This window comes from Melitaea cinxia, chromosome 22 (genome assembly GCF_905220565.1).
Source record: "Melitaea cinxia chromosome 22, ilMelCinx1.1, whole genome shotgun sequence".
In the NCBI taxonomy this organism is placed as follows: domain Eukaryota; kingdom Metazoa; phylum Arthropoda; class Insecta; order Lepidoptera; family Nymphalidae; genus Melitaea; species Melitaea cinxia.
The window spans coordinates 11,765,634-11,833,032 of NC_059415.1; the positions used below are offsets into that span (position 1 = coordinate 11,765,634).

Sequence of the window (67,399 nt, forward strand, 5' to 3'; positions counted from 1 at the left end):
GGCCGGGTGTTTATATCTTCGAATGAAATAACTCATATAATAATGATCGAACTTCGCTTCTCGAAGTTCAGTTGATCATCTATTATATTTCGTTATTTCATTCGAAGATATACTTATAACTATGTAGATGTTTAAAAATAGGTGTGTTAGTTTAAAATTACAAAACATATCAAACGTTTTCGTTAATGTTTATTTAATTTTATACAAAACAAATGAAAAAGAAAAAAACAATAATAATCCACAACCAGTTTCATCAGATAATCAATTAATTTAACAAATACATTGATCACTTTACAATTTTTATTATATTATTTATTTGTAACTATTTGACACACTGATTCAGCAAATAGTCTGCCTGTTCTAGATACAGTATCTGAAATTGGGCGGTTATAAAATTTTGCAAAGGTTTTGGAAGATTCTGACCAGCCAGCAGTTCTTCTTATTACGTCAATACAGACGCCAGCAGAGGCCGCCGCCGACGTGGACGCGTATCGCGTGCTGTGCGCGCTAAACATGCCAACGTCACGGGCTTTTTAAGTTTTACTTTTCGTAATAAGAAGAGTTTTTGTATTGGGTTCTTTAAAGAAGGGTAAGTACAAATGGGGCTGTTCTTTACCAGCTGAAGACGTCTTTATCAGATCGGTTATTAATATTTTAATTCCGTCGGAAGATTTTATGATATTTTCAATCTTTATAAGGGACAAGGTTTGTACCCTATGAGCAGTGCATAGTGCTAAGAGAACAGTCACCTTTTTAGTTAATCGTTCTAAGCTCAGGGTTTTATTAGGAACCCACTGAGAAATGTAATCTAGTACTACTTGGGGATTCCAAGTAGTAATATACTTAGGGTGACAGGGTTTTTGCTTAAAAATGCATTTTAACAGCGTTTTAATCCTCTCATCGGAGCCTACATGGTTACCTAAGAATAACGATAGTGCAGAACGATGGGTATTATTAATAGTGCCGTATGAACTACCATTATAAAATTGACTCGTAAGAAATGTTATTACTGATTCTATTGAAGTATCTAGTACATTAAGACTTTGTTCCAGACAGAACTGCCACCAAAGTTTAAGTGAAACGTTATACTGTCTTAAAGTGTTTGCTGATATTGAGGAAATCATTAGATCGAGAGCTATGCTTGGAACGTTGTGGTGCTTAAAGGCGTACCGGAGAGCTTCACAGCTGCTAGGGTAAGGGTCTGGTGCAACGGGTGAAGAGATCTGAAACGGGATTTGAGAAGATGTGGATTAGGTTCAAAAAATATGATTTCTGAAGTCATCATTGTCTTAAGTAGTGGAAACCACGGTTGTCCAAGCCAATGAGGGAAGACTAGTATGCCTGAGGCTTTGTCATTGATTATTTTGTTTAAACACTTTAGTATCAAAGCAAACGGAGGGAAAGCGTAGAAGAAATATTTAGACCAAGTAATTGTAAACGCGTCTACAGTTACTGCGTCTGGGTCTTTTTTTCTACGATATATACCGTTGACATTTAGCATTGACGCGAGAGGCAAACAAGTCAATATCTGGTGTGCCTAGCGTTTCCTATAAGTTATTAAATGCCCACGTTAAAAGTTCCCATTCTATATCAATATTAAGTTTTCTAGATTCTTGGTCAGCTTCGATGTTATCTTGAGAATTTATATATGAAGCAAATAACCAGATATTGCGCTTCTCACACCACTGTCAAATAGACCTAGCTAGATCATTCAAGTGTGGGAATTGAATTCTACCCATTCGATTAATGTAGCATATTGCTGTTGTGTTGTCTACACGTAACAGAATAGAGCCGTTTGAAAGATTCTTAGCAAAGCACTTAAGTCCCATGAATACAGCTAACAGCTCTAGGTAATTAATATGTAAGGAAAGTTAACTGTCTTTCCATCCTCCATTTACCCGATTTCCATTACAGAAAGCTCCCCAACCCGTCTTCGACGCATCTGAGAATATTTCTAACATAAATTGATCTTGTGGTCTTAGAGAGTTATTAGACAAAGTTATGTTATTATTCCACCATCGTAGATCAGGTAAACTATCCCTAGGAAGCTTAATTTTTGTACTGTAATCATCATTCTGTTGCAAGGCTAAGAATTTTGCTCTTTCGAGACTTCGTGTGTATAGCCAACCGTATTTTATATGCTGCTACAAGTACACCAATTAGTTGTGAAAATTCTCGAATTGTACATTTTGGTAACGTTAAATAAATATTTATCAACTTAGAGATCTTATTTCTTTTGTCTACAGGCAAGCCTAGTGACATTTCAACTATATTAAACGTGAAACCTAAGAATCTGCAGTTTTGTTGGGGCAATAACATACTTTTTTCCCAGTTAACGACAAAACCCTAGCGCTCTAATAAATTTAATGTTTCTGTGACATTTCTGACACATTCACTGAACGTATCACCAATGCATAAAATGTCATCAAGGTATATAACAGATCTATAACCCTTGGATCTCAAATGATTCATAACTTCTTTCATTATTTTTGTAAAAATACTTGGAGCAACAGATATGGTAAGACATTAAAATGATAGATTTTTCCATCAAAAGCAAAACATAAGTACTTGCGCCAACTTTTGGCGATGGGGACTAAAAAGTATGCTTCCTTAAGATCAATAGTAGCCATAAAAGCGTTTACTGGTAGAAGTTTAGTCACTGTCCTATGGTCTTCCATTTTAAAATGATTATTAATGATAAATTTATTGAGTGATTTTAAATTGAGGATAAATCTTTTATCGCCATTGGGTTTTGGAGCTAGGAAAGAGCTAGAAATAAAAATATCGTCGTTTTGTTGAGACAACGAGATAGCACCTAAGTCTAATAGTTTTTTGATTGCAAGGGACATGTAAGTTTTTTCGTTTGCACTTAATATATTTTGGGGAATTTTCCCTTGTTTTACAGTGTTATTAAATTGTATAGAGTACGCCTCGCGAATCCATTTAAGAACTAATGGATTCGTGGTAATATTTTTCCAATTATTATAGAAATATTTTAATCTACCCGCATGTACCCGCAATGTTGTTAAGTTGCACGTGGGGTTGTCTTCGTTAACTTCGACTGGTTCATCAGGGGACCTCTGCGGTAGCTGCCTCCCGCAGTGTTGCGTTTCCTTGCTTCCTCGGAGTCCACAGGCGCGCCAAGTTGTCGTATATTTTTTCTCCGAATTTTGGTACCTCCTCTGTGGTTTCCCCTAAGGCTTGTATGATCTCAGGGTCTAACTCCTCGTGTTCTGCCGCTTGAGTGTCGCCTGTTGGCAACACACCATTTTCAGAATTCTGAAGTGTTTCTTCATCGGGAACTTCCGGTTCGATAGACAGTCCTTCTGGTTCTGGGATTAGCAAAAATATATATATGTATATATATATATATATATATATATATATAGTTCTTCTCAGTCTATAAACTTCCCACTATTGGGCTTATCCCTTAGCTGGCTATTACAGCACACATGGGAGAAAATGGGGTGATGACATATGTATGTATCCGTCACCACACATACAACATATATTTAAACTTAACCCCCTTTTTTGTGGGGTTAAGTTAACAGCGTCATATGTCGCTAACTGTATAAGCCACGTGTTAACCCACGGTTAAACTCTAGGCATGATCTGACCCTTATGTTGACCCGCAGTCAACCTCCAGTCATTAAAAGCAAAATTGAACAACTAATATCCTAATTAGTTGCTATATGCCTTCGTGATAACCCGCAGTTAACCTCTAGGCTTTGCTTAAAATTTTCTCACTAAGGAGTCGGTATTTATGCGAATAAATCACTTATAGAACACTTGCATAATAACATTGTTACATACCTGAATTGTTTTCAGAATCCGACGATTCTAATATTCTACGACGTTTCTTATTTTGTTTTTCTTCCAATCGTTCTAATTTTCGTTTATAACGATTAAATTTTTCTTGATAATCTTTCGGCATTTTTTAATTTAGAAAATGTGGGTAGATGGATTAAAAGAAAACTAGGAAGCAGGTGCGTGTGCGAACGCTGCCTCGCACGAGAAAAGAATGAGTTAATGTGACAGTGTTGGCCGAGTGGATCCGATGACAGTTTTGACAATTGAATGACACGTCAATTGATTTAAGTCTTTTAAATAGTGCGAGCTGCCTTGTAGGATAAAGGTACTACATAGTTATAAGTATATCTTCGAATGAAATAACGAAATATAATCACGACGACTTCGTCTTGACTTTCGACGTCGGAAACTAACACATACATGATTAAATTTGAAACCTAACACATACATAATAATATGTATGTCATACGTATGGATTTTTGTTTCATTCATTCAAAAGTAAGATTTGTTCTCTCTCTGTAAATTAGTTTTCATTTAATAAGATAGATCAGTGTCCCCTGAATCAATTATAAATATTTGCAGGTGTAAGTCCGAGTTGACACCGCCGAATTCTTCAAATGCTAAAAATTTCACTGCATTTACCGAACATAAAGTAAATCAAATGAAAATAACTTTATTCAAATAGCCTTCGAATCGTCATATTACAAATTAAAATTTTTAGCGTTGTTAAAAGTGAAGCTGCCACCGAATTGAAATGTAGATTCTGCAGAGCAGAACTGGCAAGAACTCCGCGGGTAGTATATTCAAAAAACAAAGTGTGTTTTTAAATCCCTAATCCCTAATCCCTAATTCCTTAACAATATTATAAATGCGAATATAAGTTTGTTTGTTACGCTTTCACGCGAAAACTACTTAACCAATCCTCATGAAACTTTGTACACATATTCTTGGAGGTATTAGAAGCAACAAAAGATACTTTTTATTAAAAAAAATCAATGCGAGTGAAGTAGAGTAAAAGCTACTTTTAAGTAAATTAAACACACATCCATTTAAGTCACAACACACTACAATTAAGATATTTTTTTTTATAATCAAACATTTTGCTTTTAAAGGAAGTTAATTAATTTATTAATAATTTAATTTATTTTATTTCGTAATTTAAGGCATTGTAATGTAATCTCAATTTTTATATAAAGCTGGTAAAACATCGAGGTAATACAAAAAGAAATACAAATGGTAATATCGTAATGGAAGTAACAAAGTGTGAAATGACGAAAATAATGTTAAGTTAGGAAACGCGGGCGTTCTTTTTTTATAAGATGTTTTCTGTCAAATTGGTAACTATAGTGATCTAATCTATAATATAAAAATGAGTCGCTGAATGTGTTGCTAAGCGCAAAACTCGAGAACGGTTGGACCGATTTCGCTAATTCTTTTTTAAAATATTCCTTGAAGTATGAGGATGGTTCTTAAAGAGAGAAAAATTCTAAAAAAAAAATTAAATTTCCTGAAAAAGTCTAAAAACAACACTTTTCTATACTCCGATACAAAAGATTTGTGATAATACTTAAAAGTCAATTTGAACTTTAATACCATACGATAAAGTTTGTGTTAGGCGATACGAAGTTCGCCGGGTCAGCTAGTACAAAATAAGTTTCATTATCGTCGACAGACTGAATTTGATTTCCAATCGATGCAAATATTTACAATTATATATTTTTTTCGTATTTGCTATTTATAATTGTGTTTGCTCGCAAACGAAAAATACCGACTTCAATTACATCGACAAGTAATACAACGTAAGTAGACGAAAAAAATTAACAAACGCACTAGTCGTCGCTACGATTTTCGAGGATTTCCCTCGATTCCTCTGGGATTCCATCATCAGATTCTGGTTTCGGTACCACACTTGGGATATCTCTTTTCCAACAAAAAAGAATGATCAAAATCGGTTATCCCCGAACATACATAAAAAATATATACGAGTATATATACGGTCGAATTGAGTAACCTCCTCTTATTTTGAAGTCGGTTAAAAATACTAGAACTTTAAAATGAAAGGAATATAATTATTTTGTCACGGTGTAATTTTTTTAATTGTTTTTTTTTTCGTTTATAAATTTAAATACGTATGTGTATCCCATACGTCAAAAGTTTTTGATGCTCAAAAATTTAGCTTAAATATATATAAAAGTGTAATGCTTTATACAAGAATATATTTTCTAACATATACATATATCTAACATATACATATACATATATCAAAAATTACTTCGATAACCGAACCTTTACTGTTAAAGTAGATAATATTTGCAGTAAACATATATCTGTGACTGAGGGTACAGCTCAGGGCTCTGTGCTGGGTCCACTTTTCTTTTTATCTTACGTAAATGATATTAACAACTGTATCACTAATAGTACATGTTACCAGTTCGCGGATGATACATGTCTTGTTATGGCTAATAGAAATCTCGAAGCCGCTATAAGCAGTTTACAAGTCGACCTAGATGCCCTAACACGATGGTGTCATGACTCTGGTCTAGTGCTCAATGCAAGTAAAACAAGACTACTGATTATTAAGTCTCCATATATTAAACAATGTCCTATAGAAAATTTGATTGCTCATAACCATGACTGTCTTCACGCAAAAAATAAAGCAAATTGTAAATGCCCAACTATAGAGATTACCCAAACACAGAAATATCTTGGACTTACAATAGATAACAAGTTTAACTGGATTCACCATATTGAACTAGTGTGTGACAAACTAAGACAATTTCTTGCAAATATAACAATACTTAAAAATCGTATACCATTCAAATTAAAAATTATGCTTTACCACGAATTAGGAGAATCCTATATACAATACGGAATTAGTTACGGCCGCACGTATAAAACTTACCTCGATAAAATATATAATCTCCAATTAAGAATATTAAAAACAATAGTGTCACCAAAAATAAAATGTAAATTTTCCAATAACGAATCAGGGCTCTTTAAGCATTGTAAAATTTTACCAGTACATTCCAAAGTAAATTTTATATTGCTTAAAGAACAATTTTTCAATATATCATCAAAAAACATTATTGAACATTCTGTATGCACACGGGCGATCACTGAGAGTCAACTACGTACACAGCGCGCTAACAATATGTATGGTGAGCGTACAACTGCTTATATTGTGCCTCGACTTATTAACAACCTACCCGTAGATTTATGCAAAAGTATTTCAAATAGAAATATCAAAAATAAATTAAAACAACATTACTTAAATATTTTGAACTAAACATTTACTTACTTAATTGTATTTTATTGTATTATTGTATTTATTTATAATATTACAAATTGTTTTCTTATTTTCTTATTAAAAGAATTTGAACATTGTCTGTAACCGTTATAAATAATGAATGTGTATAATTAGACTAAGATAGCACAGGTTGAAACCTTAGTGGTTTTTTGTTGCTATTTTTTTAATATTTCGTGTATTACTACTTTTATAAACGATAATTAAATAAATAAATAAATAATAATCTATTATATCATTTCTATACATATCTTCACATGAGGATATGCTGTGAAAGATCTACTTTTTATAATAAAACTTCTTCACGCACACTTGACCTGGGGAGTAAGCTGGTAACTGCGGGACGAGAGCGTTACGAAAAGTGTGATCGGGCGAGGCAAACGGAAGTTGAGAGAGTTATATATCGTATAAGTTAATGAAAATAGAAAGTGAGAGAGTTACGTTTTAACAAAGTTTTACTTCAGTTGAAGTCACACATTCATCAGCTTATTAACCAAATCATGTGTGTGTATAGAAGTTTGTCTTCAAAAATATTTCTTTTTAATTTTAAAAACTCTTTTTATTAAGCTGTAGCGTGGGTTAATTACCAATATCGTTGTTGGTTATTTTGATCACAATATTATATGTCACTTTTATATGTCACTAGGTCGGCAAACAAGCTTACGGCTCACCTGATGGTAAGCGATTACCGTAGCCTATAGACACCTGCAACACCAGAAGCATCGCAAGCACGTTGCCGACCCAATCCCCAATCCCCCCAGGATATTTTGGTAACATTCGCTTCAGCCCTTAATATACCAATACTGGGCATAGGCCTCTTTCCCCATGTAGGAGAAGGATCAGAGCTTAATCCACCACGCTGCTCCAATGCGGGTTGACCCACGAGAACTGCACAAACGTCCAGACCACGGCAAACACCTCTATGGCCAATACAAATGTTTGTCATGTGCGGGGATCGAACTCACAACCGCCAGCGCAACAGGTACAATCCATGGCTGTAACCGTTACGCCAACATTGCTAGCATCATATCCACTGGTAACTCAAAATTACCTACAACAGACATGTCATGATAAGTCATGATTTTACGGAACTTACCGTGATTATCATTTTGAACTGATAATTCGATGACGTTGCAGACGCCATGGTCACGAGTTAATAAGTCACTATGTAAGATATAAAATATTAGTCCCGATATACTCGTAAAATATAATAAATTTCGAAATGACAACGCTGTAAGTCCCATTGTATGAAAAGTACGGAATACAAGTCTACATAATAATTAAAAAGTCTTCCCGTTGAACCGCAGTGCACTGAACTGATCCCTTCTCATACATGATTAAGAGACAATTGTTTAGCTAGTTATTAATAATACATATATTATGAAGACAATAGTCAAAAGATTTATCAATTTTTCAACCTTTGACTATTACTTAGCTTAGCATTAAGTAAGCCTTCCAGTTAAGTCGATCCACCCCACTTTGTATCTATTGCATCAAAGCAGTTACCGACAGCTGACAGTTGTGGTCAAAATGTGGTGGATAGTGCTATTCTGTGCCGTGAATATAGTTTTAGGGGATAATGATACGAAAAAAGGTAAATGCATAGTTAAGTAATATAACAATAAAATATATATACACATATATAATGTTATGTATTAAGGTTTTTATCAAAGCTTTAACGTCTTTATTTGTGTAAACAGAAAGTTTTTATCAATTATCATTTGTTTTTTTTTTTTTTTTTATATAGCTTTCAAAATAAAATCTACAATTTAATGAGAAAATTATAACAACAAACAATCAAAAGGGTAAAACATGGCGGTTTATATTTTCATCCTTTACGATATCAGTTAAACCCTTCTCAAAAGTAACTTAACATAAAAAGTTGATATAATAAAATGAATAATTAAGTAATTTATAACACGATTGTTTACGAAAAACAAATACAAGAATATATAATGCGTTTTTTAATATTCATTGTTTATATTTTTTCTAATGTTTACGCGAATTTCACTTATTACAATGGAACAACGTATTACAATGGTTGTTCCATTTTTTTTCGTTTTCGGATTTGATCACGCTTTATTAAGTTTTTTTTTTTAAATGCCCGACGTTTCGGATACTTTACTGCAACCATGGATGGTCACGGGAGGATTTAAATTTATATTCTATAAAATATACTCTGAAACCCTAATAATAATTACTCATATTTAATGAATGATTTTAAAATGCAGTATTAGGTATCACGTAGTATTAGTTAAGTAATTATGTAATTAGTTGAAATGTTAAGCTTGTTATATGTATATAAAAGTTATCGAAATTAACAAATAACATTACATAAATTAAAAATATTTGTATATAATATTATTAATAGTTGAGGTGGTTATGCATTTCAATTTTGCATAATTTTATATATATATATATATATATATATAGTGAATATATAATATATATATAGTGAAATTTGAATAGCCCAGCCCATCGCGACGCGTCGTCGGCGCAGTTTGTAGTGGTCTTACTTTCTGCTCCATGGCTTGTGGGTTCGATTCCCTCCTGAGGCTGTGTGTAATATTTGTGTTTATATATATATATAAAATTATGCAAAATTATATATATATATATATATATAGTGAATATATAATATATATATAGTGAAATTTGAATAGCCCAGCCCATCGCGACGCGTCGTCGGCGCAGTTTGTAGTGGTCTTACTTTCTGCTCCATGGCTTGTGGGTTCGATTCCCTCCTGAGGCTGTGTGTAATATTTGTGTTTATATCTGTATTACTTCCATGTATATTTATTAAAAAAATATTTTTTAGCAATAGAAGCCGGCTGTCAACTATAACACAAGCATTGTGTTGCTTACCTTAAGAACAGACGAGCGTGTGTGAATGTTATATTTATTTATTTATTATTAATGTTTACTGTGTGTGTTTAAATGATATTTATTTTATCGACTTTTAATAAACTAAATTAGAATTATCTACGACAATTTTGTACCATAGTTATCTGTGAATATTTAGTTTATAATATGTACCATTTTATTTTTGTGTTACCCACACATTACGAATTCTAAACATTTTTGAATATCATATCAAAAATTGACCGTTCCAGCTAGATCGTGTTGTCTCCTTTCAAAGATTTTCATTGTAAAATTCGTGTTGTCCGAAAAAGTTGTTTCAGTGTAATAAATTAAAATTGTTTTTATTAGGACAACGTGTTTTTAGCCGACTTCGAAAATAGGAAGAGGTTACTCAATTCGACCGTATATATATATTTTTTATGTATGTTCGGGGATAACTCCGTTGTTTATGAACTGATTTTGATAATTCTTTTTTTGTTGGAAAGGAGGTGTCTTAGATGTAGTCCCATGATAAGAAAACCAGAATCTGATGATGGGATCCCAGAGAGGGAAATCGAGGGAAACTCTCGAAAATCCGCATAACTTATTACTGGGAGTACCGATTTTAATGATTTTTAATTTAATCGAAAGCTGATGTTTATCATGTGGTCACATTCAAATTACATCGAGATCTGATTACAACTTTTGGAGTACTCTTTGATAATGCGTATTTACTTGACTATTTTTTCGTCTACCTACGTTGTATTACTTGTCGATATAATTGAAGTCGGTTTTTCTTCGTTTGCCTGCAAACGCAATTATTTATTTTCCGGGTTTAACTATTTTCTTGTGTTTAGTAGTAGTAGTTAGTAGTTTTGTAGTATTTTACATTTCAAATTAAATTAATATCATTTTATTTTAGACTTCGCTCTGGCATAGCGGTACGTGCACCGTGTGTACCGTATTACGGGTTCGATCCCCGTTCGTAATGAATATTTGTACAAATATTTATTTCCGGTCTGGTTGTCTGTCCTTGTAGATATATCCAGTGTGCCTTGGATAGCACGTTAATCTATCGTTTCCGGTAGTTATCATATGTATACACCGGATAGTGATCGTTACTCATAGTAGGATATATATATCCTCCAACCAGCAGTGCAGCAGCGTGGTGGATTACGCTCCTTAAATTCTCCTACATGGAGAAAGGGGCCTATGCCCAGAATGAGATGTTATAGGCTGAAACGATAAATTTATTTTTACGGTATTATTTTAATCAAGGTTTGGTATGTTTACGTACTTACAAGGCTTCAAAAGATAGACAGTTAAATGTATTTTATTACAGTTTAGTATTAACCTACTCGTGTCCCTTTTATATATAACTTGGTTGTTAAACAAGCGTACGGTTCATGTAATGGAAGGCGATTACCGTAGCTAATAGACGCCTGCAACACCAGAAGCATCGCAAGCGCGTTGCCAACCGTATCCCCGGGAACACAACACTGCTTGAAATCTGTATTATTTAGCTGTGGTCTTCTGTAAGGACGAGGTACTACCCCCGTCAGGCAGCTGCATATTTGGAGCAGGAAATTTCCTGCTGTGCCTTACCTCAGTTCTTATGAGAGGATAAAACAAGGTGTATTGATACGGCTTACGTTATTTTGTGTAAACAAAAACTAGAGAAAACCTTAGATTCGATTAGTTATGAATATATATATATATATATATATATATATATATATTTAAACAAAAAAAGGACATTTTTAAAAACTATTTAATTAAAACACAACAAAATCCTATCGTGTTAAATAATTACTTAAAAACCAAATTTTTTAAAAATCGTATTTTTAAACAAATCTACCTCATGAAAAATATCATATTTATATCAATATTGATACAAAATTACTTTCATTTTATTATTATAAAATTGATAGTTTCATTAATGACAATTTCAATAATTAATATTTTCATTAATTTGCTACAATCACATCAATATTATCAACGTAATTTACATTCCGAATCGAACCTTCATATCAACTATACATATATACTCGTATAACTCCGTGCCTCCTGTGACAAACGATGTAAGTCGAGTTAGACTATTTTTTGTAACGTGATCATAATCCGAATAAAAGTAACGATTTTTTAAGTAAAACTTCTTTACGCATACAAAAAATTAAGAAGAATTATGTATTCATACTGTCAGGAGACACACTGGGGATTGAGAACGGCTACTGACGACGAGTACTTCTATTATCGCTCAGTAAATTACGCTTCAGCCTGTAGTATCCCTCTGCTGGGCATAGGTCTCTTTCCCCGTGTAGGAGAAGTATCAGAGCTTAATCCACCACGCTGATCCAATGCGGGTTAGCGGATATATTCCCTACTATGAGTAACGATTGCTATCAGGTGTACTTGATAACAACCGACCGACGGCTTAACGTGCTCTCCGAGGCACGGTGGGGAGACCCACAAAGACTGCACAAAACACCTAGACTGCGGCAAACACCTGTATGGCCAATACAAATGTTGGCGTGTGCGGGGATCGAACCCGCAACCGCCAGCGCAACAGGCACAATCCATAGCTGTAACCGTTGCGCCAACGCGGCGTCAGTAAATAAAGACTTATTATTATTATTATTATGTATTCATACTAGCTGATCTTCTTGCGAACTGCGAAACGCGTGCAGTTTGACAAATCATTATTTTATTTAAATTTGTCTTAAGTTTTTCCGTCCGTATGTATCTTTTAGAAACAATCGTCAAAAACTAAAATAAACACACAAACGCACACGCGCGCGCGCACAAACATATATTTTTCACATACAGAGAATAATCATTCACAAAATATTTTGAATGATTATTATTATTCACATTTTAAAAAATATGCAAATTTAAATTACAATACGAATATAATTAATATTAATGAGAATAGTAGTAAGATAGAATTTCTAAACCATAGTTTAGTGGTCAATGGCATTTATAAGTTATACGATTTTGTATCGGCAGACTGCGGTTAACCGACTGATGAGTGACGAATAATAAATGCTAACAGCTACCCGATATAACTGGTATAACACTCTTGTCTTTCTCCGTGCTATTCTTAGCATCAAGCTAAATTATTTTCCTTATTTATATGCCTTGGTAGTGTTAGGGGAATTATTTACGTTTGCATTAAGTCGAATGTGCGTTCTTATCCTACTCGTAATGTCAACGACACTGTTTTCCTGTAAAACTCAAACGCGAATATGTGTCATCTTAATGATATATGTCAGTTGTATTTTTTATTTTATGTATCTTCTCAGGAGCTAGCGGTCCGATTTGAGAAATTCTTTCAGCGTTAGATAGCCCATTTATCGATGAAGATTATAGGCTATATATCATCACGCTAAGACATATATGAGCGGAGTCCACGTGGACAAAATCGCAGGCAGAAGCTAGTAGCAGATAATAATAATATAAGTTTGATGTACAACAAGTAAAGATACAAAATTTTCAACGTTACATTGAAATACATTACTCTATTTTAATTTGTAATCGGGTAATTGAACTCGTATATACAGGTAGTGTTCAATTGCAAAACTGGTTTATGAGCAATAGCGACATTCTAGGCAAGTCTGTATTACCTAACCGTAGGGAATACACTTTTACTTTTAGTTCTGACATTTTAGCCTTCCCGGGACACATTAATTTAAACTATTTCCCCAGAAAATATACTAAAGATTTTTTTCCCCGAGAGTACTTTAAATTTCGGACTTTTCGTGTATTCGTAACTTTTCGTTTTAATTTGCTTAGTTCAATTTCACTTCTCGTATTTTATATCTTGTTCGAATGTTCAATAGTTAATAAAATATATATTCAGCATCTCAAATTCGTTTACATTTTAACCGACTTGAAAAAAAAGGTTTTCAATTCGGCTATATTTCTTTATGTATCTTAGCATCAAAAGGTCAAAAATGTGTCATATGGTCCCATTTAAATTTATTTGAGATCTCACAAGTACTTTTCGAGTTATATCTAATAAAGCCTGTATACTTGAAATTTCGTCAGCTTACGTTTTATTCTTATTTTAATCAAAAGCTGATGCTTTTTTTGGTCCTGCTTAAAATTGATCGAGGTCTGGTGACTACTTTATGAGTAATCTTTGATAACGCGTATTTACTTGACTATTTTTTCGTCGACCTACATCGTATTGCTTGTCGATGTCGTATTTTGTTTTCGTTTGCGAGCAAACACAATTATGTGTAACGCTCATAACATTTTACTGGATGTACCGATTTTCATTTAAATTTGATCGAGATTTTTTTAAAATTATTGTTTATAAAAGTAGTAATACATGAAATATTAAAAAAAAATAGCAACAAAAAACCACTAAGGTTTCAACCTGTGCTATCTTAGTCTAATTATACATATTTATTATTTATAATGGTTACAGACAATGTTTAAATTCTTTTAACAAAAATAAATACGAAAACAATTTGTAATATTATAAATAAACACAATAATACAATAAAATACAATTTAAGTATTTATTATTATTAATATTATTATCATTATTATTTATTATTATTATTCGACGAGTATATTTGAGTTAACACTAATAATACTTATGATTTAATTGATGATATTTCGACTACGTTGTACTACTAGTTAATCTAAATTGAAGTAGTTTTTTTGTTTGAAACGAAGTTCCTTATGGGGCATTGCGAAAGGGTACCACGTTAAAAAAACGTTAAAAAAAGCGTAAATTTTTTATGTCTATGTATGACGGCTATACAGTATCTAATGTATAGTCTACACGATGACTGTCATCATTAATGCAGTTTGCTATTATTATTATATCATTCGATAATTATTTTTATTATTATAAAATAAAAGTGTTAAAATATTTTCGTAAAGTAGTTTTTTGATTTATATCCATAAAAAATCATAATAAAAAAATGTAGACCCGAATAAATATTTTCTTTATACCTCGAATAGAATAGAATTGAAATTAATATTTTATAATAAGATTCTGTCTCGTGTCCTACGACACCACAAGTTTTATTTCTTTTACAAGAAAACATAATTATTTGTGTCTTTTCTTCTCATTTGTAAATAAATAAATTCTCAATTTCTTATTGTTACACTTACTAGATTTAGTAAGCCTTTCGTCTCGCTCTGTGACTCTCGTCTACAAGATCTCATTTGAGCGTCTCTAGTTACAGTTACACGTTATGTCATTACGTATGTTAAATAATTTTATTACATTGATAATACTCGCTATGTTTTGTAACGATGTGAGTGAAAATTTCAAAATGTTATCTTAAATTAACTTCACATATTCTCAGAAGGCGTTATTCGCATTCGCTAATAATTTTATATTAGGCCGGAGCAAGAATTCCTTTGCATTTTATATAAAAATTCAAGACTTTTTGTCAAAATTCTATTGCATTTGATTATAACTAGCCGAAACTGTGAAATTCGTACTTCTTTATTATCCTATAGCTGTTCCTACGCTAAGCAACTTAATACTTGTGTTATAGGTAACAAGTGACTGTTATAGTTAAATACTTATTTTTGATAAATATCATCACTCATCATCACATCGCTTCAGCCTATTTAAAATAAAATAAAATAAAATATTAAAAATGTTATTCAATTTTAAATTTCGAACATCAACTAAAAAAATCAATCGCGAAACTAAATTAATAAGCATAAAACAATTATATAATTACAGCACCTGCACTTTCGTGCGTAAAATTATTAATAAAAATGCCCATACCGAACTACAATTTAATAGCAGCAAAAAATTTGGGCGCCCCAGCGCTCGACGCGCGAGTCTCATTGTTTTTCATAAAACTCGGTCAAACTGCAATAAAATATGACGGTGCGCATCTTTATAACGAGATACCCACAGATATCAGAAATATTGACTCGTTCGATATATTCAAAAAGCGACTGTCTCATTATATTATTACAAAAATGTCTATCTGAGTTTGTAGAATGGAATAATAGTGGTTTTCAAATCGTGGTGATGTTTGTGCTTTTTTTTTTGTTTTTTAATTGATCCATGGTATCTGATTGGTTAGTGTTTAATTATTTGTGTGTTATTTTCTCCATTGAAAGTTTAAGTACGACAACGAATGTCTGTTAATTGTTTGTTTTTATTTTAATTGTGTTCTCATGTAAGTGATGATAAGATAAGATAAGTGTCTTTATGAGAATAAATAATCTTTAAACCTATCGCAGTCCACTGCTGGACATACAAGTTCTATCAAGTCCACAAGTTCGCGCCAAAAATGGCGTGAACTGAATATATGTTGCCCAAAGTCACCACGTTCACTGCACACTGGGACACTGCTGCCCGTATTCAGCCTGTGTATTTCAAAGCCGGGAAGTACGGAGACATGCACAAAGAGAGAATGATTTGACTTACCCTTCAAATTCATGCGTCCGACTACATTTTTTACTTCTGACTAAATTTTATTTCTGTCATGTGGTCTAAAATACAGTCATTAAGAAATATCAAGCAGTGACGTGTCAACAAGATATAACTAATTATTTAATAGCGGAATATAAATTATTTATTTATATATAGAAAAATATATATACAATTTATGTGATGAACAGTACAGCAAAAACAATTAACAGTTTAATAGTACACTGTTTAAATGTATGTACTTATCTCTCTTTCATAGCACTTTTCTACTCCCCTGTATTACTTTAGTCAAATATTCGAGGTTCTAGTGCTGCTTGTGTTTCTGTTTGACGGTCATTTAAAATGACTTTAGAATGTCTGTTAAGTCATAGTAGCCTCCGTTACTCGGAGCTAAGCCTTTCAAAATTTAAAAGGTTTGTGACGGCAAGGCAAGAAGGCTGTTGAACTCTTAGCACTAAATAAAACAAAAGGGCTAGGCTTTAGATTAAGAACCGCGTTGTGAAGTTAGATAGGTAAGGGTTTTTTGTAATCAAATAATGTCGTTAAACAGTCTAATTTGGTAGTTAGATAGATTAGGGTTATTTTGTTTTTTTTTTTTGTAACGAAATTATGATGATAAACGGTCAAATTTTAACCCTCAACAAAAGGCTTAAATCAAAGTTTTTTCGAGTTATTTATTTGTATATAAATAATTATCTTTGCTCGCAAACGAAAAAAAAACCGACTTCAGTTACATCGACAAGTAATACAACGTAGCTAAATGAAAAAATAGTCAAGTAAATACGACATTATCAAAGAACGATATTATCAAATATTACTCAAAAAATAATCATCAATGTCGATCATATTTAAATAATACTGTAAAAAAACACCAACTTTTGATTAAAATATGAATCATCAAAATCGGTACATCCTGTGAAAAATTATGCGGTATAATACAATGTAGATCAACGAAAAAGTAGTCAAGTAAATAGACATTATTACATCTATAGATATTACTCGAAAAGTACTTAAGAAATCTCAATTAAATTTAAATGGGACCACATGATACACAGCACCTTTCGATTAAAAAAAACTCAATATGTATCAACTTTTTTTAACCGACTCAAAGAAAGGAGGAAGTTTCAATTCGATTGTACGTTACCTAAGTTCCTTATATACCTAATGTTTAAGTGTTGAAATTTTTTTATTGATGGATGCTTTTGCTACCTTATTTTTTGTGATTTTTTTTCTTATGAATGTAGATGTTTTTTTAAATGTTAGTTGAGTGTGTTTAATCACCTTTGGCGAAATAAATATTTTTCATTTTATTTTACTTGATGTACTTGCCGTGTGGTTGCATTGAACTTCGAGCGAGATTTATCGCGTAGTTTTTTACTTATTCCTAAGAAGCTGTGCCCGCGACTTCGTCCGTGTGAAATAGTAACTTTGGAAAGCATTTTTTAGATATATTTTTTGGTTTATTTTGAACATCAGAATAGCTCTAATATTTTGTATCTTATCGCCAACTTATAAGACATTCACATAAGCCTTACATATTTCCATACAAACTTTCACCCTCTATTCCCTATTGTTATTTACACCCTTAAAGATATTTTTTTACAAACTTTGAATGTCATTTATTTATATCGAATCAACAGCCTAAAAAATAAGTTACAAATTTTCATCCCCACCTTTCAACCTCTTACACCCCTTTTTTCGTATTAAAAAGTAGCCTATTCTCAGGCTCAAGACTATCTGTGTAACAAATTTCATTTAAATCGGTTCAGTCGTTTTGGCGTGAAACCGCGACAGACAGAGTTATTTCTTATTTATAATATTAGTAAGGATTAATAATGTGAACTGTTCTTTACTTGTCGATGTGAATTAGTAATTTTTAGTGTTTGAGAACAAAAGATTATTATAGCACAAACATAAAAATATAATAATTACTATTTTCCATCTTTTTACCCAAAGATATCATACACAAAGGATGTTTAAGTACTTAAAAACATTGCTTAAAGAGAATAATAACCGCTGATTTATTAAACGTAATCCGGTCAAAGTCACGCTTTTATTTGCACGTTACTTGGTAATGGAATTTCTCAACCGTTATACATTTATTTGTAATGCACTAACTCATAAACTTAATAGAAAGGGAACTTGAGTGTAACAAGACGTTATGCTCGGTAACTATTAGGACATGTTCCTATTACATATTTTAAACGCGTCGACGACGCGCGTTTTAACGCAGAACTTCGATGCGATGATTTTGACGATGCGTTGACGCAGCGGTTACAACACTGGCATGAAACGTATATAGACCGTACAGGTGTTTGTCCTGATCGAGGCGTTTGTGATTATATATTACACTATCTTAGCCATTATCATGGGAATTAGTATATACTATTATGTACTTTTTATGTATATAATTATTATTATTTGTAAAATCCATCAAACTGTGTAAACAGATAGCGAATAAATAGCACAAAATTTGTTATATTTTTTGTAAATAATAAAAAAGTATATATATTGTACATCTAAACCCCTGATATTGGACTAAATCTCAGTTGGGATGTTGAGTGTGAAGTGTTTATGTATTATTTTCATGCAACTCAGACACAAACTGTAGATATTTGCATACCTGTATTAATTTAGACGTGCGTTTGAGTTAATATCCTGATCCAGTTCAAATTGAGTTGTGCTTATGTAGCGATAGATAATCGATGCCAAAGTGTATATTTACTAACACAAACTGGTCTCAATGTGCGTTTCTAGAACGCGCGTTGATTGCGCGTTTACAAAATATGGTGTGTACATACCCTTAGTATTGACATTGTAGTTTTAGGGTTAAGTAACCAAAAAAATTGTTCGAACAAAGTAGTTTCATCGTCCGTCGATCTGTGTCTTATTGTTAGTTCTTATTTAAAGTTATAATTTCAATCATTTATTATAATTGGTATGTAAACCTTTCCACTTTGTTCCTTTCATGTCCTTCGTCCAAAGATTGTCTAACAGACTAGCTTAAGCACTTTTCTTTTGTTTTAATTTTTTATATGTCCTTTGGTCATTTTAATTGTTTGTAAGCAAAACTTTATTCTGGTAAGTGCATTCACAAATAAAGATTTACCTAAATAACCACTTTAATAATTAAAGGTATTATTACTTTGTACTTGTAAGTAATAAATATGTCCGTTTCTGCCTCAACTTGCGTTTGCAACACGTACAATTGCACAATAACAAAAACCTGCAATTTTAAAACTTAACTTGAAACACTTAAGAACGAAAACCGCTTGAAAATATATATATTTAGGACTGTCCTATTGTATACTATTGTAACACTAAATGAAAATTGAATTTCAATAATTTATTATTTAATATTTAAAGTCAAACAACTTCATCATTATCTATCTCTTTCTTAAATACGTTATTTACACAATGAGAGTAAGGAAGAAGGTTATTGCAACACATGTACGAAGGCCTTTTGGTTATCTTAATAGTAATCTCATAACTGTTTAGTTTTTATTCGTGTTAATAACAAATGATTGTGAAGCAAGGCTTTTTAATGTATGTAATTGCCTTGTAATTATTTTTTTATAATGATGTACTGAGTGCTAAAATAATTTAGGCCACTTGTCTCAATTCTACTGTCAGTAGACGAAAATACAAATTGTAACTGTATCACTCGTATATTTCTATATAATATTTTGTGTAATATAAAATGAGCTTATTATGTTAAAAATAAATGTCGACAATTTACTTTTTACATTATTGTATTTTAGATATACAATTAGGTCGGCAAACAAACGTACGGCTCACCTGATAGTAAGCGATTACCGTAGCCTATAGACGTCTGCAACACCAGAAGCATCGCAAGCGCGTTGTCGAGTCTACAACCAATCCTTCCAGGAGCTCTGGTTGCCTTACTCACCACAGGAACACAACACTGCTTGAAAGCAGTATTATTTAGCTCTGATCTTCTGTAAGTTCGAGGCACTTCCCCAGTCAGGCTACTCCAGATTTCAAACAGGATATATCCTGCTATGCCCTACCTCAGATATAAGGTTAATGTAAAGCTATCATAGGATTTCGAACACAGAAATTCCTGAGAGGAATAAGCAAAATACACAACAGTTACTATTTTAGAAGTTAGATTCCAATTAAAAAAAACAATCGGCAATAAACACAGCAGTTAATCTGTAAAATACGGTTAATACGACGTTAAGATGTAGTAAATTCAGTAAGTGTACTGCGTGAAAGCCAAAGTTACTAAATCGACGCATCTATGACATGATTATACCTATAAAATAACTCGCAATGACAGTGATGTTGTAGTTACTTTTGTATATAAACAGTTAAATTAAATAGGTTTCAAACTAAGTAAATAAGTCTACTTAAATCATCATCAATCAATACATATAATAAAAATGTAAATGTAATATGTTTGTGCACGCTAATCTCATAAACGGCTTATCTGTCTTAGGTGTGATTTTCAATTACACATTGTGGTAAGCTTCACTTAATATTTAGTGTTTGTTTCATGTCAATCGGTTCATAAATAAAAAAGTTATGTCAATTTAAAGAATCACGTTAAACATGTAAATACCCAAATGACAGTGTATATAATCCAAAATAAACCAAAACATTTATCCAAATAATGCTGTCCAAAGTCACTATTTCTCGCGGACAAAGTCACGGGCATAGATAGTATCATATAAATTGTGTAATGACACTGTATTGATAGTAAAAGTTTCAAAGAAAAGTTTGATAACCCACTTCCAAAGAGAAGGAGGTTTTCAATTCGATTTTTTTTTAATGTCTGTTACCTCATAACTTTTTACTAAGTGGAATGATATTATGATTATTCTTTTAATCGAAAATTGGTGTTTGTCATGTGTCAACACAATTATTTTATTTGGTTTAAAAGTAAAGTTTTTTACTTATAATAATATTTTTATTAATTTATTCTAGTATGTAAAATTCTGTCTCGTGCGTCAAACATAACTAATAATCGTTTTCTTAAGAAATAAGTAATTGCAAGCGGAAATGCAGTTCGATGCAATACATGCACGAAGGAAGTTGAAATACTTAATATATGACTCAGACGTTAAAATATAAATATCAATCCGTAAGCTGGCTGAAGTGGACTGTATTATAAATAAGTTATTAGCTACTGGAATAAATAACGAATAGGATAGGAAACGCGCGTTCGTCGCTCCTGGCGTTGCAGGCGTCCGTGTGCAACGGTAAAAATTTACGATCAGGCAGACCATAGGCCTGTATTTTTTTCATATAACTATTTCGGCAAACAAACGTACGGTTCACTTGATGGTAAGTGATTACCGTAGCTTATAGACGCCTGCAACACCAGAAGCATCGCAAGCGCGTTGCTGACCATAGGGTCAAAATACCCCCAGGAGCTCTGGTCACCTTACTCACCAACAGGAACACAACACTGCTTGAAACCAGTATTATTCTCTTATCTTCTGTAAGGTCGAGGTAGTACCCCAGTTGGGCTGCTGCATATTTGAGCAGGAAATGTCCTGCTGTGACCTACCACAATTGTTTTTCACCTTTATAGTAAAACTAGCTGCGACACACGTTTTCACCCTCGTAATGACTGATCCCGTGGGAATGTCAGCACTAACCGTATTATGTACCTGTATTCTAGATCCCTAGCTATCTACGTACACAGTTTCATTAAAATAGGGCCGGGGTTTTTATATGAAAGAGTAACAAACACACATCCAACCTCAAAAACTTTCGTATTTATACTATTATATCACCATCATCATCATCATCACTTCAGCCTATCGCACTCCACTGCAGGCATAGGCCTCCACAAGTTTACGCCAAAAATGGCGCGAACTCATGTGTTTTACCCATAGTCACCACGCTGAGCAGGCGGGTTGGTGACTATTATATAAGTACAATTAATAAGCTTCGGTAACAGCTTACTATGTGCCATGCTAGTGATTAAAAAAATCAATAAAAGCATTTTTTTCCCTTGTGCTTTAATGACCATTGTCAATGTGACCTTCTTAAAATTAAAAGGCCTTACATCAATCAACTACAGTGTTGAGCAATATGTAATACCTACTTAATTGCATTATTAGACCGTTAATGTAATTATGAACCCTAAATTTCGTTCCAATGTTGTGGAGACAATTCCCGCCCAATTCTAAGAGTATCAATATATTTATAGATAAGTGCCGATAATTTTTGAAACCAAAAAAAAATATGGGAGGATTAAACCTATTGTAAAAGGAAGTGATTATGACGAAAGTTTTCACCAAATTTTTACCATTTTTAAAGGCTAATTAAAGCACTAATTAATAATTGAATTTCTATGTTTATTCAGTACTGTGTGGCTACGGTACTAAAGAATATAGCCACCCCCTCTCCCCGTGGGTGTCGTAAGAGGCGACTAAGGGATAATGCACCTTGGAACTTAAAAAGCCGACCGGTGGCGGGATAACCATCCAACTGCTGGCTTTGAAATACACAGGCCGACGACGGACAGCAGCGTCTTCGGTGCGACAAAGCCAGTACTGCGGTCACCAACCCGTCTGCCCAGCGTGGTGAAAATGGGCAAAACACATGAGTCCACGTTATTTTTGGCGTAAACTTGTGGAGGCCTATGTTCAGCAGTGGACTGTATAGGCTGTAATGATGACTCATTCTATTAATTTAAGCACGTATACATACAGATTATAATAACAAAGAATAATAATTTAAATAAATTTAAAACCAATTCCAAAACGGTTTAAAATAGTCTCGATAAACTGACCATACAGTTGAATGGATACACAATTTATGACATTTATTTGGTTTGACATAAAATACAGTTCTTAAGTCGCCTACCTTAATGGTCCGTGTGTATGTTGACTTCACTGCTGCTTATTATGCCTAATAATGACTTGCCCTTAACTGAGGTAGGGCGCAGCAGGAAATTTCCAGCTCAATTATGGAGCAGCCCGACGGGGGTAGAACCTCAACCTTACAGAAGATCACAGCTAAATAATACTGCTTTCAAGCAGTGTTGTGTTCCTGTTGATGAGTAAGGTGACCAGAGCACCTGGGAGGATACGCTTGTTTGCCTACCTAGTTATATAAAAAATAATGCTACTTCCAGACTTCTTCGCTACTACACAACATCTAATTATAAGTTTTAATTTTGACCTTTTTTTTATTTCAAGATATTTTGGAACCGTTTGACTACTACTCGATGCCGGCTCTCTCCGAGCTGGACGACTTCGACCTGTGCCTCAGGAAACCAGATGCGGTCTACTGCATCGTAGATCTCGAACTACTGGAAGATGACACGCCATTATACCAATATATTAAGGTAATAAATATGATAAACTCAATTGCGTTCCTGTTGGTGAGTAAGGTGGCCAAAGCTGAGGGGATTGGGGATAGAGCCGGCAACGCGCTTGTGATGCTTCTGGTGTTACAGGCGTCTATAAGCTACGGTAATCGCTTACCATCAGGTGAGCTGTATGCTTATTTGCTGACCTAGTTGTATAAAATAATAATAATAATAATAACTGGTTTTTTAAAATAAACTACTAATTACCAAGCTATTTTTTGCTCTGACTATTTCTTTCTAACTTTTTACAAACTTCCCCTATAAGGATTATATATTTATTGAGGTAGGGAATAGTAGAAAATACTTTGCTCAAAATCTGGAAATGGTCAACGGGGTAAGTACTTCGACCTTAGAAAATCTGATGTAAAATAATATATACATATATGCGATTGTTAGACCTCTAATAAACTATTACAGTGTAAACACAGTTCTGCTTCAGCCTGTAATATCCCACAGCTGGGCATAGGCCTCTTTCCCCGTGTAGGCGAAGGATCAGAGCTTAATTCACCACGCTACTCCAATGCGGGTTGGCGGATTCCCTACTATGATTAACGATTGTTATCAGGTGTACATGATAACAACCGGGACCGACGGCTTAACGTGCTCTCCGAAGCACGGTGGGGAGACCCACATACACACACAATTACCAAAAAAAAAAATTTTAACATCAACAAAACTCGTTATCAGTTTGATAAAGATTAAAAAAATCTTTAAAATGAGAATATTACTGATATAGTTACTGACAATTATTATGTTACACAACTATTTGTAGTAAAATATTGGCCATTATCATATCAACAAATAAAGATTAACGGTTGTACCTAAAATCCATCCGGCCATCAATTCAAATAACGATACTTTAGGGATGGATCGATATAATTATTATTAATATAACGACAGCCTTAATAGACATTAATGTTTAAATCTTAAGTAATGACCTTAGAAATGTTGGTCAAATATATAATGACCTAAAACTTGGTTTTTCATTTATGTTTGTTGCATACCCATTTGTAATATTAATTCCTTTCATTTACTAAGACTAAAAGATTCTAATAGTGCCGGACTAACATGGATGGTTTCTCAATGTTATACCTAAGATCGAGTTAAGTGTCATTGAGGTAGGGCTTAGTTGGAAATATCTTGCTCATAATTCGAAGCAGACCAGGCAAGTACCTCAGATGATCACAGCTAAGTTATACTGATCTCAATTAATATTGTAGACACACGCACATGTGGTGGGTAAGGATGCCAGGGATCATGGCGACATTCCAGATAGAGTTGACTAAGTGCTTTCAACCCTGGAGTTGTAGGAGTCCATAGCTTACGGCCATACGGTATAAATAATAAATAAATAAGCGCTTCACATTCAACGGCCCCCAGTAGAATTTTCTCCAGTTCGGGGGTCCAGAAACACACAATACACAAGCACAAACGCCCAGACCACGACAAACATCTATATGGCCAATATAAATGTCTGTCGTGAGCGGGAATCGAACCCGGAAAAGCACGCGCAACAGCTGGTGGTGTGACCGCTGCACCAACGAAATTGTAACTAATAGTGATCATCTCTCTTTTAGAACTTCTCATCCTTGTCCTATAAAAACTACAAACATTCAAAACTTCACCGTGGAATATGCGGCTCTCAAAACTGCGGATTAAATCTCACACACGCCAACGCAACAGAAATAACTGCTGAGACTTTAAAGAGCTGCTTCAATGCATCAATCCATCAACGCTACGGCCTACAGGTAACTAACAGATAGAGAAAATACGCACATAATCTCTCAAATCTATATCTATATATACAAATAAATGGTGAGCCGATTTTTTTCCTATATACTGCGAATATGACTGAACCGATCGGAATAATACTTATACCATAATATACAGCATGTTTTGGAAAAGGTTTTATTTAGTATATGATATGTTGGTGATTACTTACCTTATAAAATATTATGTATGGGAAAACAACGTTTGCCGGCTCGGTTAGTTCTAGTTACTTCTAAAATTCAATTCACTTGTTACAAAAATATAAACAGTGCCGTTCCAGAAATCTCTATATGTATGTAAATAAAAAGTTAATCGCCGGCATGTATGTACTAGAATAACTTCTAATGACTGCATTAATATGATTTTTTTATTATTATTATCAGAACAAGGTTAAAAACTAAAAATGGCATTACGTAAGCTAATCAAAAAAAGCTGAGTAATTTTATACTCTTTCATTCAACCCAAGTCTAAAAAAACAGTAATTTCATACTCTTTCATTAAAAAAAATGTTAATAGATTTTCACCTATAAAAACGGTCTTCTGGTCTTAAAGTGGGTATCTTAGTGTTTGGGTTTTAAGTAACAGTATACTGTCATTGATGTACATAATACATATTCATACTTTTTTACTCTTTAAAAGAGATATTCATGACATGGCTGGATATAATATACGCATGTATGATAAAAAATCTATATCTATAATATATATAAAAGCGAAAGGTCACTCACTCATCACGAAATCTCCGAAACTATAACAACTACAAACTTGAAATTTGGCAGGTAGGCTCCTTATAGGACGTAGACATCCGCTAAGAACGGATTTTACAAAATTCGACCCCTAAGGGGGTAAAACGGGGGTTGGAAGTTTGTGTGAAAGTCCTATGTTTTTGAAGTAAGAGACTTGAAATTTAAAGTGTATGCTCTATAGATGACGAAAAGGTGTCCAAATAATGTATCTTTAGAAATCAACTCCCTTTTGGGGTTAAAATGGGGGATGGTAGGTTGACTCACTCATCACGAAATCTCCGAAACTATAACACCTACAAACTTGAAATTTGGCAGGAAGGCTCCTTATAGGGCGTAAACATCCGTTAAGAACGGATTTTACGAAATTCGACCCCTAAGGGGGTAAAACGGGGGTTGGAAGTTTGTGTGAAAGTCCCATTTTTTTGAAGTAAGAGACTTGAAATTTAAAATGTATGCTCTATAGATGACGAAAAGGTGTCCAAATAATGTATCTTTAGAAATCAACTCCCTTTTGGGGTTAAAATGGGGGATGGTAGGTTGACTGACTCATCACGAAATCTCCGAAACTATAATGGCTACAAACTTAAAATTTAGCAGGTAGGTTCCTTATAAGGCGTAGACATCCGCTAAGAACGGATTTTATGAAATTCGACCCCTAAGGGGGTAAAACGGGGGTTGGAAGTTTGTATGAAAGTCCTATGTTTTTGAAGTAGGAGACTTGAAATTTAAAATGTACGCTCTTTAGATAGTGAAAAAGTGTCCAAATAATGTATCTTTAGAAATCAACTCCCTTTTGGGGTTAAAACGGGGGATGTTACGTTGACTCACTAATCACGAAATCTCCGAAACTATAATGCTAACAAACTTGAAATTTAGCAGGTAGGCTCCTTATAGGGCGTAATCTATTGCTAAGAATGGATTTGACGAAACTCGACCCCTAAGGGGGTAAAACGGGGATTGGAAGTTTGTATGAAAGTCCCATGTTTTTGAAGTAAGAGACTTGAAATTTAAAATGTATGCCTTATAGATGATGAGAAGGTGTCCAAATAATGTATCTTTAGAAATCAACTCCTTTTTGGGGCTAAAACGGGGGATGGTAGGTTGACTCCCTCATCACGAATCTCCGAAACTATAACAGCAACAAACTTGAAATTTGGCAGGTAGGTTCCTTATAGGGCGTAGACATCTGCTAAGAACTGATTTTACGAAAATCGACCCCTAAGGTGATAAAACGGGGGTCAGAAGTTTGTATGAAAGTGTTATGTTTTTGAAGTAAGAGACTTGAAATTTAAAATATATGCTCTATAGATGTGAGGAGGTATCTATATATATATATAAAAGAGAAAGGTCGCTAACTCACTCATCACGAGAACTCAAAAACCGCTGGATAGTCTATCCATCCAGGTTGGACAAAGATAAAATTTGGCAGGGAGGTAGATTATAGTTAGCAGACGTCCGCTAAGAACTGATTTTACGATATTTCACCGCTAAGGGGGTTTAATTGGGGAAACATACACAGCCTGAAAATAAAACTAAAAATTGGTGTATAGAGAGATTTTATAAAAATAACTATTAAATTATACTAAATTTTGCCTTTTAAAAAATTACTCAGTTTGATAAGCGTTTCAAGTGACTAAAATAAAAAAATAATTTGCCTTAAACATCTTAATAGTAATGCATATCTTCATAACCACGCGGACGTAGTCGCGGGCAACAGTTAGTGTATTATAAAACAAAGTCCCCAGAAGTGTATGTGATCGATTCGCTCAAAATCTACTGAACTGATGCGGTTTTACCATTGAAGAGAGGGCTCCACCATTGGCAAGAGGAAGGTTTACGGAACGGCTAAGCCGATTTTAATGAGAGTTTCACTGGAAGTTTGCCGGGAAAACTTTGTGACACACTAATTTCAACGCGGGCGAAGCCGCGGGCACAGCTAGTATGCATATATTTAGTTGACCCTGAGCCCGAAAATCAGGGTCACCGCCAATTTTGCCAACAGCGCAAAATATAATACAATTTTTTGCCATTTGAAATTTTTTTTTATCTTTTTCTTATCTGTTAAAAATGCATTTGGCAGCTTTTTTATATTTTTAAATTTTTAAAGAAAGTTCATCCCTTAATACGAAAAAAGGCTGAAATATCTAACACCAATCTTAGTTCTACAAAGAGAAATAGTCTTCCAATATTATCGTATTTAACCAAATTATGATTTAATTTAAAAATGATTAAATTATTATGAATGACAATTACAAATACTCAGTCCAAAAAATGACAAAAATGGATAATAATAAATACAATATTTTTCCCAACAGGTCGACTCTCTCTCCGTCAGATATTGCAAAACCCAAAACGATTATATTCCACCGGACACGTTAGATTATATAATTGGAGTACTGATATTGCTGCTGCTTCTGGTCAACCTTGGCTGCACAGTGTATTACTTCTTCTGGCCACCAGAGAATGGCGAGGGTAAGAAAATATTTCTTAAGACTTCTTCTAGTTAGGCCTGTGGTTTATCTTTTTATTACATTCATTATAGCTTAAATAAAGAATGCTCAAGAAACCAAAGAATACTCTAGATATATGGAATGGATGGATGGATGGAAGAGTCACCATCTGAATTTTTGCTTGTAACAGTAATTTAATTGTAACTTAGTATTCTTACACCAAACTACAAACGGTAGTAAATAAAAATAAAGGTGTACAAGGGCGATCTTATCGCTGATGAGTGATTTCTCCCAGATAACCTTTGGGCACATAACACTATATAGTAGCAACGTATATGAAATGTACAATATGAACATTAAAAGGATGAATAATAATAGTTTTTGATAAATTCGATATATAATATTTTCATCATCATCATTTCAGCCTATTGCAGTCCACTGCTGAATATAGGCCTCTACAAGTTCACGCCAAAAATGCGTGAGCTGATGTGTGTTGCCCACAGTCACCACGCTGGGCAGGCGGGTTGGTGACCGCAGTACTAACTTTGTCGCACCGAAGACGCTGCTGCCCGTCTTCGGCCTGTGTATTTCAAAGCCAGCAGTTGGATGGTTATCCCGCCATCGGTCGACTTTATAAGTTCCAAGGTGGTAGTGAAACTGTGCTATCCCCTAGTCGCCTCTTACGACACCCAATATATTATTTATAAATACTTAATAATTGGGAACAAAAGTACATATAACTAACTAATATGCTATATTGGTCATTTAGAGTTTCCGTATTTATGTACTATAAATGCGTTATGGTTTTAAAGACACCAAACTTATGTCTAAATGAATGCAAATTAACATTCCGTTTTACATACAAATCAGCATTTATAAATGTAAAATGTCTTAGAAAGTGATAGAGTGAATGATGATGATCTTTTAAAAATGTCAGGATAATGGCTTTATGTAATTAATAGACAAACTTTTAACACTAAACTATCTACAGATGTGTAATATACTTTAGAGGTTAAAATACAACGCAAGCACAAACGCAAGCAATGTTTATAATTATGTCCATACTTAGTTGTAGTGACTACTGCGTCAATCTTACCTCAATCAAACATTTTAAGTGACTTTCTTTTACACTTAATTTTAAGTCTTGTCTCATATTTATTTGTCTGGAATTGAAACCGATTCAGCCTGTAACATCTCACTGCAGGGCATAGATCACTTTCTCTGTGTAGGAGAAGGATCAGGCTTCATTCACCTCCTCTATTGCGGGTTGGAGGATATATTACCGACTATGAGTAACGATCGCTATCAGGTGTATATGATAACAATTGGGACCGATAAATTAAAATAGAATTTTACACAAAAAAAAAATACTATTTTGTGAAATACTTACAAAATTGAATATTGAAGGACATGCAGCATGTTAATTGCATGCAATTTCAGTTTGAAAAAATTATAATAATGCGTTGGTTTTTCAAGATACCTATATATTTATTTAGATTATTTTCATTAAAATCACAAGATCTTTGAGTTTGCACTCATATATTGCATTATATAGGTCTATTATTAGCATTTATTCTATTCTGAATCCTAAGCTAAAATAATGCTGACGAAACTACATTGCGATCAAGCGGCCAGTCAATCAGTTGAACCACGACAGTAGAACAAATAAAGGAACTCAATTTTGAATTTATACTGTTAGTTAAAAGTGACCGTCCATATTATTTGTACGCTATCATGTCATGTCAATAACGTCAAGGTTATTTTGCAAGAAGATACTTTTTCGTGATTACTGCTCATTACATTACACACACTTGTAAAATGTATTACACAAATAGAAAAATGGAATGCTACACTTAAGGTCGGTTCCGAAATGTAACGCAATCATTCGTAATGACACCTTGAGTTGTATTATTACCGTAATTACTATATTGCATTCTATGTTATTATTTATTGTCAAACTTAGTTCAAATTATTACTTTTTTATAATAATGATATTGGTTTTAAAAGGAGGTCAAGTTGAGAGTCGTTTTGTTATAGTAGTGTCTTAATGTCGATCACTGGTTCGATTCTTACTTGGGGCAGATTTTTATATTAGTTTCAATATTTGTTTCTGGTCTGAATATGTCATTCTAAGTCTCTTTAAATCACCTCGCAAGGCATGTAAAATCCTAGACTATTTAAAATCATAGATGCGATGGAGGTCGTTACTTATGGCAAGGGTATATCACACATATACATAAATTTCTCTTGATAAAATTGAATTGAAATTCTCTTGATAATGTTATATGTAAAAATGCATGATTTGTGATAAATATAAATTTAATTTATGTGGGGCTATATAGGTTTAAATTAGATTATATAACTATAGGTTTTAATTTACAAAACCCAGAAAAAAGTATAAATAGAATACCTAGCTGATATAGTAAAATCAAAAGTGTACCTTTATGAATCTGGTTTTCATATAATTTTAAAAACGTATTAATTAGATCGATCTACACTTACTAAATATTTGAATCGCTATACAGATATTTGTTATGGTATGCGCGTTTGCTTGTATTGAAATTTGACATATAATTTTCTTATATTTCGTTAATATAGGTACTTATTTTTTAATATAAATTTTTATTTACTCCAGGTAACAAATACATGTTGGCGTTCTGTATGCAAAAGAATTGGAAAGCTTTAAAATACGGCGGTAGCGCTGAAGGTGGAATCTTCAAAGGTTTCCAAGCTCTCAGGTAAATAAAATATATTTTTAAAAATAATTTGTAAGCTTTAGAATAACAAATTACAATAAAATAATTGACTTACATTTGATTTTTTTTTATTTAATAATTTTTTATATATATTTACGACTGACTAGCCCATTGGCTCAGTTTGTAGTGACCCTGCTTTCCACTCCGAGGGTTATGGGTTCAATGCCCACCCCGAGTCTGGGTGTAATATAAATATTTATTTATATATTTATATATCTATTATTTATAACTGTTTATCGAAAAAAAATATGTAGCTATACCAGTCGGCTGTTACCTATAACACAAGCATTAAGTTGCTTACTTTAGGAACAGACGACCGTGTGTGTATTGTGTAGATATTTATTTATCTATTTTTTTTCAATCAAGGGTCTTTAAATCAGTTCGTTGAAGATATTACGAAAAAAATCTAAGTCACTATTGTCAACTTTTATGCTAAAACTATGGTATAACAATTACTTTTTATTCCAAGTGTACTGAAGAAAGGATGAACTTATGTGTATAAATAATCGCAAATGACGAAGCGTTGGAGGAACGGTCACAGCACTGATTTGTGGCTGTTGCACTAACGTTGCGGGTTCAATCCCCGCACATAACAAACATTTGTATTGGCCATACAGATGTTTGCCGTTGTCTGGGTATTTGTGCAGTCCTTGTGGGTCTCCCCACCGTGCCTCGGAGAGCACGTTAAGCCGTCGGTCCCGGTTGTTATCATGTACACGTGATAGCGATCGTTACTTATAGTAGGGAATATATCCACTAACCCGAAATGGCGTGGTGGATTAAGCTCTGATTAATTTGCTACATGGGGAAAGAGGCCTATGCCCAGTAGTGGGATATTAAAGGCTTAACCGAATCGCAAATGAAACACGATAAATATATTTATTAACGAATTTTAAGGTTTAAAACTACAAACCCTCTTTTTTGGCTAATTTTATATTTGCTATCATAATAGAATAAAAGCCAATGTAATAAACACAAGTTGCAATAACACAATGTCTGTTGTGACTTGCAAGTCAGTGTTACCATATTCGAAAAATTTCTAACTCCATCTATTTCAGGTTCTACACCATGGTGATGATCCTTGGTCTCCATTCAATGATATTCATTGGATATGGTTACACGGAAAATCCTGAGTTCATCGAAAACGTAAGTATTTTATCAAATTATACATTTTTTTTAAATAATATTAACGATACATCTGTGTAGCTCGTTACTTACTTTAAATAAGTGAAAAAGTAAATACGTCTTAAATACGAATAAACCTAACCTAATGCCTGTGTTTTTAGGCAGCAGCATTGGCTGATCGAAACCTACATATGTCTTTTTGTAATAAATGTATACGATAAATGAGTCTATAAAAATGGGACAGAAAGCAGGTTATTGACCCTGCTGCGCCATCAAGCCAGTCGAATGTTCAAAAGCTCTTTGATAATTTCATCATAATTTCTGGCTATATTCATCCATGGAAATTTAATTATTTTTTTTAATGTCACCATTTTCGCTATCTATACTTATACTTCCATATAAATATGATTAAGAAGAAAGATTTACGCCCGGTTTCTGAAACGTTTGTCAAAGTATAGGTCTGCTAAACGACTGTTAGATTTAACACGGCTGTCAAATAAATTTGAGTTGCTAAAACGTCATTCACAGCAAAACTAACTAATCCTCGATTAGTTTGATTTGACATTCGTTTTGTAACATTTGGTCATGTAACATTATAATTAAATATTATTTTATATATTAGTGATGTATCAAAACCTACAGAATCTGTTAGTTGTGATTTTATTTAATAAATCTGATAATACTGATACATCTAATAAAGCATCATATAAAAGAAGATGAAAAAAAAAAGAAAATAGTTCATAAAAAATATATATGTTTAAAAAAAACAATATTATGAAAAAAAGATGAAGAGCGTATCCTTAGAAGAAAAAATTAAATTATCAGAATATAGACTAAATTAAAAAAACATTTGTTATTAAATCTAGAAAAAAAATATACAGAAAGAGTATGAAAATATGATAAAGTAATTATAAGTTATTAATTTATTATAAGTATTTTTTTTAAATTGTTCCTATAAATGTATATTTATATATATATTTATGATTGAGATTTAAACAAATTATTTTTATGACCTGTTTTTTTGAAATTCCCTATTATTTATATATTGTTACTAATAAAATTTAAAACTTAACAATTAAAATGTGTTAATAATAGACATGACCACGCAGAAGTGTTTTCATTTATTATTGAACTTTAACCAGTTTCTTCTTGGTGATAATAATAGACATCTGTGTAACCTACAACAAAGAACAAAAAATTTTAGTTTAACAAGACCAAAATGTAGACTTTTATAAGAAAAAGCATTTAGCAGCAGCATCAGCATTACATATATAACACTTGGTTATAAATATGCTTAACATACCTTTAAAGAAACAAAATGTAGTTATACGTAGAAAATAATTGTTTTGCTTAAGTTAATTCACCGATATACATCGATTAGTTGACCGAGTATTTGACAGACATTTGATCAATGTTTATAGCTTAATTCACGTTTCAGAAACCCAAAATGGCGGTTAACATACGATTCCACAGTCAAATTTGACAGCTATGTCAACTGACAGGATGTTTAAATTAAGTAGTTTAACCATGCTTTTAGCAACTCATTTGGTACTTAACAAGAGATTTAACAGATGATTTGTTAATTTTTGCGTTAACCAGCGTTTCGAAAACCGGGCGTTAGTTTTTACATGTAGTGGTTAAACTTAAATAATTGTGTTTGCTCGCAAACGAAAAAAACCGACTTCAATTACATCGACGAGTAGTGCAACGTAGATCGACGAAAAAATAGTCAAGTAACTGTGCGTTATCAAAGATTACTCAAAAAGTAGTTATCAGATCTCAATAAAATTTATATGTGACCACATGACAAACATCAGCTTTCGATTAAATTAAAAATTATTAAAATCGGTACACCTAGTAAAAAGTTATTGCGGATTTTCAAGAAGTTCCCTCGATTTCTCTGGGGTCCCATCATCAGATCCTGGTTTTCTTATCATGGTACTAAACTTGGGATATCTCCTTTCCAACAAAAAAAGAATTATCAAAATCGGTACATCCAGTAGAAAGTTATGTGGTATAATACAACGTAGGTCGACGAAAAAAGCGTCAAGTAAAAACGCATTATTAGATATAGCTCGAAAAGTAGTTGTTAGATCTCAAATAAATTTAAATGGGACCAATTGGCACACACCACCTTTCGATTAAAACAAAATTTTATCGAAATCGGTCTACCCGGTCAAAAGTTCTGATGTAACATACATAAAAAAAATACAGTCGAATTGAGAACCTCCTCCTTTTTTGGAAGTCGGTTAAAAAAAACGCCACGATTCGCTTAAACCGAATATAAAAATCATCATATCAAAATAAAATTTGTCGAAATCGCTCCACCCAGTCAAAAGTTCTGATGTAACATACATAAAAAAAAATACAGTCGAATTGAGAACCTCCTTTTTTCGAAGTCGGTTAAAAAACAACTGGATCGATTCCAATTTTTTTTCCATCAAGTGCATGCTACAATATCACTGACTTGCACAGGCTATACTCGTATTTTATTTATAAAAAAAAAAACAAATAGCTTGCGGTTCATGCGGGTTGATTGTTGTAATTTACAAAAAAAAAAAAAAAATTATAAAAATAAAAAATAAAAATATATATTATTAGTTCTAAAATCTTATACATATAATTGTGGTTGAGTCTTCCCCTTGACTTTACTTTGGCGTTACCTTCCTTTACAACAAAGATTTAGAGATACAAAATTATGTAGTTATATAAATAAAAAAGAAAATTAAAACATAATCAATTTTTTTTAATCTGTGGTGTCTAATCTAAATCTGTTCTCTTCTCGACGAATTTAGATTCATATGTTAGTCTCCGTGTATATATTTGTGTGTGTGGGTGTATGTTTGTGTGAGTGTGCGTGTATTTATATACATATACTAGTGGTCTCCCAGTGGTCGAAATTCGACCATAATTTAACCACAGTCTTTAACAATGAACAAAAGAGTGTATATGCGCGTGTGTGTGTCAAATACATGGTAGTGGGTGTAGTTTATTTTTAAAATGATTTGATGTATTTTTATGCAACTTAAAAAAAATAGCATTCTGCACTCCTTCTCTATATTAACTTTAAATAAGTGTGCGAAATTTCATACTCCTCCGTCAGCGCTATTTTCGTAAAAATGCCAAAGGGGTACAAAGTTCTTCACTTATTTATTATTATATAGTATTATATATTTTAGCTATAATAACAAGTGTACAAATTATTCAAATAATTTGATTTCAATTTTATCAAACGGTAACTGCTAAACAAACTCACAATTCAAAAACGAGCAACGCTAAGCTATTTAGACCAATTTATGAAACTATTTTCAATAAATTATGGTCAAACGGAATATCTGTTGTCAACGCAAAATATACACATTATTTATGTTATACAAACTAGAACAAGCTGTACTCACAATTTATGTGTTTATTGTATTTATAGAATACAACAAAATTACCGACATTACAACACAGTTGTGACAATAAAACAACAACAACACCATATGTTTATTGTTGTTACTTTTCGCAAATCTTAACGTTACTTTAAGGAATAAATCTTGAAGGGTGTAATTTTTACATACTTTTTTGTAACGGTTTTGTGTTCAATTTTAATTAAAAGGTAGAAGAAAAAAAACAAGGGATAAGAAAAGAAACATTTATTTGAAGTTAAAAAGATAAAAAAAAAAAATATATAAAGAAATAAAAGATATTCATTTGGGGAACTACATACATCGCAGACAATTAATCAACAATCGATCGATCGATCGATTCAGCCTGTAACATTCAACTGCTGGGCCTCTTTCTCCATCTAGGAGAGGGCTCTACTGCGGCTTAGCGGACAATATATTACTTATATTTCATACCTATATAACATTCTCGTGTCACAATGTTAGTTACAATATTCCTCCGAAACGACTGGGATGATTTTTATGAAATTTTGTGTGCATATCGGGAAGGTCTGAGAATCGGCCAACATCTATTTTTCACAAATCTCAGTTATAAGGCGGGGGGGGGGGAATTAAGGGATTAATAGCATATATGGCAAAACAACGTTTGCGGGGCCAGCTAGTAATTTTATATATTTCATTAATTATCGCAAAAAAGAAAATAAAAAGAAAAACCATCACTAAAATATTTGTATCTATAAGTAGAATTCAACTAATCGCTTAACATTAAAATTTAATCGCATTTATTAATTTTTTTGGGATGATTTGGAACATTTTAGTGAGTACGCTAAATACGTGATTTATTTCGGTTATAAATTAAACGTTACCTAAAATGTGAATTAGTATTTATATTGCACAGAACAAATGCCCTACAGAAGTGGCAGAATCTTTTGTAATTGAGAACTAGCTGATACTCCGAAAAACTACTGTTATTATAGACACTAACGCAGACAACACCTTACATAAAACTAAATTGATTAAAAACAATTTATAGTATAATAACTATATTACATTTCTTTTTAATTTTAAGTTCATTATTTTTATGATACATTCTGTTTGGTCTAAGGGTTAATTGTGAGATAAAGCCATTACATACATTATATATGCCTTTTAAGCAGTTTCAATTTTATATTATTAATTGACAAAATGTTTAATAATAACTTTCCAACTCCAATACATACTACAATACTCGTGTATAAAAAAATATACGAATATATAACAAAAGTAATTATAATTTATTTATTTTATTGAACACTTTTTTCACATTTGAAATTATTTAAATTTCGCTCAATATAATGAAATTTTTTTTCGGATTTTATCGCGGCTTATTAAGTTTTTAAATGCCTCCCGTGACCATGGTTGCTGTAAAGTATCCGAAACGTCGGGCCTCCGTCTAATTCATTTTTTTTAAATAGTGTCCGGTGGTCGGTACTGTAATGATGGGTTTGAGGTTTCGACCTTTCGATCTTACTATCGTAGCATATATTTTATTTGTGTTTATTTATATTATAATAGTATATCTGTTGATTTGTGGTAAACTGCAATGCAATGATGTACAAACAAAATACGCTATTAAAACTTACTAGTTAAGTTTCAATGATATGTTAAGTCTATTTGGCAATTAACATGCGATCAGTTAGCGATTTAATTGTTATATGTATATTTTGAATGACAAAACATATTGCTCGCCGAAATCTGTAATTAGTCTTCAGTTATTTTTATTACAATAACTTGTCACATATATAATAGTTAAAAGTTCCTATTGTTCAAAGAATTTATGTCAAAATTTATCTAGAAAAAAAACTGCTAATACATGAAATATGTTAACTAAGACACTCAATTTAAATGTCATTGGAGCAGTTATTGAAAATAGTTTGTGATCACTCAGGCCGTTGATGAATCTATTATGTGATCATTGGCATAGCTTGTAAAATTAAATTGTGGTCACTGGCGGAGTTGGAGCATTTAATTTTAAGAAACTGGGGCAGTAGGTGTAAATAATTTGCACTTAGTGAGGCAGTTCGTGGAAATAAATTGCCACATAAAACGATGCCATTTTCAACGTGCTTAGATCTCTCGTAAAGTGAGTGCGTTAATAAAGTGATAAAGCGTTTTAAGGTTTGAATGTTACGATAATTTTCGCGTAGTCAGTATTATGGGTTTTGAACGAATTTTCGTATTGTTCAACATCACTTCGACTTATCAAATATTTAATGCTTCACTGCAAAATCAACTGAGAATCGTACTCGATTTAAATTGGAAATTGATTTACGATGGTTAATTATTTTGTACGTATATACGTCGATATGTACTCATGTAAAAATTTTCAACATCAACCTCGCTTTATTTATTAAGCAATCAGTGGGGCTTTAACTTATAAAACCGAAAAAACTGATCATAATAAAACAAAATTACGAGTAAAATTACGTACAAAATATTGAGCACAACAAAAAATCTTTATAATTAATTACATAATAATCATCAACACAAATTTTATTTACTTTGACGAACATTTAAAGAAAAATCATTCGTAATAGATGCGAAGGGAAAACGTTTTTTTCTTTTATTCAATAGATATATTCAATGGGTAACCTACGGGGTGGTTTATGATCTAATAAAAAGCGGCGTCTGTCAGCGTTTGGGGACGTCTGTCGTAGAATGCTGAGGTATTCATAATAATAGTGAGCGTCGGACACGTGCGACTAAATTGTCTTACAAATATTTTTTTCCGATGACTTCATATAATTTTATGACTTAATTCAGTCTGTAATATCTCACTGCTGAGCATAGGTCTCTTTCTCCATGTTGGAGAAGAATCGGAGCTAAATTTGATTATTATTTTATACTTTATTACAAACTGACCCCGCAAACCTTGTTTTGCCATATATGTTATGGAAAAATTAAGTACAATGAAACAACAAAACACACAATTATAGAAATATTTAAAAAAAAAAACCGAGTGTGCTTTAGACCACACGACTGAAGTAAAACTTCTTTAGTTTCTCCTACAGTAATATACGAAACGTAACTCTCTCTCTTTCTATCTTAACCAACTTGTACCTCCTTCTCAACTTCTGTTCCCCTCGCCCGATCATAGTTTTCGTAACGCTCGCTTCACGCATTCACCAGCTTACTCCCCAAGATAAGCGTGCGTAAAAAAGGTTTACTTCAAAACAATTATCTGGTGTCATGGGACACCAGGTAGGAACGAATTTCCTTCGGATAGTATAGAAGCAACACAATTTAAAAAAAAAAGTTTACTAGTAATATTTTAGTTTTACAAACGTCATATTAGACAGTCGTGTGACTTATATTACGTCACTTCCGTTATATATTTTTCTTACGGTTTTAGTATTAGATTGTTTTCAGTTCGGTCACCCAGCAAAATTTCCGTAAGGAACTTCGTTCCAAAAAAAATTGTAAACTGGTCTAGCATATACCTGCACTAAACAAATTTCAGATCACAAAGCATATTTTGTTATTAATACGCGATTTTGACACCCGTGAAGGCAACACACTGATGGATTGCGACTGTTGTGTGGTTGCTTGTTAGATCCCGCACGTGGCATACGTACTTGTATTGGTCATACAGGTGTTTGTCATGGTCTGGGCGCTTGTGCTTCTGTATTGTGTGTCCGGACCCCCGACATAATAATCTGAATAGGAGCCGTTGAGTGTGAGACGTTTTTTTTTTCGAATTTACTCCATAAGAATTAATTTTCATGTGAGACCCCCGGTATGGAAACAATGTGAGAAGTAAAATCTACTGAACGAATGACTTCATTACGTTGCTCATAACGCCATCTATCGAAACTCAAAAGTGTTCCAATAGGCGACGACGTTTTCAAATAACACCATCCGATAGACGGCGTTATTTGAAAACGTCGTCTCCTATTTTTTTTTTAATACGCTTATTAGTAAAGTAAAAGGGGTTCCTTCTTTTTTATATTTTAAATATTAAATTAATTTTAAATACTCGTCTTGTGTGTACGCACGCTCCTTCGTATAAATCTAGATCTGATGGTACACTTGACAGCTTTTGTTCTATTTATGCGCCGTTCTGTCGAATATTTGATGAATGCCAACAAAGGAATTCTTTGTAAGATTTCTTTTGGTGTATTTGTACTTAATACATATTAATGAAGCCGCGTCGATGTGTATCTGCGGTGAAATTTGATGTTTTGAATATAATATATAGAGTAATGTGTTTGAAATTATTTATTTGATAATGTATTTATTAACTATACTTAATGTATAATCCCTGTATACGATCGTAATTTTGTCTTGTCCTTTAGTTACGAATTTTAGATTTATTTTCAAGTCTTTAATTTATTGAAGTTATACTTTTGGAGCTTTAGGGAACAATGATAAGAGTAATTTTTACGTTGGGCGCGCACACCGTCACAAAACACCGACACCCTGAAGTTAGCTAGTCAACGAAGATGAAGTTAGCAACGTGAAGTTAGCTAACCAATGAAGTGTAACTTCTTACGTGCGTACATAAGTACACACACTTTTTTTATTCTAATATATGAATTTATTTCCTGTTCATCTATGTTCTAGTCTATGACTTAAGTGCCTTATATCTAGATGTATGGCAACTAATTGCAATAAAGAGAGGAAAAATCAAGTAATAATTTTTTTTCTTTCATAAAAAAACGAAAACTAACTTATTAAATTAAAGTATTTAAATAATTTTTGGAAAAAATCTATAATAACATTAAGTGTCATCCAAACCAACATTTTTTTTATTTGTCTCAAGTTAATATTAAATAAAAAAATAACGATTAGAAATTTGAACAAGATATTTAAATATATAAGGAAAAGCGTGCACTAATAGTCGAAATTGAATAACTGCAAAATAGAATGTGTGAGAAAAATAGAAAAATATTATATCGGTAGTAGCTTTACTTTTAACTATAATTCTGTAGTTAAAACAAATACAATATTAATTTGTAATATGACAATTCAAAAGTGATTATGAAGCCTATTTGAACAAAGTAATTTTTGAATTTGAAATTATGAATTTCAATGTTAAACACAGGTGAAACCACGCGGAACGTCTGACAAGAAATACTTCACAATTTCTTCATCTGCGTCCGTCGAAGCGGAAAGTAACGCAATAGATTGCGTGATCCCAGTTTAGGCCTTAATCGTACGCAATTAACCGACAGAATTCCGAGAAGTAATGATAGTTACACTATACGAAAGGCTGGCCCAGTACTCATTATAGTCTATTCGAGTTAAGATAATTTTGTTTGTTGTAAAATAAAAGAAAAAACATAAGATTTTAAATTAACGTGGTTATTCTCATTACTAAAATTAGTCAAAACGGGATATTTACCATGTTTTATTTTTATTTTTTAAGCAACTTCAAAAAAATGAGGAGGTTACTCAATTCGAGAGTATATATATATATACGCTATATTATGTATGTTCGGGGATAACTCCGTCGTTTATGAACCGATTTTGATAATTCTTTTTTTTTTTGGAAAGGAGACATCCCTTGTTTGGTACCATGATAAGGAAACCAGAATCTGATGATGGGATCCCAGAGAAATCGAGGGAAACTCTCGAAAATCCGCATAAATTTTTACTGGGTGTACCGATTTTGATGATTATTAATTTAATCGAATGCCAATGTTTATTATATGGTCACATTTAAATTTCATCGAGATCTGATTACAACTTTTGGAGTAATCTTTGATAATGCGTATTTACTTGACTATTTTTTCGTCTACCTACGTTGTATTACTTGTCGATATAATTGAAGTCAGTTTTTCTTCGTTTGCCTGCAAACAAAATTATATTCTGTGCAGCTCGATATTTCGAATTATCTACAAATGTCTTGTTCACGATTACGCAGATTACGCAGCAAACGTACATGAAAGGAGGTAGTTCGGTATGGACGCTTCTAATGCCGTCAACTATTCGCAAAAATCAGTCTCATGAACAAGACATTCATAGTTAATGTCGAAATATCGAGCTCCGTAAAATAAAAACAAAAAACATAGTAAATATTCCGTTTTAAACAATTTTGGTAAAAGAAAAAAAAACACAACATCGACAAGTAACAAAATGAGAACACCATCAATGTAGGCAGTCATTTAGGGGGGACGTGAGAGTGAGGAACAGGATGTGAAGTCCCTCATCCACCATCGCAATGGGAGGATTCTCTGACTAGACGAGTGCTGTATCTGGTGGGCTACCGCACGACGGTTGTTGTCGGATTCTTGTAACTTTGATATCGCGTATACGTCAGTTTTCTCAAGTTTGTATGTCGTGAGATAGATGTCGCCACGGTCACAAAATAGTTAACCAAATACGGATTATTAGGGACAATTAAAAAACTACTCACATCTCGCTCAAAATTTAGACCACACGACAAGTTTCGGAATAAAAAAATCATTAAAATCAGTTTACCCAGTAAAAAGATATAAGGTTACGTGCACTCTTTTCTTTGAAATCGGTTGAAAGTAGATCACTTAGCATAACCTATAAAATTGTAAATTAGAACAGGTTACTTCAACTGGCCAATTTGATGATACACATACAAAGTTGTGCCAACGATTTCCACCCCTAATCTGAATGTAATAAAAATTTATACGTAGGTATCTTTTTTTCACTAAATTAATCAGTTGGCTGTTACCTAAACACAGGCAAATTAGGGACAAACCGCCGTGTATATTAAATGTAATATAATTTACTAGCGGAAACACACGGTTTCATACGCGTTAATTGGAACAAAAATAATCTACAGCTCGGTAAATGGACTATCTAATACGAAAATAAATAAAATATGTTTTTAATATTTTTTTTTTGTGTAAATAAATAAATAAAAGAATTTTCCAATTCGAAAAAGTAAGTAGTTCCTGATATTAGCGTGTTTAAACAAAGAAACAAACTTTTCATCTTTATAATATTAGTGAAGATTAATTGTTTATTGTCAGATTAAATTTTACAATAGTTCAAAAAAAAAATCAAATTAAACATTTTCTGTTACAGTCTTATAACGATTTCTTCAAAGCGTTGCTCTTCAACGCCCGCATCATAGTGCAGATCTTCTTCGTGATGGGAGGTTTCCTGATGGCGTACAAGATGATGGTTTACGCCGAAACCCACCAGTTCAGTTTGAAGACTGTGCCGATGGCGATTGTTAACCGATGGTTTAGGTAATGTAGTTTAAGCATGTTGTATGTATTTGACACAAGCTTGGTGGCATACGACCGCTCTAGTGTCATTTCTTTTCAGAGATTCCTCCTCAGAGTCGATATTGTCGAGTTTTGACGACGCGTTGGCGCAGCGGTCATAGCACTGGCTGTTACGCTAGCGGTCGCGGGTTCGATTCCCGCTCACGACAGACATTTGTATCGACCATATAGATGTTATTCGTGGTCTGGGCGTTGTGTTTGTGTATTGTGTGTGTTTCCGGACCCCCGACACAGGAGAAAATCCTACTGGGGGCCGTTGAGTGTGAAGTGCTTATTATTAATGTGTTTATACAAATATTTATGTCCGGTTTGGTTGTCTATCCTTGTGGGTCTCCCCACCGTGCCTCGGAGAGCACATTAAACTGTCGGTCCCGGTTGTTGTCATATACACCTGATAGCGATCGTTACTCATAGTTAGGAATATATCCGCCAATTAACCCGCAGTGAAGCAATGTGGTGGATTATGTTTCCTACTGCCCCGCGGTGTCAACCGCGTTAATTTAAGTTCACAGCTTATATATTATATACTACTATATTATATACTAAATTATATAGCCTATAGACTTTCTCGGTAAATAGACTATTTAAATTTGTTTTAGTAGTGTTAATAGATTTAAAATTTATAATATTGAGTATAGATTCCAAATGAAAAAAAAAACGAATGTGCTTTTTAGACCACACGACTGAAGTAAAACTTCTTTAGTAATAGGCCTGCGCAATAGGCCTGCACTGTGTCTTAGATATACGAAACGTAACTGGCTATAAGAGAAAGAGAGAAAGAAAATGTGTGCTCGCACCTCTCTCTCTCTCTCTCTCTTGCACCGTTCGCTCCCGATCACACATTTCGTAACTCGTCTCGTCACGCATTTACCAGCTTACTCCCCAAGTCAAGCGTGCGTAAATTTTTTTTACTTAAAACGAGAGGAATAACACTGTAGTACAATATTGTATTGTAAAAAAATTTGAGCCGTCACGTGACGTCTGGTAGATGTGAAAATATACAAAATATTTAATTCAAAAATTTCTTTCGTTTAATTTAAAATCACGATAACTCAATAATTATATATAGTATAGTACATATATTCGATCATATAGCTTGGCGATGCGTCGCCATGGCCTGTATCGCCACGCCAACAACCAGGTTTACTTTCACCTGGAGATGTTTATCTATAAATAAATAAATAAAAGATGTTCCACATCATAAACAAGAGAAGATACGACAAGAGAACAAAAGGGTTACGCAGTGCTTGTGACTTCATAAGTTTCTACATACACTTCAGCCTGTAATATCCCACAGCTGGGCATAGGCCTCTTTCCCCATGCATGAAAAGGATCAGAGCTTAATCCACCACGCTGCTCCAAACAAGTTTCTACATATTTCCATTAAATAAATGCAATAAATAATTTTCCAGATTGATGCCCGCTGTCCTCGTGGTGATGGGACTCGCCATGACGTGGGTGCCCCATTTGGGTTCCGGACCCATGTGGGATGCAGTGGTCAAGCGTGAGCGGGACATGTGCAGGAGCAACTGGTGGCAATTGGTGATTTTGATGCCGAATCTATTCCCGTTTGAGCACCTCTGTTTACCTCAAGCTTGGTGAGTATATTTAGGGCCTGTATCACCACTTGTGAATAAAGTTTATCCTGCAAATAAGTTACGATTAAAATTTAACAACAAGAGGTATATGGGGCGTTTGGAGCTGTTCCACTTCAATTAATAAACTTCAAGATTTAGGTTCATATTTGCGAATAGAAATATCTCAAAAATACAGTTAAAATCGATGGTGGAAAAGAATAATACATCAAAATATTTTATCTGTTGGATATCGTCATCCGTCAAATAGCGTTATCCATAACTGTGAAACTGGCCCTTAGTTTCACTAGTTCAATCAATTAATAAGTAAACAGTATTAGTTGACCTTTACTGGCTGAAAAAAATTATATCTGGAGAGATGTCTACTAATACTGGTTATTTATTTAACATAATTCAAAGTATTTACATAAAATTTACAAAGAATTTATACAATTTATGTATCATCTATACAAAAGAAAATGAACTAATTTCTTACAATCTCTTCATTTAAGTTAAATTGAATTATTGTTTGAGTAAATATCCATTATGTACTTACTGATAGACGCACAAAAAAGGAACAAAATCAATCTTAAAACTTGTACTAGAAGTCAGATAGTCTATACTCCCCATTTAAATAAATTCAAATAACATAAATAGAAAAACCAACATAATTTAATCTGCTTTATTCTTACGCCAATTTGTAACTCTTTCTCTCTGTCTCTATTTAAACATTTCTTAATAACAAAAAAGAAAAAAATAATTGTTTGCTCGCAAACGAAAAAAAAAACCGACTTCTATTACATCGACAAGTGATATCATGGTACCAAACTAGGGATATCCCCTTTCCAACAAAAAAATAATTATCAAAATCGGTACATCCAGTAGGACGTTATGCGGTATAATACAACGTAGATCGACGAAAAAAGCGTCAAGTAAAAACGCATTATTAGATATAACTCGAAAAGTAATTGTTAGATCTCAAATAAATTTAAATGGGACCAATTGGCACACACCACCTTTCGATTACAACAAAATTTGTCGAAATCGGTCTACCCGGTCAAAAGTTCTGATGTAACATACATTAAAAAAAATACAGTCGAATTGAGAACCTCCTCCTTTTTTGGAAGTCGGTTAAAAAGAAGGCGCCACGGTCGCTTAAACCGAAAATAAAAATCATCATATCAAAAATTTCGCTCTAGCGGGTACATCGTTCCATAGCTTAATTGGCTAGAGCGCCGACACGGTCAGTCGGAGACGCGGGTTCGATCCCCGCGGTCAATTTTTGATATGATATTCAAAAAAAATGTTTAGAATTCCTAATGTGAGGGTAACACAAAAATAAAAATCGTACATATTAGAAAAAAATAATTTATTTTTCTAGAACCTATTTTATACAGTAAATTTGTAGTCTATGTAGATATCTCCTAATGACGAAAAAAGGAAAAAATATCAACGCAATTAGACTTCGAGTCCAAGCACTAATGACTTCAATGTGTACCTTTAAGAGTCCGAGCTTTTTAAATGAATTTAAGTGCCACTATCAATTAAATAATTTTATGCTATAGTAGTTCTTAAAACAAATACATAAGATCTATTTTACATTGAATAAACTTGTGGTCAGTTTTAGTTTTTTATAAAAAAGTACACTCACATCGTTCTATGTTCTGTATGATGGTAATGAATCTTCTAGAATTTCTTCTCTTCGAATACAACTAGTTCGGCAATCAAGCGTACGGCTCACCTGATGGTAAGCGATTACCGTAGCTTATAGACGCCTGCAACACCAGAAGCATCGCAAGCGCGTTGCCGACGTTACCCCCGAACCAAGAGTGATCACCTTACTCACCACAGTAGCACTAAACTTCTTGAAAGCAGTATGATTTACCCGTGATCTTCTGTTAGGTCGATGTACTTAAAATATACTCATATTAAATTTGTGTTTGTACATATGTTTATGAGATCGCGTGAGTTCGTGCGTGCGATACTTGCGTGTCTGTTCATTTGTGTGAGTGTGTGTTACTTTTAATAAAAAGTAGATATACCTACTACATTTACAGAAAGTCTACTTTCTATGTCAAATGAACTACTTAAACTCAAAAAAAATTAAATGCAATGTACAGTAATTACAATCATATTAAATTTGTATACTATATATTTTTAGTTTTTTTAATGTATTTTGCTATCTTGCTAAATGTTAAATGTTATTTTCCTACATATATTTTGATGTAATTTCTTGTGTTACCACAACTAAATTCATGTACTTATCTACTTCTATACCTTTCATAAATAAATAAAAATTCTCATTCACTCCGATAGTGTTAAGAAATAATAGAAAAAATCAGTTCAAATAAACGTTATGTACTTTGTATGAAGAAATTGTTTGCCGAATCACATGTCCCCTAGTCATCGTGAGTAATATCGTAATTTCTAAAATTCTGTTTTTTCGTGAGTGGCTGTCCCTGCGACTTCGTTCTTCAAAAGAATTTAATATTTTAAATATCTCGGGTAGTAGGCGTATTAAGATGAAATATGCACCTGTTCTTAAGTTAAGCCTCCAGCAGTCAATCTGCAAAGACCACATCAAATTTCATTAAGACATTTTGAATAAGGCACTGATGAAGATAGACCAAAAATACTTCTCGCTTCTATTAGCCCTAAACCCTTCAGCCATTTTTTAAATATCTATACTAATAGTATAAAGCTGAAGAGTTTGTTTGAACGCGCTCATCTTAGGAACTACTGGTCCGATTTGAAAACTTATTTCAGTTTTAGATAGCCCATTTGTCGAGGAAGGTTACAGCTATATATCATCACGCTAAGACCAATCGAAGCGGATCATCAATGAAGAATGTTTCAAAATCGGGTTTTTTTTTACTTTTGGGAGCTTCGGCCGCCTGCGTTGCAGTTTCGCAGAAATCATGTATGACAAAATTGACAGAAGCTAGTGTTCATATATCATCATCATCATCATTACAGCCTATACAGTCCACTGCTGGACATAGGCCTCCACAAGTTTACGTCAAAAATAACGTGAACTCATGTGTTTTGCCCATAGTCACCACGCTGGGCAGGCGGGTTGGTGACCGAGTAGTGTTCATATATATATATATATATATATTTGTGTAGCTCATCATCAAGCTGTGTAAGGGTCAAGGTACTAAGTCAAAAACTATTTTTAATTATTAAGAATATTCCACATTTTTTTTTTGTTTAGTATTCTATGTAGAAGGCAATACATGTAAGTAGCTGTCATACTTTTATAATACAGAATAACTTATTATTATGTAATGTTTGTTATGCTATTGGTTTTACTGTAAATAAATAAATAATATGCACGATCACAACCGTCGATTCAGCCTGTAACATGCCACAGCTGGGCATAGCCCTCTTACTCCATGTATAAGAAGAGTCAGAACTTAGGTTGTCGGATGAATTGAGAAATATGATAAATAAATAATAATAATTAAATATCTACACAATACACACACGGCCGTCTGTTCCTAAAGTAGGCACCTTAATGCTTGTGTTATAGGTAACAGCCGACTGGTATAGCTACATTTTTTTTTTTCGATAAACATACTTATAAATAATACATACATGAATACATAAATAAATATGTATATTACACCCAGACTCGGGGTGGGAATCGAACCCACAACCCTCGGAGCAGAAAGCAGGGTCACTACAAACTGCGCCATCGGGCTAGTTAAGATATACATGATATAAACCAGTAACAGTTTTATTATATTTACTAACTTCTGCCCGCGATTTCGTCCGTGTCTATAACTGTGCTATCTGACACTGTATGAATGTTCAAATCAGACTAGTAGTTATTGATATTAGTGCGTTTAGCAAACAAACAAACAAGCTCTTCAGCTTTATAATATTACTATAGATAGATGCTTATGCTTCGCTTCGGCCTGTAATATCCCACTGCTGGGCATAGGCCTCTTTACCCACATAGGAAAAGGGTCAGAACTTAATCCACCACACTGCTCCAATGCGGGTTGCAGATATATTCCCTACAAACAGGAACGATCGCTATCATGTGTACATAATAACAACCAGGACCGATAACTCAACGTGCTCTTCGAGGCACGGTGGGGAGATACATATGGACTAACAACCAGACTGTAAATAAATATCTGTATAAACACAAATATCCCCTCCGAGTGGGAAGCGAACCCGCGACCGTCGGTGTTTAGGCGCCGCCGACACATTACACCAGAGTGGTCGTAAAATAAATTTATTATGTATAAAATCTTCTTACCATGTACCAACGCTGTTCCTACTGTAAGCAACTTTATGCTTGTGTTTTGAGTAGCAGCTGACTAATAAAGATATATTTTTGATCAATACACATAAAGCAATATGTGTTACACCCAGGCCTGGGGCAAGAATTACTATAGAGAATGACCCGCGCAGTAGACAGCAGGGTTACTGCAAACTGCGACCAGTTCTAGTCACATCCTTCTTTTATTTTTGTTAAAACTTACAAAAGCAATCAATCTTATAGCAATTGTTAAATCACTAGTAATTAAATTGCCCATATTTCTATTAACATTTTCAGGTATCTAGGAACTGACACTCAGTTGTTCTTCGTGACCTTGATAATTCTGCTCATCATCTGGAAGTGGCCGAGATCAAGTGTACCAGTTCTGTTCAGCGTGATGGCGATCAGTCTCCTCATCCCGTTCTTGCAGAGCTATTTCATGGAGTTACTACCAATCAGAGTCAGCATATTCCCTGAGTGAGTACAAGATTGTAAGAAAACTTTAGCAATTTGTTGTTTTTTTTTTATGTCACTAGGTCGGCAAACAAGCGTACGGCTCACCTGATGGTAAGCGATTACCGCAGTCTATAGACACCTGCAACACCAGAAGCATCGCAAGCGCGTTGCCAACCCAATCCCCAATCCCCCCAGGAGCTCTGGTCACCTTACTCACCAACAGAAAAGCTCTGGTCACCTTACTCACCAACAGAAAAGCTCTGGTCACCTTACTCACCAACAGGAACACAATACTGCTTGAAAACAGTATTATTTAGCTGTGGTCTTCTGTAAGGTCGAGGTACTACCCCAGTCGGGCTGCTCCATATTTTGAGCAGGAAATTCCTGCTGTGCCCTACCTCAGTTAAGGTTATTGTAATTTTAGGAATTACAAGTCAGCTTTGAAAAATTACTTTTTTCTGAGAATATCCATTGAATGCGAATGTTTTAGGCTATAAAATAGCATGTAGTAAATGATTAGTGTGTTAAGGAAAAGGGACACCTTCTGGTACGGAAGCTTGTCACACCTAAAAGATTCGACCAATCCTTTGTTGAATTTATGAAATGAATGAATGTATTGTGTTGGTTACAGATAAAAATATTTTTTATACATTGTTTTAAGGTACGACTAACTTTATAGTATCCACTAACCTATCATAAATTCCGTCTTCGGTGCGACAAAGCCAGCCCTGCGGTCACCAACCCGCCTGCCCAACGTGGTGACTATGGGCAAAACACATGAGTTCACGTTATTTTTGGCGTAAACTTGTGGAGGCCTATGTCCAGCAGTAGACTGTATAGGCTGCAATGATGATGATGATCATAAATTGAAAGGTCAAGTGGTAGGTCTGGTGGTTATAAAATAGCTAAAAATAGATATTAAGCTGAGTTTATGCCAAAGCAAGATCACATTTCGTAGTAGCGCAGAGTGCAAATTTCGTAAATTATGAGCTGCATCGAAGCAGGCACGTGCGACGCAGATATGCTCGTAATCTATATATCGGCAATGTCTTAATAATGATTTGTCTGTATTACTGCTTTGGAGAGCTCTAAAAATATTGTTATTAAATTGGAAGAAAATATTTCTGAATCGATAAATTAAATTTTTTGCTTAATGTATTGCTGTTTCGTAATTGCATACTTTTTTGTATATAGCTCCTTAGTTCCTGATGAATCCTTTATTATTCCTTAGTTCCTGTTCCAGCATTTGCACCGGTACGGACTTTGAATGCCAAATATATGAAAATATTTTTTTTCAAAGCATCCAAATTTGTTTGAAAAGCGAATTCGGGAATTCAACTTTTTAGAGCGATTCCATAAACAATATTTCCATAATAAAACTAAAACACTACAAACTTCACAAATAAAAAAACCAAATATTTACAGGAAATTATTTTAAAATTGACTTAATATGTATATTCAATCCCCACTTCAATTCGTTAAAACAAATTGTACCTTGCTCTCCTCAAGGAAATAACGTGTTTTATGTACTTGGAAACATCTTTACCGTAATATTAATCTTATTTCCAGATCAATAAGGGATATTTTCGGTTACAACGATACGTTTTACCATGCCTACGTGTCGGCGCAAGGAAATTGGGCCGGCTACCATCTTGGCGTTCTCACCGCCTGGTTCTATCATAAAGCACAGACCAAGAAATGGGATTTAGGTGAATCTTGGGTGAGTTACGTAATAGCCTATATAATTTTCGGTTATGTTTCATCTACGAGTATTGTTGTAGTAAATATCAACGGGTATTAGACAAGAGCCTTAGTATTGAGTCTTCTAAAAGACTTCTCGTGAAAATTAGATTATTTGTCACTATTTATAATTTTAATTGAAGAAAAAACCGACTTAATTTACGTAGACAAAATACAACAACGAAAGTTGAAGAAAAAAAATAATAAACGCACTAGTCGTCACTACGATTTTCGACGGTTCCCTTCGATTTTTCTGGGATCCCATCACCAGATCCTGGTTTGCTTATCATGGTACCATAAATCCAACCAAAAAAAATATATAAATTTTCCAACAAAATAGAGTTATCAAAATCGGTTCATAAACGACGAATACACGGCCGAATTGAGTAACCTCGTTCTTTTTTTGAAGTGGATTAAAAAATAATATGTATCTAATAAAATACTCTTTGAAATATAGCAAAAGTATGTGGATAAGAGATACTTTTAGGTACGATACTAATATAACAAATTATTATTTGCTCAATGACTTTACTTCGAGCTCAAATTAATATAATCAAATCGAAAATACGTCTATCAGACTAGATAGTGGTCGCCCGGTGGTCGAAATTAAACCAGAATTAATTTAAATTATAAGTTTGAATATTATTAAGGTTCTGTTGTCGAAGACGGTTAGGTTACGGTAAGATGGTTATCCCGCCATCGGTCGCCTTTATATATTTCAAGCTGGTAGTGATACTGTGTTATCCCTTAGTCGCCTCTTACGACATCCACGGGAAGAGAAGGGGTGGCTATATTCTTACTGCCGTAACCACACAGCAATTAGAAAGTAATTAAGTTTATTTCCTTTGATTGTAAAAGACCTCATCACTTCACATTTAACACAGTAAATGCGATCTAAATAATTAATTAAAAAAAAATTTACTTTATTATAAAGATTAATTTTTAATCACAATGAACTCGATGCGGCGTTTGACCTTGTTGGTAAGACAGAGACAAAAAACAATAACATATTTCCCTACAAGACGGATTTGAAGATAAACGTATCAGTTTAATAAATTCTATCGAAACATGAACAGTTAAAATGTGGATAATATTATTAATATTAAGTGTCACGTCATGTCGCGCTGAAACCGAGTTTAGTTCGCGACCAACAAACTTCAGTCTTCTCCTCACACACTTCACCTACAAAGAGCTGAACCGCCCGATATTCCTGGGACCGTTTGGAGTATGGAGCTTGATGGCGGGCCTTTCGTTCGGTGCTCACGGTGACACTTACAAGCAAATATTTAGAGGCTGTCTTCTAATGACGGATATGAAACATTTTAATATACAGTACAAAAATTTTACTGAAATTGTATTCAAAGGTGACCTGACCGGAGTGCGTGTGTCGAATAAAAATTATTTATTATTAGATGCACACACCTTAGTGTTGCTAGACTTCATGTTCGTGTTGGCAGACTATTACGATACTTACTGTAATACATTTGATTTTCAAGATCGAAACACAGCATCTGTAATAAATATGGAAATCAAGGAATATTCCCCGCCCGTCACGAATATTTTTGATGCAAATGATTTTAAAGAAACAGTGATTATAATGAGTAATGTTTTGTTTTTCCAAGGCAATTGGTCGTTTCCCTTTAATAGATCGAACACAAGAATGGAAGAAGTTAGAACGTCTGGGGGTGAAACCGGCTCGGTGAACATGATGTTCTTGCAGGCTAAAGTACCCTATAGCCACATAGAAACCATGAAGGCATCTGTGATGGAACTGCCATTTGGAAATGCCGGAAAATACTGTATGCTACTATTATTTCCTGATCCTAGTGTAAGTACAATCGAAGTGTTTAGAAACTTTGAAAAACTCACACTTAGAGAAATATTTGCTAAACTACAGAGCGACGTGGAGGAATCTGGCCTAAAAGAAGTTGAAGTGAAGCTACCACGTTTTGTAAAAATATCTAACGTTCAATTGCAAAAACCACTAAACGATATGGGAATCTACGATGCATTTGATCCCACGTATGCTGATTTCGGTAAAATGTCGACAGAGCCGATTTATATTGAAACAATTGAACACAATGCTGTGATTATAGTTACGGAGTCTGGAACCGTAGCGTACGCAACAACACCGGGCTTCAACAGTCAAAGTTCTAGTCTAAAGGAAACTAATATTTTACCACCACTTATTTTATTCATAATGGAAAAATCCACAGCAACTGTACTCTTCGCTGGGATTTTTTAACAGTTTTTTTGTAATCTATATTATAACAATAAAAATTATAAAATAAATTTGGACCATTGCGTATAGAAATTACCTGATATGAATAAATTTGTGTGTTTTGTATGTTTCATAATTAATAAAATTTTATTTCCAGATTGTTCAGAGGTATTATTTTTTATGGTTTTCTTTTCTTGGTAACCCTACTCTTCACCTAAATCTTCGCTCTCCAAATTACCACATGTTAAGTATTGTAACACGACCTCATATTCCACCAATTCCTCTCCTCATATTCCTCCAATTCTTTCTCGATAAAGAATGTAAGACTGTGGAATTCCCTTCCTTCTAAAATCCGTACATCCCCTGCTATATCTATCTTCAAAAATCGTGTTAAGAACATTTAACAACAACGAATACATCCCTCACCTTCATTTTTCTGACGATATTGTCATATTTGCGGAGACGTTGCAGGAGCCAAGCCAAGCGCTAGGCAGCCTAAATGAGTCCTCTCGACGAGTCGTACTTGGTATATATTTGACAAAACGAAAGTTATGTTTAACTACCACGTCATACCGAGACCGGTATTAGTCAAGAGTACCCTTCTTGAAGTTATTCAGGATTTTGTCTAACTAGACCATGCCACCCAACTAGGCCGAAACAACTTCTAAAAGGAAGCCAATAGGAGAATTCAGTTGGGCTGGGAGGCATTTGGTGGGCTTAGTCGAGTCTTTACTTTGAAGATTCCACAATGCTTGAACAAAAAAGTCTTCAAGCAATGCGCCCTGCCTGTTTTGACACACGGAGTCAAGACGTGGACACTGATGAGGGGACTAGGCCACAAATTTAAATTCGCTCAACGTACAATGGGATGGGTTATGCTTGGGGTCTCTCTCAAAGATAGGTTCAGAAATGATACTATCCACGAGAATAAAAAAATAAAATAACGACTAACTTAACTATTTTAACTTTTTATTCTCGCGGACTACTACGAGTATATCAAATGGTAAATAAACGAATCAAATAACGCCATCTATTGATCGATCGATAGCATTATTAGAAAACGTCGTCGTCTATCGAAACCCTATTGAGAAGACGTCGTACTAGTAAACTACTAAGAAAACGTCGTCATTTTATATAAGTTTATCTTTCCGATATCGGTCAATAGATTTTACTCCTCATATTTTTTTTTCATACCGGGGACCCAATAATATTAAAATCGATTTTTAATCAGTAAACTCCAATAATATTAGCATTCTGCACTCCTTCTCTATATAAACTACTAGCTGACCTGGCGAACTTCGTATCACCTTATTTTTTTCTGAAATATAATAATAACATAATATATCAAAATAAAATATAGCCTATCTTTTAAGTTGGATCAAACTGCACACGGTGTGCAAATTTGACTAAAATCGGTTAAGTAGTTTAGGAGTCCATTGAGGACAAACATTGTGACACGAGATTTATATATATTAAGATTAAGTGTGCGAAATTTCATACTCCTCCAAAAAGGGGTATAACGTTTTTAATTCACGTATTAATATATAAAAGAAGATTAATAAAATATTCGTCAGCACAGCGCCAGAAAATTTGTATTTTTTTTTAATATGTTGTATTTTTGCAGTTATTGAAGGCCCTTTTCCTCATATCAGTACCTGTGGCTTTCCTAACTGTTCTCATGGGCTGGGACCTCCACCATCGCGAGGCATCAGCCTTTGAATCTGCCGTATTTAACAGTTTGAACCAGAACTTCTTCGCTTTCGCTATCAGTATATTCATCATTGGATACTTCTATAAGTGTAACAGTAAGTACAATTTCAAAAAAAGTTTAAACCATTACTTTACGTCTCTGTGTGTTTGTTTGTATGTGTGTGGTTAGTTTTCTAGCACAAAATACAGTCAAGATTTATCACTTCTATATTTACACACAAATACACCGGTATTTGTGTGTAAACTTTGTGTGTTTTTGCATGTTGATTTTTTTTACTTTATAAAAATTTAGCTGTTTGTAGTCATATTCTCAATATATATTTTCAGTCATTTAGAACGCTAATCCTTAATATTAGCTAGCATTACAAATAATACGAGGCAATAATCCGAGACTATTGCAATGCATTCGTGCAGATCCACGACACGTCCCTAGTTATTTATACTTAAACAGCAATAACAATAATATATTATACACTAATGATTTATATCTGCCTATTTTTTATAAAGGTTAACAATACAGATAAGAGAACTATTAAATATATATATTACTAGCTGAGCCTGAAAACGTTGTTTTGCTATATATGTTATTAGCCCCCTCAACCCCCCTCCCTCCATAACTCAGGGGTATGAAAAATAGATGTTGACCGATTCTCAGACCTATCCGATATGCACACAACATTTCATAATAATCGGTCCAGTCGTTTCGGAGGAGTTTAACTACAAAAACCGCGACACGAGAATTTTATATATTAGACAAGATATGATAAACTTCTGTCAGTACAAAGGCCTCTTCTCTGTATTAGAGAATAAATATTTCATTAGACTGAATTATTACTTATAAGTCCAAATGCAGAATGTGGGTAATATTTTTATCACTTGGGTTGGCTGTGGAAAGATGTACCTACAAATAATAATATTATGCAAATAAAAAATTAAAACCTTTCCGTTGCAAGCATTAGAGTACTTACTACATAAAAAAATATCTTAAATCCGAAATGAAAAATTGAAAATTTGAATAATATAAAAATGACGACATATTTTTCAATTTTAGAAATGGCACGGTTTAAAGAATTCACAATTTCAACTCTAATCGTTTCCTCCGTATAATGTTTCAAGGTATTCGGCGAAGTATTAAAAAGTCGAGTGTTCTGAATATTTTCAACGTTTGGATTTTTAACGAAAATCTTTGTAGACTTCGTATTTATTCGACTATTAAAACTTAATTTTTCTAAATCCCATTCCGTCCCACCTTTCTGGTATTGCCTTACGTGGCTTACCAGAAGACACGTCTTGAAATTTAAACACAAGCATTTGATTCGCTTGCGAAAGATAAGGGGATTACACGGGAAACAGGGATGAAAATAAAAACCTTGGATTTTCACAGTAAGTTCACGTCAAGGTGCTAAAAGTTCCCTAATCACCTGAAACAGAATGTTTTTATCGTCTTTGTAGATGTTCGAAATAGTTGTTGAGATGGTACTGAATATTTGGCACCAAATACAATACGGCTTAGTTACGTCTGGAACGTGTTAATGGTTTCCAAGCATTGCGGTGTGAGATCGTTTGAGCTTGATGGGTAAATTAATTTAGGTTTAGCACACAAAAAAAAACTAAAAACTTTTGAGGACATTTTAAATTTGTTAGTATTAACGGATGGATAGTATCATTCTTCATTATAGATTTGTCCTAAAACTACTGATTTTGTATATTGAATAGTAATAATCTCATCATACCTATATATGTACATAAGCTCTCACCCATTCCCATTCCGGTACACAAACTTAAGCCTAAAAGTTTTAACAAAAACTGTTTATAAAAATTTACGTATGGATGGATTAATATAATTTCCTAGTAGTAAAACAAGTGATTGTTGGTAATGATACTATATATACAGATATTAAAAAGACTCTCTTGTTTCAGAACTCTACGTCGGGTCAGTGGAATGGGGTCCATTACAGCCTCTCGGTAGATTGTCCTATTGTGCTATGTTATTGCATGCGACCATTCTCAGGACTTACGGCGGTCAGATGAGAAGATCGTTCTACGCTACAGATTACACCGCTGTTTGTATATTTTCATTACTTACTGTCTAAGAAAGATTTATAATTTAAAAAGAACTTTTTTTTATGACGAAAATTTCAAAAGAATATTTTAAGATTTAAAATATTATAAAAGTATTCAAGTAAATGTGGCAAGACAATATTTTTATTATGCCTTCTATTAGTATGTAATGAATACAAATTTCCATATCGGTTTCCGCTTTTATGGAAAGCTAGTGGATTTATCCCCTCTGATGTCTTTATCACTATCATCACATTATCTCTCGTTAAGGAGAAATATTACAGAGCTTTTTCTATCACGTTTTGCAAATACATATTGGTATATAAGCATAATATCCAAAAAAAATTGAACCATCAACCAACCAAACATTGACATCCAAGTTTCTTTATGATATTTTACGTAAATGCTTTCATTAATACTGAAACGTCTTACATATTAAGTAATAGCTGTTCTTTATAAAGTTAACTTAAAATGTCATTATTAAGAAACACATAATTATGTTTACTCGCAAACGAAAAAAAACGACTTCAATTACATCGATGTAATACAACGTAGGTAGACGAAAGAAAAGTCAAGTAAATACGCGTTATCAAAGATCTCGATCAAATTTAAATAGGATCACAAGACAAGCATAAGCTTTCGATAATGATGAAAATAATTAAAACCGGTATACTCAATAAAAAGTTATGAGATACAGCGTAGGTCGCCATTACTTGAGATAACTCACATCATCGTCATCAGTTAAAGTGATCGCCAGATCTCAATTAACTTTAAATAGGACAACACCAGCCTTTGATAAAAAAATAGAATTATCAAAATCAGTACACCCAGAAAATATGAGACCAAATGGCAGCAATTCCAAATCGAATAAATGTACATACATAAAAAAATACCAACCGATTTGACAACTTCCTCCTTTTTGAAGTTGGTTAAAAATAGACATACCTCAGCTTTAATTCAAGATTCCGATGCAAACGGGATTAAATCTTGAAGAGATTCGCATTTTTTATTCGAGAAGCTAGTCGATTTAAAAATCATGTAACATTTTTCAGATTGTAAAAAAAAAAACTTAAATAGCATTAAGTTGATGGAATGATTCGTTAGGTTTTCTTCAGGTAGAAAAATAATTTGTTCTATTTAGTTTTTTTTTTTTTGTAGAATACATTATCTTATTATACATATCATCAAATGAAAATAGTCCATAGTCCATAATTGGAAATAACCAACTTCAAAAAAATCCGATTTTGATTATTCTTTTTATTGTTGGAAAAGATATCCCAAGGGTGGTACCATGATAAGGAAACCAGGATCTGATAATGGAATCCTAGAGAAATCGAGGGAAACCCTCGAAAATCGTAGTGACGACTAGTGCGTTTGTTAATTTTTTTCGTCAACTTACTTGGTTTTTTTTTTCATTTTTGAGCAAACACAATTATTTATGTGTATTATCTCATAAGTTATTACTGAGTGTACCGATTTTCGTGATTCTTTTAGTGTTCGAAAGACGGTGTTTGTCATGTGACCACATTTAAATTTGAGCGAGATCTGAGTAGTTTTGATCCTTAAGAACGCGTAGCTTGAGAACAGGCCCAATTATTTTAAAACGAGTAAAAGCCCTCCTACCTTGAGCACGCTAATAATGTTCATTTGAGGATTTTTTTTAAATTGGATCGCTGTACTACATTTACTTATTTACTGCCTATTTATATTTCAAATGAATTGTTATGAAGTGTAATCGAACGGCGATGCGTTTGTACAGCAGTCACAGCACTGACTGTTGCGCTGACGGTCTTGAGTTCAATCCGCGCTCACGACAGACATTTGTATTGGTCATATAGATGTTTGTTGTAGTCTGGGCGTTTGTGCTTGTATATTGTGTTTCCGGACCCCGGCATAGGATTAAATCGTATGGTGGGCCGTTATGTGAAACGTTTATTTTAAAAAAAAATTAAAATTTGAGTTTAGCAAGTTTTTTTTAAATTAAATATAATTTTTGCAGATCATGCTGTTCGCTGGTATCGTATGCACAACTTACCTTTTCTCGCTGCCGCTGTATCTATTCGTAGAAGCACCAGCGTGTAACATCCAAAAGATTCTATTTGGGCCGAAGAGACCGAACAAGAAGGAGGCAGAAGTAAACGGAAGCGTTAAGCCTGGAATATCCAGCGTATCCGTTTCAACAGTATCTACACATATATAAGACTTATTATTTTGTAAAATTTGTACATTTTATTATAAATATATTGGTACCTGATAAAATTTCGTTTCAATATCTTAATTTGACGTTGTTTACAGAAAATCTGCTACAACGCCTATAATTATAATTTATGAAAGAAATATTTCAATGAAATTCTTCTATCAAAACCAAAAAAAATACCCTTATTATATACACTACGTAATATAAAACACAGTCGTTTTCCATCTATCAGTTCGTGTTTCTGTTTCGTGTGTCTGTGTGTGATTTTGATGCGGTATTTTCAATAGATAGAGTGATTCAAGAGGAAAGTTTAAATGTATAATACATGCATAGTATAGTAGAGAAACACTACTAATGTTAGAGATTTCTAACGAATCTTTTGTTGTAGATAGTATTTAGTATCAGCATTGCACCCGTGCAAAGTCAGGGCAGGTCGCTAGTGTATTGATATATGTTAAGGAACGTCTCACATTTTTATTGCGGTGCAACTCTATAACGATTCACATCGTGTAATCCATGCTTAATTTATCGGTTATCGGTGTGAAGTTATCTATATAAACTGTGAGTGCAATAGACAATCAGTGATGTGACAGAACGTTGGGTATATAAGACAGTGATTTGACATGTAAACCCTCTTTCCCTTACTTCTTCTCGTCGTGCGAAGTGTTTGCGTAATCTTGTAATTTGCAATACAGAATTGTTTAATTTCTCATATCTTTCATTTTTCAACCACTTCAACGAACAACGAACTAGTAAATACAAGCAGCAAGGCAATGCAAGAAACATTTGGCGCCCGAACAAAAGACTTCAAAATCAACCCAGGATCACCGGAACACATGGCCGACATCTTGTGCCGAGCAGTGACGCGGTTCAAGCCTCACCTCGCAACCATGATAAGATAAGTGCCCAAACCATGATCCCCAATCCTATTAAATCCTAATCGATCCTAACCTTTTTCCAAATTATTTTTCCTTATTTTTAACAATCATGATTACCGATCCTAAATCCTAATCCATCCTAATCTCCTAAATTTATATCTCCTTTTTTCATATTTCCATTTATATTTCAAAATTAGCATTCTGCTATTGCAAATTTACAATTATTTTTGGTTTAATTTCTTAATTGCCGTACTACATTAAACAAACGTGTTCTTATATTCAATTTTCTTGTTCGAATTTCTTCATTTAATACAAATTTACAATAATATTTTTCAACTTAACCTCTAAATTTCTTTCATCCATGCATTAAAATTAATATTTCACAATAACTTCTTATTCCAAATTTCTTTCATTAAGACATTAAATTTAATATTTTATAACAGTAGTTTTTAATTTACTTGCATATTATTTTCCAAATTTACTTTAAATTAAATTTAATGTTTTATATTACTAGTTTAACCGCTTCAGATTTTTATTTTTATTTCAAGGTGTGTCACACCTAATACAAATGTTTTCCATACATTATTACAAATGTTTATTCAATACTTCATTCAATTCAATTACATTTAACTTTTCTAAATTCCATTACTTAGTACAAATTAAACTTAATATTTTATTATATTAGATTTCGAGTCAACAGCATCAAATTTTTTATTTTTTTTAATAACATTAACTTAACAACATAATTCAATTCATTTCAAAATTAATTCAATTCTAAAGGCAATATTGAGCCTCAATCCTATTTACTGTGCGATGCTTAGACGATTCGGCCGACTATTTCAGCGTTGCGGTACGTGAGGCGCACCACGTGGTTGGGGTTTCGGCCATCTTGTCTTGCCGCTCCGCGCCGGTCTTCTATGTGTCGTCGATTGAGGAGCTTCAGCTAAGACATTTGCATCATTTCATTTTATTTTCTTTCTTTTTGAGGTGTCTTGTAATTAATTAACTTAAATTCAATTGTAGTTTATATTATTCTAGTTCATATTCATATTCAAATTCAAATAACTAGTATTAATCCAGTTCATATTCAAACAACTTTAGTATTAATCCAGTTCATATTCAAATAACTTTAGTGTTATTCATATTCATATACAAATAATCTTAGTATTATTCTAGTTCATACAGTTTTTTATTTTCAATAATTACATAAAATATTTTCTATCTATATTTTTCACAATGTCCGAACCTTCAGTATCAACTATGAACAAAGAATCCGGGATAAAGGTTTTAATTGTAAAGCGCAGTTCCATAAAGGGACAAATTACTAAATTCAAAAACTATTTAGACAAGATTACAAGGCAATCTCAACTGACGGGTATCGAAGTCGCTGAGCTTTCACTGAAGCTCAGTCGCTTTGAGAATCTGTCCGCTAAATATGATGAGCTGCAAACTCAAATTGAACTGATAAATGCTGACAATTTAGACGAAGAGCTCGATGAGCGTGAACGCATTGAGCAGGATTTCATATTATGTACCGCGATGGCAAAAAATATCATTGAAGAACAAAATGAATTAAAGAATTTAGAACAGGATAAGAGACGCCGTGAGTCCTTATTCCAAGATGCTCAATGTGGTCGCGATCATAATAATGAAAATTGTATAACCTTGCCGCAAATACAAATTGCAAAGTTTGATGGTTCGTTCTTCCGTTGGTTAGAATTTCGAGATACGTTTAATAATTTAGTTCACAACAATAGTCGCATTTCATTAATTCAAAAATTTCATTATTTAATTTCTTATTTGGAAGGCGATGCAGCTCGGGTAATTTCAAACATTGAGGTTTCCGCAGCCAACTATAATAGCGCTTATCAGTTACTTTATGAACGTTACAATAATAAAAGATTACTTGTAAATTATCATATTAAATCATTATTCAATATTGAAAAAATAAACCGCGAATCGGACACTTCATTACGCTCTTTAGTCGATCATGTTTCAAAAAATTTACGTGCTTTAGCTAACCTAGGTCAGCCTACTGATCACTGGGACACGTTGATTATACATTTGGTTTCATCTAAACTCGATACGCAAACACTGGTTAAATGGGAAGAGCAACGCAACAGTTTAGGTGAAATCCCTAGTTTATCCGAATTCAATAAATTTTTGATTGATAGGGCTTATGTTCTTGAATGTACGCGTCACAATAGGAATGATCAAGGTTCTAGTTTTCATAATAACATTTCAACAAATAATAATAGCAAAATGCAACATTCAAGGCCTGTCAATTATCATCATAATCATTATAATCATCACATTAAGCGTGATCGACCTATTTCAAATTCATTTATTACTACTAATCAAAACGACAATAGCACTTTGTCTAAGTGTGTTGTCTGCAATCAAAATCATAGGATTTATGATTGCCAATTATTCAAATCAAAGTCCAGAAAGGACAAACTAAACGATGTTTCGAAGTACAAATTATGTATTAATTGTTTAAGGCAGGGTCACTCTTTAGTCGAATGTCGATTAGGGCCATGCAAAATGTGTAAGAAACGACACAATACTCTATTGCATCCAGTTGACGCACCAAAGGTCAACAGTGCCTCTGGCGAGGTCTCTGAAACTGTAGTAAACTTTTCAAACAAAAATTCAAATCAAGTTTTATTGTCTACTGCCCAAGTATACATTTTGAATCCAATCACTAAAGAGCCTCTTAAAGTACGGGCCTTGTTGGATTCAGGCAGTCAGTCGTCCTTCATTACAAAATCTCTTCAACAAAAACTTTCAATCAATTCAAATCCAATTTCTATTAACGTCATTGGTATCGGTCACTCAGATAACCAAATCAAAGAAAGCTGTGTGATCCAATTAAAATCCATGTACAATAATTATAAGACTAAATTAAATTGTCTTGTGCTTAGTAGGCTGACTGGGAATCTGCCTAAGGCACCTATAAACATACAACAATTAAACATACCATCGCATTTGCGTTTAGCTGACCCCGATTTCAATCAGCCAGCTCCTATTGATATTCTCATAGGAGCCGATCTCTTCTGGCGACTCATGAAAAACGACCGTATTTCTTTAGGTGCAAACAAGCCTATACTACAATATTCCAGTTTCGGTTGGTTGATTGGTGGTCCTATTTCTTATCAAGCTAAACAAGTAATGTGCAATCATTCAGTTATCAATGACAACCTCCCAAATGAAAGCAAGGTCGACAATTTACTAACAAAATTTTGGGAGCTAGAGGAGCTTCCCCAAAAAACAATTTTAAGTGAAGCAGAATTAGCCTGTGAGAACCACTTTCGGTCTCACACTTCACGGCTTCCTTCTGGCAGGTTTAGTGTCAGGCTTCCACTACGCGATTCACCTGATTGTCTAGGTGACACATATAATTTGGCAAAAGGCCGATTGTTTAATCTAGAAAAACGTTTTAGAAAAAATATTTCATTGAAAACTCAATACATACAATTCATGAAAGAATACCAAAGTTTAGGCCATCTGTCGGAAGCTACAGTTGCTTTACCAGATCCCTCTTATTTTTTATGCCATCATGCTGTCTTTAAAACATCCAGCGAATCTACTAAACTTAGGGTCGTATTTGATGGTTCCGCTTCTTCTTCTTCTGGTTTCTCAATTAATGATTTGCTAATGATTGGACCTAACATACAGGATTCTCTTTTCTCCATACTAATTCGAGCTAGAACATACAAATACCTGTTGACCGGAGATATCGAGAAGATGTATCGCCAAATAGAGGTCAATCCAGACGACAGAAATTTACAGCTGATTTTATGGAGAGAGGACGAGTCTTTACCAATCAAAACAATGCAGCTAAATACTGTCACTTACGGTACCGCAAGTGCCAGCTATTTAAGCACGCGATGTCTATGGCAGATAGGAGATGAATGCGACGATAGTCTTATTAAAAACATTATACAAAAGGATTTTTATGTCGATGACCTCATAACTGGTTCTAATGATATCGAAGAGCTAAATTATATTCAAAATTCAATTGCACAAGAATTAAATAAGGGTTGTTTTAAATTACGTAAATACAAAAGTAATCTGTGTTCTATTTTTGAGAATTGTAATCTAAATTTGCAAGAAAATTTTATGTTAAGTGAGGCTTCAAGTACTCTAGGCTTAGGTTGGAATCCAAATAATGACATGTTAAATTTTCCAATCAATATTCCTCCTTCAAGAAATACCATTACAAAGAGAAGCATCATGTCGGATGCATTTAAAATTTTTGACCCACTTGGTTTATTAAGCCCATACATCATGCAGCCAAAACTTATGTTACAAAAATTATGGAAGCTTAAATCCGATTGGGATCAACCAGTACCAATAGACATTGAAAACGCTTGGAGAGATTTTTCTAAAGATTTGCTATCAATTTCTAATTTTCAAATTCCTAGATTCGTTCTTATTGAGTCACCACAAATTATTGATATTCATTGTTTTAGTGATGCTTCATTGGTTGGCTATGGTGCTTGTGTCTATACTAGGGTTACGTCTTCAAATAATCGCATTGAAGTGAAGCTTCTGTGTTCAAAATCAAAGGTAGCCCCCTTAAAGCCTGTTTCAATTCCTCGATTGGAACTATGCGCCGCTTTACTTTCAAGTCGTTTAGGCAAGGCTGTTCTGAATTCTGTTAGATTCACTCCTAATTCTGTCACTTATTGGTCTGATTCTAGTGTTGTTCTGGGATGGCTCAGTAGTGACTCAACTAGGCTAAAAACCTTTGTGGCTAATAGAGTAGGGGAAATTCAGGAAAATACCAAATTATCTTCATGGCGCTATGTACCAACCGATCAGAATCCTGCTGATTTAATCTCACGAGCTACTACTTTGATTCAGTTGCAGAATTCAGATTTGTGGTGGCACGGACCAGCATTCTTGACAGAAGATCAGAATGAGTGGCCCGTATTAAAATCTTGTGACAACATCAATTTACCCGATGTAAAATTCACAGCCACAGTAGTGATCTCAGAGCCTATTATTGATTTTGAGCGGTTTTCTAACTTCAACAGATTACAAAGAACAATGGCATACGTCATTCGGTTTATAAACAATTTAAAAAATCGCAAGAATAGGCTCTCTGGTATATTAACTGTCGATGAACTAAATGAAGCTTTTAAATCATTATGTTTAATAGCTCAGCAACAAAGTTTTTCTGTAGAATACAAAATCTTACGTAATAATAAACAATTAAATTCTAAATCTAAAATTTTAAATTTATCACCTTATATTGACGAGGATAAGTTATTGCGAGTTGGCGGACGTCTAGATACTTCTAACTATTCCTATGATAAAATTCATCCAATACTTTTAGATTCATCACATCATTTGTGTAAATTATTATTTAGATATGAACACATTCGTAATATGCATGCCGGTCCTCAACTGCTGCTGGCTACAATTAGGCAAACAGTTTGGCCAATTAGGGGTAGATTATTAGCACGTTCTACCGTTCGTAATTGTGTGCGTTGTCGACGAGTGCAGGGTAATACATTGTTGCCAAAAATGGGGAAATTGCCTTCACAACGCATTACTCCTGACTTCCCTTTCAAGTCCGTTGGAACTGACATGGCCGGACCATTCTATATTGTAAATCGTAAAGGCCGCGGGGCCAGGTTAATGAAATGCTATCTTTGTTTATTTATTTGCCTTCGTTTTAAATGTTTACACTTAGAGGCCGTTAGTGACCTCTCTAAAGATGCCTTCATCATGACTTTGCATAGATTTGTTTCGCGCCGCGGTAAACCAGCTGAGATCTATTCTGATAACGGACGCAATTTTGTAGGAGCGGCAAGGGAGCTCAGTAAATTCACCGATACAAAACATCGCGTTAACTGAATTTACAGCTCAGCAAAACATCAAATTTAACTTCACTCCATCTTACTCTCCTCACTTCGGCGGCATATGGGAGGCCGGTGTGAAATCGGCAAAGTATCATATCAAACGAGTCATGGGAAATTCACATTTAACTTTTGAAGAAATTCTAACTTTGTTTGCACAAGTGGAGGCTATTTTGAATAGTCGTCCCTTGTGCCCATTATCCACTTCCCCTGACGATTTCCTTTTCCTTTCCCCAGGGCACTTCTTGATCGGAAGACCACTAAATGCTCTGCCGGCTCGCGCCTTGGAGAATGAAAAGGAACCGCAATTGAAACGCTACGCACGACTCGAGCAAATCAGACAACATTTCTGGCTGAGGTGGCAAAAGGAGTACATCTGCGAACTACAAATACGTACAAAATGGAAAACAAACAAGGCTAAACTAAAGGTTGGAGACTTGGTGCTCATAAGTGAAGATTCCCTGCCACCGTTATGCTGGAGTACCGGACGAGTAACCAGGCTATATCCAGGGCCAGATGGGATTCCTCGTGTTGCTGATGTTCAGACCACGGTGGGTTGTTATCGCCGTCCTCTGGTTCGCCTCTGCCCGTTACTCGACGATGAAGACACAGAGTTGAAGAATCTGGATTCTTCAACGGGGGGAGTATGTTAAGGAACGTCTCACATTTTTATTGCGGTGCAACTCTATAACGATTCACATCGTGTAATCCATGCTTAATTTATCGGTTATCGGTGTGAAGTTATCTATATAAACTGTGAGTGCAATAGACAATCAGTGATGTGACAGAACGTTGGGTATATAAGACAGTGATTTGACATGTAAACCCTCTTTCCCTTACTTCTTCTCGTCGTGCGAAGTGTTTGCGTAATCTTGTAATTTGCAATACAGAATTGTTTAATTTCTCATATCTTTCATTTTTCAACCACTTCAACGAACAACGAACTAGTAAATACAAGCAGCAAGGCAATGCAAGAAACAATATATTACGGTTCCTCTCGACAAACTTCTTGAATATTTTCCACTAAACTACGTCTTAGTTAGGGATTTCTTATGGGTCATATTATGTTATTTTATTTTATTGTCTTATAAAATAACATTTACAAATTACACATACAAATATTTATAAATTATTTATTAATTATTTTTGAGTAGCCCGTTGGTGCAGTTTGTAGTGCTTGCCGTTGCCCTGCTTTCCGTTCCGCGGGTT

General features: G+C 33.7%; 1 protein-coding gene across 1 annotated transcript; it reads left to right on the top strand.

The window, feature by feature from the left end:
- The first annotated feature begins 23,553 nt into the window (after positions 1-23,553).
- LOC123664515 (O-acyltransferase like protein-like) lies at positions 23,554-59,504 on the top strand. The gene is made up of 12 exons (XM_045599053.1): positions 23,554-23,700; positions 25,302-25,472; positions 28,556-28,712; positions 31,326-31,428; positions 32,505-32,592; positions 43,005-43,171; positions 44,623-44,808; positions 49,355-49,534; positions 51,083-51,233; positions 55,099-55,279; positions 57,105-57,247; positions 59,245-59,504. Exons 1-12 carry the CDS (start codon positions 23,581-23,583, stop codon positions 59,443-59,445), a joined length of 1,848 nt encoding a protein of 615 aa, XP_045455009.1. The 5' UTR covers positions 23,554-23,580; the 3' UTR covers positions 59,446-59,504.
- The last annotated feature ends 7,895 nt before the right edge of the window (positions 59,505-67,399 follow it).

Excerpts from the sequence above, each read along its gene's own strand:
- LOC123664515 (XM_045599053.1), top strand. The coding sequence starts at position 23,581 with ATGCCGGCTCTCTCCGAGCTGGACGACTTCGACCTGTGCCTCAGGAAA. Across the intron at positions 25,473-28,555 it reads ATCAACGCTACGGCCTACAG|GTCGACTCTCTCTCCGTCAG; the intron begins GTAACTAACAGA and ends TTTTCCCAACAG. Across the intron at positions 49,535-51,082 it reads AGAGTCAGCATATTCCCTGA|ATCAATAAGGGATATTTTCG; the intron begins GTGAGTACAAGA and ends TCTTATTTCCAG.